This window comes from Arvicola amphibius, chromosome 2 (assembly GCF_903992535.2).
Source record: "Arvicola amphibius chromosome 2, mArvAmp1.2, whole genome shotgun sequence".
Classification (NCBI taxonomy): Eukaryota; Metazoa; Chordata; class Mammalia; order Rodentia; family Cricetidae; genus Arvicola; species Arvicola amphibius.
The window spans coordinates 76,652,327-76,724,415 of record NC_052048.2 but is presented as its reverse complement, the minus strand read 5'-3'; the positions used below and the strand labels follow the sequence as shown (position 1 = coordinate 76,724,415).

General features: G+C 45.5%; 1 protein-coding gene across 1 annotated transcript; it reads right to left on the bottom strand.

Moving 5' to 3' along the window:
• Positions 1–54,926: 54,926 nt before the first annotated feature.
• Positions 54,927–71,524, bottom strand: Thnsl2 (threonine synthase like 2). Its single transcript, XM_038317916.1, has 9 exons — positions 71,408–71,524; positions 68,197–68,431; positions 65,683–65,877; positions 64,523–64,675; positions 61,525–61,755; positions 59,215–59,363; positions 58,994–59,119; positions 55,762–55,913; positions 54,927–55,426 (listed from the first exon to the last, which is right to left on the bottom strand). The coding sequence occupies exons 2-9, from the start codon at positions 68,417–68,419 to the stop codon at positions 55,198–55,200; spliced, it is 1,458 nt and encodes a 485-aa protein (XP_038173844.1). The 5' UTR covers positions 68,420–68,431; positions 71,408–71,524; the 3' UTR covers positions 54,927–55,197.
• Between the last annotated feature and the right edge of the window lie 565 nt (positions 71,525–72,089).

Genomic DNA, 72,089 nt, shown 5'->3' with positions numbered 1-72,089 from the left:
CAGCCAAAAAGTTTACAAAAATACCATGACTTTGTTTTGTGTGGCCAGCTACCCCTGGGGTTGGGCTTGGCCTGTAGTATCCGTGCGACTACAGTGAGACTCCATATCTTTGCCGATAGCTTCGTGACTCGGGCATGGGATCCTATGTCTGCTTTCTCTTCTCAGTGCTGAAACTCCATCTGGCTTGAAACTGGGGGTCTTTGCATGCTGCCACAGTCTCTGTGAGTTCATTTGGTATTCGTTCTAGGTTTTGTCCTTTGTTTTTGCTTTTTTTCGAGACCGGTGGTTTTTCTGTGTAACTGTCCTGACTGTCCTGGAACTTGCTCTTGTAGACCAGGCTGGCCTTTGAACTCAGAAATCCACCTGCCTCTGCCTCTCAAGTGCTGAGATTAAAGGCGGGCGGCCACCACCACCCAGCGAATATGTCCTGTTTTGTCTGGAAGTCACTGTTCCCTTGGAGTCATCCATCACCTCTGGCTCTTTACAATCTTTCTCTCACCTCTCTGTTGAGGTCCCTGAGCTTTGAGGGGTTGAGGAAGGAGTTGGACAAAGATCCCATTTAGAACTGAGTGTTCCAAGTCTCCCACTCTCTGCACATCGTTTTTTTGTGGGCCTCTGATAATGCCCATCCACCTCAATAGGCTTCTCCAGTGAGGCTGTAAGGCACTGATCTGTGGGCACAGCAGTATGTAAACAGGAGTCCTTTATTGCTATATTCCTTTATCAGAATAGTAAGTAGTATGTTTTCTTGAGGCCATGATCTATCTAGTTTCATGTTCACCTCTATGGAGTGGGCTTAAAATAAGTGAAAAAAGTGGTTGGTTACTCCCCTAGTATCTGTTCCATTATTGTACCAGTATGGCGTTAGCTGGTCTTATTCACTATTGTAGGCCTCAGGGTTTGTAGCCAGGTGATATGATGATGACTTTTCTCCTCAGGTAGCAGAGTACCTTTTAGGACCACAAACAGTAGTCATGAGGGCTGATGCTTCTATGTGGACACCAGCTTGACTTTTCCATGTTCAATGATACAAAATATCCTCACCAATCAGCTCTCTCATCAGGCTGTGGAGAGCAACCAATAACCTTTGCAATAACCTGTGATGTTTGGATAACTCAACAAGATGCTACCCTTTCCTGGCATTGGAGGTTTCATTTGGATGTATAGTTGGGGCTTTGTCTTTTATCATCTTTTATCATATTGGCTTTGTCATTATTATGGTCAAGCAACACATTTTTGTTAATACTAGAATTCATCATGTGTCCTTCATAAGTGTACCATTTGATACTTCAACAGCTTGATAAATTACTGTTATTTTGATTTCAACAAATAATGAAAGGGTTCACATTCTACAAAGGCAGGACTTTGAGGTTACACGATGCAAAATATCAAGAATGTCCTCAGTGGCCTCAGCTATTCCGAACTGGCTTGCTATCCAAGCAGATCAGACTACGCAGGGATGAGCAAGAATTTATGCAAGGGTTCTTTGGGTGAGATATGATACACTCCTTACGGCCGTGAGCAACTGGACTTTTTAAATCTCCAGGGAAGATTCTTACATTAAGTATGTGAGCATGTGTGTACGTGAAACGGGAAGAGCAGAGAGAAATATCCATCCTTGGAAACCTCTAGGGCTCTCCTCCTGCCAAGTAAGCTTGGGATTCAGCCTACAACCTGCAAGATTTAGATGCCTTTTGTCCCTGCACATCTCACCATGCCTGGCTAATCCATCCAGAGCTTCCTGCTGCCTCCTCACAGGACGCAGTTCAGACCAGAATGTTAATGGAGATTCCAGCAAGAAGAGGATACGTGGGCAAGGAAGCAAACTGCCTGGTGAAGGAGGGGGCACACTGATGGATGGCTTCCACAGAAGACCTTGAATGCAAGAAAACAGTGAAGGTCGTGGTTGATCGGCAGTTATGATTCACCAGACAAGCTTTAATATATATAATGCAGGTTTAATAAAGGAAAGGAAAGGAACTTACAAATCCAAGGTTCCAGCGAGGAGGGCAGGAAAACAAAGAGAAAGCGGGCCGCAGGCCCGCAAGATTTTATAAGTCAATATTAGCCTAAGGGGGACACGCCCAAGAGGGACACGCCTAAGAGGGACACGCCTTTAGACCAGGGGGACACGCCTTTAAACCAAGGGGGACACGCCTTACAAAACAAGGTTTTGGGCTAGGCTTCCCCTTCAAAACAGAAGGGCGGTGGGCCGGTGAGGTGTTAAGGAATAGCCTATATCCTAAGCTGTCCCCAGACTTTTTTTTGCATTTATAAATTATGTTATTAGTGTGTGCCTGTATGTGCATTCATGTGTCGTGAGTGTGTGTCCGCTGAGTGAGTGTGTGTGCTTGTGTGTTTGTGTGTGTGTGTAATGGATGTGTATGTGTAGACTTCCCGAGGACAACTGCTGTTGGACTTTGCAAGGCAGACACTTATCCCACCGCTCTACCTTGGTGGGTCAACAGCATGGTTTTCCTCTGTACCTGCCAGATATTTTTATTCTCCCCTCTGCTGTGAAAGTCTACCTACCACAAGTAAGGCAACCACATAGACTAGTCTGAACCAGACAGTCAGTTTGCTTTTGTGCTGATAGCCCATTCAATTTTCCATCTGTCACATCAAAAATGTCCCTATCTGAGGGGAGGGGAATGGCTCAGTCAGTAAAGTGATTGCTCTGCATGCTCAAGCGCCCAAGTTCAGTCCCCAGAACTCTTGTAAAAACCCAAAGCCAAGCATAGTGTGCTCACACTTGTAATCCCAGCATGGAGGAGATGGACACCAGGTGAATCCCTGAGGCTTACTGGTCAGCAAGCCTTGCCTAATTGGTGAGCTCCAGGCCAGTAAGAAACCCCATCTCAAAAAGCAAAGCAAAAATTGTCGGGCAGTGATGGGCACACCTTTAATCCCAGCACTCAGGAAGAACAGGCAGGTGGATCTCTGAGTTCGAGGTCAGCCTTGTCTACAGAGTGAGTTCCAGGACAGCCAGGACTGTTACATAGAAAAACCCTGTCTCGAAAAACCAAAAACCAAACAAACAAAAAATAAAACAAAAAGCTGGCGGTGGTGGTGCACCCTTTAATCCCAGCATTAGGGAGGCAGAGAAAGCAGCGGATCTCTGTGAGTTCAAAGCCATCCTGGTCTACAGAGCAAATTCTACACAGAAGAAACGTGGTCTCAAAACTCCCTGCCACTCAAGAACAAAACCAAGACAAATAAAACAAAAACCAGAGGATGGCGCTGAGGAATGACACCTAGGGTTGTCTCATGGCCTCAGCACACATATGCTCACACTTGAACACGCATCTGCTCTCACACACCCCATATATGCATAAACATGCACACAAAAAATGTCTCTCTCCTTGGGCATTGACTATAGAACGTTCTTCCAGGAAAAATCATCAAGGAAGGCAAAGTGACGAGGTCAAGCAACTCAGAGTTTGCTATTTGGCCTCAACAGGAAAAAGAGGGACTAGAAAGCTGAGGATGGAAGATGTATCTCGGCTGGATGACTTCCTGCCTACTCAGGCTCACTGATGTCATCTGAAAAATATGACCACGTGTGGGGTCACCTCAGAGAGCTGTGAAAACCTAGGTGTGCCAGGGTAAGTCCAGCCCATGCTCAGTGCAGCGGTAGCTGGAAGCAGCTCTTTGGGTGGATGACTTCGGCAGATTTGAAAGAAGGACAAAATTCAGCACTGGTGGCGGTCTAAGAAACTGCAGCTTAAATCCGGAGAAAGTGGCAGCAGAAGGTGGATTAGCTAGAACAAAGGGCTGAACTGTTGAGGAAGGAAGGGATTGGGGTGAAGCCATGCCCCTGGAGAACCCCGGGCCAAGAGTGGTCTTCCAGTCGTGGCCACTTAGCAAGTGCTACTCTTTACACGGCCTACGTGGAGGACATCTGGGGCTCATGAAACCTCCTGATGCTCATCAACCACCACCCAGGCTGTATGGTCTTGCATCTCTGCTTCATAACCGTGTTCACAACTGCACGCTAGAGGTCTTACTACCCAAGCCGCAGTATGTCCAAATGCAGAGCCCCGCCTGCCCTTGCCCAGGCTGTCACTTCCTCATGGACAAGCTCTGGTTCTTCCTGCCATGGAAATGCGCTACCTTTTAACACTCAACAAAAAACTGTTTTTACTTTTATTTTTCTTTTTCTTTTTTTTCTTTTTACTTTTAAAATCTTTTCTTAAAATTTTTTTTGCATTTTTTGTTACTTTATAAATAATACCAATCAAATTCCACTTCCTCCCTTCCTACCACTTCCCCTCACTGCTCCCCCCACATCACTCCCCTCCCTTCTTTTCCAGTCCTGAGAGAGGGCAAGGTACTCTGCCCCTGTGGGAAGTCCAAGCCATCCCCCCACCTATATCCAGGCTTAGGAAGGTATGTATCCAAATAGAATAGGATCCCAAAAAAGCCAGTACATGCAAGTAGAGACAATCCCAGTGCCATTATCATTGGCTTCTCAGTCTGCCCCCATGTCAGTTCACATTCAGAGGGTCCAGTTTGATCCCATGCTTGTTCAGTCCCAGTCAGCTGGATTTGGTGAGCTCCCATTAGCCCAAGCACACTGTCTCAGTGGGTGGACCAACCCCTCGTGGTCCCTGACTTCCTTGCTCCATCTTCTCCCTCCTTCTGCTCTTCAACTGGAACCTTGGGAGCTCAGTCCAGTGTTCCGATTGTGGGCTCCTGTCTTCACCCATCACCGGATGAAGGTTCTATGGTGGATATTCAAGATAGTCATCAATCTGACTATGGGACAAGGCACCTCTCCTCCACTGCTCAGGGTCCTAGCTGGGGTCATCCCCGTGGACTCCTGGGAAACCCCTTCAGAGCCAAGCCTCTTTCAAACTTTTCCTCAGCTCCACCTATTCTAGGCATTATGAATTACTCCCTCACCATTGTTTAATCTGAGTTTAAATTTCTTTGCAATGTAGCCACCCACACTTCCTAAGAGGACTGTTTCTAGATCTGCCTCCATGTAGCTACTGCGAGCTCAGAGGAAAGAGGACACGGTGGTCTTCCATCTTTGTATCCTCAGTGCCTCTGTCAGGACTGCGTATCTCAAGGCTCTGTGTATGAGACGATGCCCCATCATGCTAGACACCACTTAAAGGTGCCCCAGTGAAGTATTCCCAACCCGTCTACGATCTGTAGTATGTTATAGAGACTCAAAAACCTTGAGAATATGTTTCTTGGACTTGTTGGCCCAGAAAGGATATGGTAACATTCTGACAACAAATAAACTTGCAAAAAATTTCAAAGAACGATATTGTCAAACCTCTTTCTAGTTGAAAACTCAAGGCCAGCTTGGGGCTCCCATAAGTCTCGGTCATAAAACACAATAAGCAAACAAGAAACGCAATTTTCTTTTAGTGAGCGCTCAGATGAAATTCAGAGGGACCCAAGGCCATACTGTCACTGGTTTTTGAAATGCTCCCCGCGGCGAGGTATTTTCAAGTCAGTCTTCTAAGCAGAAATGCTGCATCACTGACTGTGGGGGCTGATCAGCAAACGGCAGCAAGGTAGGTTAGTTGGTAGCGTTTTCAGTGGCACTGCACCTGCTGACACAGTGTCCCGAACCCACTCTGATGGTTGTTGTGATGGCCATCTCCACAGGAGGTATCCTCTTGAACAGCTTTTGCTGACTTTCCCCTTAACAGGGCTCTTTATTTTGTGGTTGTATTTCTACCCCATCTATTTTTTTAATAAGAATCTATAATTTTTCAATTTTGCCAAGAAAATTTAATTATTTTGTCTTTTTCTTGTTCTCTTTATTCTGAGAAAGAGTAGCCCAGGCGGCCCTGATCTTCCCCCCCCCACACAAACCCTCCCAGCACTCACACCTTCACATGGTGCGTCTTGTGCTCCCGCGTCTTCCGTGCTTTCCACTGCTCTGCACTCCCCCCAAAGTGCTGATGGGGGGAGTCACATGTCTGTACCCCACTGATGGGACTGGACACAGAGTACACAGTTAGGTTCTGCCTATGAGAGCAAGAAACATGGCTTCCTTTCTTCTCACAATCATTCATTTAGATACTACACTGGTTTTGAGCATGTTAGCCCTTGTCTTAGCTTGGATTTTCATTTCTGTGAAGAGACACCATGACCACAGCAACTCTTATAAAGAAAATATTTAATTTGGGTGGCTAGGTTACAGTTTCGGAGGGTCAGGTCCATTATCATCATAGCAGGGAACATAGGAGCGCACAGGGCAGATGTGGTGCTGGAGATGGAGAGAGCTATATCTTGCAGGCAACAGGAAGTCAACTGACAGTTACCCTGAGGAAAGCTTGAGCAAAAGACACCTCAAAGCCCGCCCCCCACAATGACACACTTCCTTCAACAAGGCTATACCTCCTAATAGTGCCACTCCCTTTGGGAGCCATTTTCCTTCAAACCACCTCACCCATCAAGCATTGTGTTTGGTATAAAGGATTGATCAGTGAATTGGGCAAACAGCATTTCAACTTTCAACAAGCCTGTTTCAAGAAGTGAGAGAGAGCAAAACCTTTAAACACATCAAGAAATAAGCAAGGAGCTGAGGAGGTTGGCTCAAAGATTAAAATGCTTCCTGTGGAAAATGAGGCGGTTTATTCATTCTCAGAATCTTGTTTGAAAAATGCCAGAAGGACGTGGAGCCATACTGTAATCCCACTCGGAAGCCAGAGCACTGGATTCCCCAGTGAAAGCTGGCAAGTAAGGCCAATCATATAGACAAGCTCTGGGGTTGACTGAGCAGACCTTGCTTTAAAGAATAAGGTGGAAGAGTGATTGAGGAGGGTAATTCTCAACATCAGCCTCACATTCACACACAGTGCACACACACACACAGACACACACATATATGCACATAACAGACACACGCAAACACGCATAACACATACACACACTTAAAATGGAAAACAGGGGGAAAGGAGAGAACAGACTATTAGGATGCCAATGCTTGTCATGGAAGAGGTTATGGGCTAAAGACAGACAGGTGCTGGAGAATAGGGAGGAGATGGGGGGGGCGGGGCAGAAACCACCCTTTCAGTGGGGTGGTCCTTGAAGCTTTTGCAGGGTGCTGGAGAATGACTGTTAGGCTCTGGTAGAGTCTGTCTCCCTCATTAAAACATGATCAGGCATTAAACAGCAAGACAGGGTCTAAAAATGTCATTTGTAGGTGATTGTGTTATTGTATGAATATCATAATATACATTTTTCACAAACCTACATGGCATAGCCCGCTGGATTTTCCACACTCCACACCTAGGTTATACAGTACTTATACATGGGAGAGTCTATTGCTTCTAGGACCATGGCAAACAAACCACACAATATTAATCTGGCTCAAGGAGAAAGAACTGACGTAATCAAGAGACAATAACCAGCTGTGTGAGGCTTCTGCCAGGAAACCCCACTGCTCTACAGCGAACTGTTCTGTTAGCAGGACTGGCCTCCAAAATAATGAATATGGAGTCGAGTACTGTAGCTGCATGAGGTAGCTCTACAGCTGTCTGTCATCACTATTGAGAGCGGCATGCTCGGCATAATTGTATGTGTTGTTCTGGCAGCAAGATGCTGGTGTTCACAGCGGGCACCAGCACAGATGTGTGAGTAATGCCTCTCGCTCTGTAGTGCCGTGGAGGTTATGATGTCACTAGAGGGTGGGATTTGTTTCTAGTCCATCATAATCTTACAGAATCACCCTCAGATATGCAGAGGACACCAACTGCAGTGTTGGCGTGCGCAATCACATACACATGGTCTGGGATGGTGATGGTGGTTGTGGGCACTGCCGTTCTGTTACCAGCTTCTGATTATCTGAATAGTTGTGGAAACCCCCCCCACCCACCACACACACAAATATTCTGGAGCATGTACTCCAAATACTACTGCCATTAATAGCAAAAGTTCTAGAAGTGGCAAAAACACATTGCTGGGCATAGAAAAGTATCACAAGTTAGAGGTCAGAAGCCCTATAGGCAAACTTCTCCAACATCCTGATGTGTATTTAATTATTCTTGTTTACAAACAAAGCAATAAATAAAACAAACCAAAACAAAAGAAAACAGAGATGAGCATTATATTCCTTCCAGGTAATCCCCTGGTGAAAGGCAGATGAGCTGGTCTTAAACCTAGGTCAAAGGCAATGTCTCCATGAGGGTAAGTCAGTGAACAGTGCATGCTGGGGTGATCTGGACTGATGTGAATGGCTTCTTCCCACTTTTATCCACAGTGATTCCACAACCCATGTGCTGCTTCCCATAATTCAGGGGGTGCTTTACAAGTCAACAGGTTCCCCAAGGGGAAGACTTCCACAGGGCACAAAACAAAGAAGATCCCACAGAATAGAAGTTGAGATTCATCTGGTCACATTGGCGTTTCACTTGAGCTAATGGATAGGGCAAAGAGGGTCACAGTTGCTGTGATGGACTCTTCTCACAGAAAAATAGGAGTCTGGATTAGACACTGGCATCAAGAAGTGTGAGGCTTCTCTGGGTCACCTTTTGAGGACTCCTAAACCCCGTGGAAAAATTCAATAAAAACCACAACAACCCAATTCAGGCACAACTGCTATAGCCCGGGCCTCTCAAGGAGAAAGTCCCCCTCTCCAAAAATGGAATAGCCCATAGAGGAAGATAGTTTAAAACCCCAGCTACCATCACAAGGCCAGGTGTAAAAAACAAACATGATATTTGTATTACGTATGTTTGTTTATATATTAACTAATTTCACCCGTCTTCCATTCCCTTGCCATCCAAAGTAAGATGTGTTAACAGTGGTTAGCCTTGTGTGTCGGTGTTTATAGCATTTATGGTACAGGATACCGAGGAAGTCTGAATTGGCTAGAAGAAGAAAGAGTGCCCTCCTGAGGAGGGAAAGAGACTGTATCCTCTGGGGGAAAAGAACTCAGTATGTTGCAGCTGTGTATGAAATAGCTGTGTTGTATATCAGGTTGTGTATCACAGTATTACAGTGTGGGTGACATTGTGTGTGGTAGCTGTGCATCAGATGAACATTTGACACTGTTGCTGCCTCTGTTTTGCTAGGTGTGTGGTGTGTGATGTTTTCTCTTTTGGTTTTTTGAGGGGCCCCACCACCCAGCTCCCAAATAAATCATTCACAGAGGCTTATTCTTAGTTATGAATGCCCAAACTTAGCTTGGCTTGCTTCTTGCCAGCTTTTCTTAAACTATCCCGACTACCTTTTGCCTCTGTGTTTTTTTTTTTTTTTTGTTTTTGTTTTTTTTTTTTTTTTTTTTTTTTTTTTTTTTTTTTTTTTTTTCTCTATTTCTGAATACCTTTCTTACCTTCTTACTCCATGACTGGCTTGGTGACTAGCTCCCGATGCCCTCTTCTCCTTGTTCCCTAGCTCTTCTTTCTTCTCCCAGAGTTTCTCCTTCTATTTATACTCTCTGCTTTCTACCCTCACCTATGCTTGCTCCTGCCTCGCTATTGGTCTTTCAGCTTTTTATTAGGACGATCAGGTGTTGTAGACAGGCAAAGTAACACAGCTTCACCGAGTTAAACAAATGCAGTGCAAACAAACATCACACACCTGAAAATAAAATTCCCCAATAGAGTATCCCAAGGTTTCAAATTCACAAGGACACATCCCAGTGGCTTTGTACTATGCCAGCAATTCCCTTTCCTCTATATTTTTGCTTAGAGTGAATCACAGGACAGAATTTTCACACCCTAAGCAAAGTGGAAAAGAAGTATCAGCTGTTGTGTGTGAGCTGCAGGGACCCTGGAAACTGTCCCTCCCGTGCTCAGTCACTTACCTGCTGGCAGACCTGGAGCTGTTCACACTCTCCTCCACTTCTGAAGCTTCTCCATCTCCAGGGAAGAGCCATGGTCAGGCTCACTGTGGAATGTTTGCTGCTTCTGCAGGATATCCTCACTGTGGCCACAGAAGGCAATGAGGCTGATGTTGATCTGAAAACTTATTGTACCAAGGTCCCAATTTCCAATATAATGCACACAGGGATTTTGCTATGGTTTGAATCTGAAGTGCTCCCTGCCCCTGGCATCTATCCCAGCCCCCAGGCCTGAGAGTTGTATTGGTCTGGACTCCAAATCCCAGCATGCCCAGGGAGGGGTCAGGACCACTCCCACAGGGTATTTAAGTGAGTTCCCAAAAGAGGAACACATGGTCTCTTTTCTCTCCTCCGCCCCCCCACTGCCCACAGTGATGGTCATGTTAGCGGCCTCCCAGTTCCCCCTTGGGGCCATACAAGAGGGCAGGAATCTCATTAAACCTGGATATTGCTCAATTTGGCTTGTTGAGATTTGGCTTGATTGGAATTTTTGTGTCGGCAGAGAGCTCGCATTCCTAACACTTCATATCCTTGAAAGAGGCAAAGATCAATGAAGTTTCAAGGCTAGGTCCTAATTCCCTAGGAGTGGTATCTTGAAAAGGCCACATGAGGACACAGCGGGAAGTCATCCAAAGGGAGAGACCTTAGAGAAATCCAGACTGGCCAACATGTTGATCTTGGGCTTCTGGTTCCAGAACTAAGAGAAATCAAGTTGCGTTGTTAAAGTCTATGATGCTCTGTTATGGTAGCCAGAGAATGCTAACACAGGGCTTGGCATGAGTTCCAGCGTGCAGAGCCCAGACTGTGTGAGCACCCTCTCTCTGGATCTCTTCCACTCTGCCTCATGCTCCAGCAGTGAGAGGACAACCTTGTCAGAGCCTGTTGACCTGCTCTGTCCAGGACATCAGGTCATATCTGGCCGCAGACCCCAGGGATCTGCTTCCGTGATGGAACTTGGTGGATGAGAATAGGCTTGGTGGCTTTGCGGAGTAAAACTTCGAGCTGTGTATATGGATTGACCATATTGCCAATGTACCCTGAGTGCCCCTTTTCCATCCCAGGCAGGAGGAGATTAGCCTGCCACTAAGACCTGTTTCAGCCACTTCCAGGAGAGAGGGTATGCAGGTAGAATGGAGAGGGTAAATGGGACAGCTATGTGCCAATATAAGCAGATTCTTAAGCATGACCTTCCTCAGCAACACACTAGCTGTATCTTGTTTCTCTGAACCTCTCTACTAATGCCTGTTCTTAAAACTACGTTAAAATCTCTTCTCAATAAATTCCAATCATGCTTCATACTGTGTTGTCCTAAAATTCGTTTCTGTTCCAAAAATCATAAATCTTGGATTTATACCACACCTGAGTGGGGTCTATGAAAAGAAGTCTTCAGGAAGGAGGCAGGGAGGAACTGAGTCTGCCAGTGGGAGAGGGACCACGGCATATAAACCCATTGGTTGTAACATGCCAGGGACGTTAAAAGTGAGTTTCTTACCTAGCAAGTGCAAACATCTGGGTTAAATCTCCCAGAATCCTCTACCCTTCTGAGAGGCTGTAGGAAGTACCTACTCCCTAATCACTTCCCAGGAAGCCAACCTCCTACCCAGAGAGTTCTACCTTCAGAAAGAGGCAGACACACTGTTAGTGGGTGTGTGTGGTCTCTACTTTTGTGTTGTTTTTGACTAAATCTCAATCATTCAATTTTACCAGTGAAGACTCAGGAGCCAGATGCTGGAGTGAAATCTGCTAGCTCAGAGAGGCAGAGAAAGCACCCAGCTGACTTTCCTCTTTAGCCAATGTCCCAGAAGCCTCCTCCTTCTACACTGTCTCAAACAAGACTGCTTAAATGTTGCTCCTTTCTACTTCCTGTGTTTCTCTGTCCTCCTGACTCCCTCTTACTTTCTATGTTTTTCCTATGCTCACTTCCTGTCAACTGGTTGCTTGCTTCGCCTTTTGACCTATGATTGACTTTAGTTAATCCTGTTTATAATATTCAAGCGGAAAGGTCTTGGATTAAAGGTGTGTGCTAGGGCTGCGCCACACCACAACTAGAAACAGGGTTTTCCAGTAAAAAATGCAGATCAAATATCCTGCAGTGCCTTTGTACGGGCTGTTGGTTTCACACTCCATCACAAGATGAAACTCTTATTAAGCAACTGCATAGTGCATTTGGTCACATCTGTGTTTTCATTTGCTCCTTGGTGCTTCTCTGACAGCACCATGTTAAGGTCCCCATTTTCTTGAAGAAGACAGAATGCAATGGAGCTGGTATTCAAACTGCTATCCCTTAATGATAGTAGCAGTGTCTAAGAGACTCTAAAGGGGGTGGTGGTCTATGGCACTATTATTGTTGAATAAAGGCCATTACAGGATTCTCCCAAGGGATCTCTGCTGGGAATGTAGGTTTGATGACCTGGGTTTCGTAGTGGGGAAGCTAAGCACCTCTCCCGTCATGTGCCCAGTAAGTCAACGGCCCTCTCCCAGTAAGGCTCACTATTGGAGACTGTACGCATAAATCAAGGTAAGCAACCTTGGTTGCTTTACTGTGGAGAGAAAGCCTGGGTGCTCGATTTGGTAAATGCAATGAATATCATTTTATTACTTCATAATGAAAAGGGGTTTATGAACTGAGGATGTGCTCAGTCCTGGGGCCTGTCCTCAGCACTGGACTAACTAACTAACTAATTAACGAAGGTTCCTTTGTAGGGATAGATCTCATCAAGAGTGGGGCGAATAATAGCATGGCTCCAGGTGGTGAAAAGATTGGGCATGACACTTGCCCACAGGTGCCAGCCAGAGCCTCTAGCTCACCTTGGGCTGAGAATGGTTAACTCTCAGAGGAAACATGGGATGATCTGAAGACTCCACGTGACAAATGTCCCTGGGGGAATTTCAACATTCTTTCAGAGGCTCCCTTCTGCCTAGCCATGTACTTCCAGGCACTGAAGTGCCTGTCTCTGGGTCAAGTCTCACAGGCTGGATGACATGAACTGCTAGAAATCCTTCTGCAGAAAAGTCAGGGTCAGCCTCCTGGACCTTGCATCTTTGGTCTTGCTCTAGTCACATGCTAAGCCCAGGCCAATAAACAACCTTCTAGGTATTTGCACACAAGCACTGGAGTTAGGCCAGAGAAGTCTCACGTTTGTTGTGAGCCCATGGCTCTGGCACCCATCACTGGCCCCCCCCAACTATGCTGGCAGGGTCTAAAAATTAAAGTTAATTAAATCATGGAGGGAATTTCATAATCACAGCTATACTTAAATACCTAAGCTGTAATACCAACACCTATTCCCAACCTGAATAATATTTCACATTCTTCAACACGTTCTCCTGTTGTTTAGTTCATGTATCTCAGACACTCAGAGAAGCAGCCCATGACGGACCATTATCCTCATGGTGCAGATGAGGAAACAGGCTGGAAGAGACAAATTGTCCAAAGTCACCTGCGAGTGGCAGGCTGGGCTTGTTAACTCGGGGACTCCTGAGTTCGCAGTTCACCTTCTTTCTCATTATCAGAGCCAACACCACGCTCTTCCTTTAAAAGGAAAAATGTTTCTGGGCCAGGGACCGTAGCTTAGTTGTTAGAGTGTTTGCCTAGCATACATAAATCCCTGGGTTCGATTCCCAGCACTGCATAGTACTTCAATCCCATAATCCCAGCACACAGTAAAGGCAGGAGGATCAGAAGTTCAAGGTTATCCTCAACGTAGTAAATTGGATGCCAGTTTGTGCTACACAAGGCACCATCTTAAACAAACCAATCCATTTGTAAGACTGTATGCTGTGGGAACATTTATAAAACAATGCACAGTTTTGTGTATAGGGCAATTATCACACCATTGCTTGTGCCTAAATGCCTTGTCATTGGTTGCTTATATCTGACAGTCCATCAAAGGAGATGGTTAAACTGGTTAAAATGATGGCTCAACCATTAATAGGCTTCTGCAGAGCTTTGAAAACAGGGTAGGTGTTTCCATGTGAACTCACGGGAGAAATGTGCATGCTGTCTGGCTTTTCCAGGCAAAGTGGTAGAAGGATCACTCCCTGGCTCCTGTGGTGGCTGGCAGCATCCAGTTCCTGGCAGGCTGTCAGACAAAGGGTTTTAATTTTGGCTGGCTGTCTCTCAAGCTGCAATTCAGTCTCTTGCCACCTGGGCCTCTCCCTAGGCCAGCTTGCAACACAGTGGCTGGCTTTGTCAATGCGGCAAAAAGACAATCAATTATCAAAATAGAAATTGCAATCCTATATAAATAACCACTAGAGTCTATGGGTTAGAAATCACAGGTTTTTCTCTACTCAAGGATGGGGGTGAATATTAGGGATAATGGAGGCGATCTTGAGTGTTGTTCCTTGTGGAGCTCAGTCAGTTTTTCCCCTGTAAAAGACTAGAACGTACACAATGCGGTCTTATCGATCTGCGGTGTTTGTTGGGATTATCAGTTCTGCTTTTGTGATGCAAAAGCAACTGTGAAACAGCTTGTTAAAAAAAAAAAGCAAGTAACGTCCTGTGTGCACCGTGACCAGATGGTGTCCTCCTGGAGGGCAGAGAACAACTTTGGAGCTTGGTTCTCTTTACCAGGTGGGCCTGGGGGATCAAACTCAGGTTGTTGGCTTGGATGCATGTGTCTTTATCCACTGAGCCATTTCGCTGGCCCTTGATTGTTTTGTCTTCTTTTTAAACTAACCATTTAATTTTGTGAATATTATTTTAAGATGTGTTACATTTGTTCATGCTGTGGACATTTGTTTTAATGATGTGGAAAATGTGTTGCATTCTTTTATGGTGCATTTGTTGAACTCTGTGAAGCTGTGTTACTTCACCTGTCTAAAACACCTCATGGTCTAATAAAGAGCTGAATGGCCAATAGTAAGGCGGGGAAAAGGATAGGTGGGGCTGCCAGGGAGAGAGAATAAATGGAAGTGGGAGAAGGAGCAAGGTAGAACAAGGCGTAGGACATCAGGGGCTAGCCACCCAGCTACACAGCAAGCCACAGAGTAAGAAGGAGAGAAAGGTATATAGGACAATGACAAAAGCCCAGAGGCAAAAGGTAGATGGGATAATTTGAGAAAAGCTAGCTAGAATTAAGCCAAGCTAAGGTGAGGCGTTTATTAGTAATAATAAGTTTCCATGTATGATTTATTTGGGAGTTGGGTGGTAGGCCCTCTAAGGGGTAAGGACTCCCCAAAAGCCAAAAGAGTAAAACAAACAACAACAATTTAAAACCACAGAAACCATTTGTAGCTGGCAGTCCATATGGAAACAGTGAGCCACATTTGCTTAACAGCCACAGTTTGCCAACCCCCACTCAATTGGACTTTCTGCATAGTGAGCACTCTTGGTAGTAGTTACTGTGAAATCAGGGATTTGTGGAGCACTGCGCTCAGCGATTGTCTTCTACTGTGATTGCTCAGTTGGCGACACCATGTTTACATTAAAGGGGACAGGTTTCCTTTCCTCATGTCTCTCCTCATTTCAACATGGGTATGTGGAACATGGAGAAAGATATGTCCGCAACTAACTCATCCTCGGATAGAAAGTGCCTGCTGGGAGGCTGGGCAGATGGTTCCGTCAGTAAAGTTGCTTCCATGTGCAAGCACAGGGACCTGAGTTCAATCCCAGAACTCACCTTGAAAAAGAAAAAGGCAGGAAGAGCGGTGACATGTCAATAATTGTGGCACTTGGGAGCAGAGAGACGGGTAAGGCCAGCCAGGCTAGCTGAATCAATGAGTACCAGCTCACGAGAGATCCTGTCTCAACAAACAAGGGTGAGGCCAGAAGAGGTTTACTGATTAAAGGCACTTGCCTGCAAGACTATAAACCGATGTTCTATCCAGGGACCCACATGGAAGAAGGAGAGAATCGATTCCCACAAGTTACCAACATGCCTGGCCTTAAATATTGATTACAAATGCCCATAAACGATTATTTCTATTTATGAAAATCTTTCTTTTCTTTTTGTTTTGGATATGTGTGTATGCCTGTGGGATGTGGTGTTGCATGTGTGGTATATACACAGGTGTGTGTATGTGTGTGTGTGTGTGTGTGTGTGTGTGTGTGCGCCATGAAGAGGCCAAGGAAGACACCCAATGTTTCTCTACTTTATTCTGCTCAGACCAGATCTCTCGCCAAACCTGTAGCTTGCCACTTTTTGGCTAGGATGGTGGCCAGTGAGCCCCATGAATCATCATGTCTCCCTGTTTCTCAGAAATGGATTATAGGTACACGTCACTACACCCTGCTTTTTTCCATGGGTGTTGGGCATCCAAACTCAGGTCTGCAGTATTCACAGTGATGCAGAGGCATTGTGTGTGGTGGGACATAGACTCTGGGCACTCACAGTCATCAAAAGCTGACCCCACCCAGTGACCTTATCCATTGTCTCGTGCTAGGGGGAATTGATGACACCAACCTTCTTCTGAGAGTTTTCAAAGCAGAACAGGCTCCATTAAAAATTCTAGAAGAGTGTGAAAATGTGGAAAAGAGTAACATGTAGGAAAGGCGAAACTCCCATGAATGGAGAGGGCTTCCAAGAGAGGGGGAAAGCTGTTGAATTTCCCTTGTCTAGAGTTTTATAGGGCCAAGGTAGAAACTGGACGCAGGCTGAGGTTATCTCTGTTGAGATGGCTAATTCTCTGGTATCATAGTCTAAGCTATTGGACGGGCCCACAGACTCTATCCTATCCCCTCCACCCAACCAGATGTGACTGTGTGCTTTTCACACAGGTTCCCTGAGTTAGTGGGCTGGTAGAAGGCCCTCTGGGCTCATCTCTGATTCTGGTTTGTTAGTGGTTGATCTGACTACCTGTTGATCATTAGTTACTAACTAGTGTTGCTACCTTTCACCTTGCAAGTGTCCCATGTGCTATTAATTACATTAAGCTCTTTTTGTTTGTACAGCTACCAAAATATCCATGGATGGTCTGGGGGTCTCTTTCCCATAACTGAAGACAGGGCTTGTTAGAAAGTATCCTTCGTACAATTTAGTCCATTATAGTTAGCACATCGAAACAATACATTAAAAGCAGGAATATAAAACAATCAGTATTGCCTAGCATGCCCTTCCTAAGGGGAACAGTTCTCATGGAGCTGGCCAGTCAGCCTGCTCTCACTGGGCCTTGCTTCTTAGATCCTGTTTGTCTCTTCTCAGATATGCTTGGCTGTCTCACACCCAGCTGGCTACCAGAGTCTTCGTTTGTCATCCTTAGTGCTCCTGGCTTCAGTGTTCTGATCTTACATTCTCCTCTTTACTCTTGCGACTATTCCCACTGTAGTGCACACGGGAAACGTAGCTTTACCATGGGGTCTTTCCCCTAACTGCCTATGCAGAGCTAACCTAACTCCTGCCTTAACTCAGCTCTTTTTTTTTTTCTTTTCTGTTCTTTTGAGCAAGGTCTCGTGTAGTCCAGGCAGGTCTCAAATTCACTACGTATCAGAGGTAGACTTTGAACTTCTGATCTCTCCTGCCTTTACCCTCTCAAGGCCAAGATTTACAGGTCTGCCCCATGCCCAGTTGATGCGCTATTAGAGATTGAATCAGATCTTTGTGCATAGAGGAAACACTCTACTACCAACTGAGCTACAGCCCCAGCCCTGAATGTTTATATTCTATAAAGAATAGTTGCAACCAATGTACCCCGAATGAGGAGAACCACTAAATCAACTGTGCTGCCTCCATTCCATCAGCACGCGGGGGCATGACATCTCAAGGAAATGAAGCCCAGTGGGAAAAACACCCAAATGCTTATACATTAGGAGTCCATTTGTGTACCAGTCTTGTTGCCAAGGGCCATGGATGGCGCTTTGCCCTAGACCTTGGCTGCAGCACAGCCACATATGTGGTTAAATCGCGTGGTTCTATGTCCACAAATGAGTGCTTGTGACACATGAAAGCTGAATGCACCATGTAGATTGTGCCAAAGTCCATGTCTGGGCTTTGATAGCATACTGCAGGGAAGCAAGAGTTAATCGTGGGGAGGCTGAGTGAAGGGAATCTGAAACTTCACTGTACATCTTCCCAATTTGCTGAAAGTTATATACTTTTTTTCTAAATAAACAGTCTTAATATTCTGCACATCCCCCAACACAAATGTTTTGTTTTTGTTATTTATGTGTGTGCACATGCATGTGTATGTATGGTGTGTGATATATGTACATGTGTGTGGGTGTGTACACATGCCTTTGAGTAACTGAAGTTCAGAGGAGAACGCCAGGTATCCTGTTCTATCAGTTTCTATTTTAGTCTAGTTTTTGGTGAATTTTTTTTTTGTTTGTTTGTTTGTTTGGTCTTCTCTGGTTTTGCATTGCTGGGAACCAAACCTAGAGCCTTGTTCATGCTAGGCAAGCACTTTACAAACTTAGAAATAGGCCCTCCTTGTATTCTTCTGCAACAAGATCTCTAACTGAACCTGGAGCTGGGCTGGCAGCCAGTAAGGGATCCTCTCCAGTAAGGGATCCTCCCCAGTAAGGGATCCTCTCCAGTAAGAGATCCTCTCCAGTAAGGGATTCTCTCCAGTAAGGGATCCTCCTGTTCTGTCCTCACCGCACCCCCCCATGGCTAGGGTTACAGACCTGTGCGTGGCCATAACAAGGTTTTTTTACATTGGCACTAGGATCTGAGTTCATCTCCACATTTTCACAAGCAAGCACTTTTACCCACTAAGTGCCTCCCCATTCTCTTTATTTTGTTTTTGTTTATTATTTTTCTGTAATAGGAGGCCAAACAGACTTAAAAAATGGTTTTTAATTTTGTGCCTCTTTCTTTTCTTTTTCATTTTTAGTATAAAGTCTGGGACCTACAATAAAATGTTAAGTCAAAAGCCTGAGATTAGACATCACTACCAACAACCAAAGTGCCAGAGTTTTGAATGTGAATTTTTTTCCAAAATTATTTCTAATATTTCAAGTATTTTTATAGGCAATATTGTTATTGTTATTACCACTGTGGGGTAAAGCATATATGGTTCATTTTAAAGTTTTTTTTTCAAAAACAGTTGGGCTGGGTATGGGAGCACATTCTTATAATCCCGGCCCTGGGAGGCTGGTGCAGGAGGGTTTTAAGATTGAGACCAAGGGGATTTGGTTCAGCGTTAAGAGTCCTTGCTGTTCTGGCAGAGGACCTGGGTTCAGTTCCCAGCACCCACATCAGATTGCTCACAAACACATGCAACTCCAGGGGATTCGACACCTTCTACCTGCCTCCAAGGACACCTGCACTTGGTGCCTATGGTGCAATACACACATATATAAAACATAATATAAATCAAACAAACAAATATTTTTAAAAACTGAAAGAGACCAGCCTAGGCTACATAGCAAAATTCAGTCTCAAAAAACAGAACAATAAAAGCGAACAAACAAGCAAAAATCCTTCAAGTAATACGGCTTGCTTCCAATATCAATGAGCCATTCCTTAGTCTTATTTTGGAACTGATCTTTCTTCCTGACTAGTTGTTGGCATGGCCAGGGCTTTATAGATTATACAGGTCGCCACAGGCATCGTTTTATGGGAGACTGTTAGTACTGAGGCGGGGCTCAGCTTGACACGTGTTTAGCTTGGTAGAGCATGAATGGTTTCCTGGTTCCAAATTCCTCACCTTCCCCTTTGGCACCAGTGCCGCATGCATGCTTGGGGTAGTTCTTTAGAAATCCTAAATTAAGTTAAATGTACTTCCACATTCAGATCTGAGTCCCTCACACATTCTCCTGGTGCTGCGGGACTCAGCCAACCCTGAGATTAATTAGCACCGCTTTGAAAAAACTCATGGTGGGCTAAAAGAGAAAAGAGGTTCTGTTGGTTGTTGCTCCTTTGCGGATGTTTTTCCTGCGAAACCACATCAAAGCAGGGAAGCCCACCATGGACTTGGCTGGAAACCAAAAGCTCCCTGGCCAATCTGAGCAGCAGCAAGCCCCATCAGGCAGGAAACTATGTTATCTTCTGGGCCCAGATTTCCCGTGAAACACCAGTGGAGGTAAGCATGCTCCCAGCCCACAGCTCTTCCTGAGCCCCCCACCCCCACCCCGGCTGCTCAGTGGGGCCCACTCAAGGAAGAGGCCTGGCTCCCGGGAAAGAGGAGGCCCAGACAGTAGTCCTCAGTAGGGGCAGGACATGGTCAAGGTGACTTCAGGGGATTAACCCACCATATATAGTCCAGGAAACATTAAACTGTGTTGCCATCTTTGCCATCTTGCCAAAAGGTGTCTGTCCTGGTTTACCAAAACCAGCTTGAGAAGGAAAAGGTTTACTTCATCTTACGATTCATCTTGAAGAAAAATTGGGCAAGACCTGAAGAGGCCTTGGAGGAATACTGCTTATTGGCTTCTCCACTTGCTTTCTTACACCACCCAGGACCACCCTGTGGAGGAGTGGTATCTCCCTCAGTAGGCAGCCACCCCCCATCAATCATTTGGGATTATTTATCATTTCAGTCTGATGGAATCAATTTCTCAATAGAGGTTCTCTCTTTTCCCAGATGACCCTGGCTTGTGTCGAGCTGACCAAAAGAAAGAAAGAAAAAGTCCTAACCGCCACAGTGCCATCAAACATGCTTTATTTTGTAGAGAAACTAGCAGGGTCATCCCACCCACTAGTGCTCAGCAGGGCACCAGAGGTGACAAAGCGCTGAAGTCACCATGGCCCTTTCTCCCCTTATGTCTCGGCTTCTTAGGGGATTCCAGCACTGGGTACTCACGGAGAAATATCTGAGTTCTCTCCGTCTAGGATTCTAAATTAGGTTTAAAGGAAAGAATAAGAGACAGGACGAGAGTGGGGAGGGGGTGGGGTTGCAGTGCAATGGGGAGCCCTTCAACAAGAGGGACCAGGAAACACCCAGCTACACCTGTTGACACTAGATGGGACTGTGATCATGGCTGTCACACCCAGAGTCCCTTGGAGGAAGGCCCATGGTTTCTTTACGGCTTGATGTGTAGTGGGCAACGGCACACAGCGTGGTGAAGAGATGAATAGTTGGGTGATGGATGATGGCCCTGTTCTGATGGTAGTGGAGCCTTCCTCTGTGATTTCCGAACTATGGGAGACGGCACAGTATTTACATTTTGTAGAAAACACTGCCTTGGCTGCCTCGAGTAAGCCTCTGTAGCAGGACACGTCTGGGTTTTTTCTGGGTCTTTTAACTCTCAAGGGTAAGGTGAGACCCAGTCTTCCCCACACCCCAAATAGACCCCAATCCTGCAAGTACAGAACCCACTTATTACGAAGTGAGAGTCTTGTTTCTCACACCCACCACCCCCAGTTTTTATGTAACACTGAAGATCAAACCTAGGTCTTTGTGCTGGGCAATCACTGCACCAATTGAGCTACGTACCCAGCCCTTTCTGGATGTAAACTTTAAAACTTACTTTATGTATTTCATACTACATGCATGCATACGCATGCTAGAGCTGGTGTGTGGAAGGTCATAGGACAATTTCAGGAGTCCATTCTAGTTTTTCACTGGTTAGATCCCAGTACCATGGAACAAACTGGACAAAGGCTGAGGAAATTTCTGTAGAGATTGGTTAGTTCTCTGGGCTAGCATGGACCAAGTCATGGAGTCCCTGCCCCAACTCCATGCAGACACCCCTGATCCCACATGGAGAGGGCCATACACTGTTTTGAAGGGACTCCAGCCAAGTGTGGCCGGGCAGGCCTTTGCCCTTCTCCCCCAGTCCTTACCTTTTTAAAAACCGTTAGGTGACATTTCTAAAGCCAGCCCTCTAGGTCTATTCCCTTATGTGGGAACTTTTTCTTCTGACGCTGACTACCAAGGTCCAGCTATCAAAGTACTGAAATTTAAAAAAAAAAGTGCTTAAGTCCAGCAATCAAAATTGGCTCACCTAATTAAACAAGCCCAATTAAAATGAAACAACCTCATCCTAACAAAGGGTTTCCCCTTTACCTTTATAAACTTCCATTTCCCTATGGGTCATGTCTGTCTGCTCTCTATCCAGAGGCAGTCCTCTGTCTCACTCCTGGACAGATACCCCTGCCCCTCTCCTTCATCCTCGGTCTCCTGCATTTGCCTCTTATTCTCTGCCCTCCGTCCCTCTGGGGCAAAGAAGTCTTCTTTGTGCTGAGAACTTGTCCTGGACAGAGACAGGCCTTTCACTGTTCATGCGCAGAGCACCCAGTAGGGGTGGGTGAAATGAAAGCCCCTCTCTGTCCATCTCTCACTCTGGCGCTCTTACAGGCTGTGTCTGCAGCTGTCAATCATTTCAGCTAGTGCTGCGTCTGCCTGACCTCTCAGGGGTCTCAAGTCCACATAATTACACCAAGCTTTCCTTCTTTTCTCGCACTTCCACTCCGGCTTGTAGCTTTTAGAGTGGCAGTAGCTTGCTGTCTTTCTTGGTTACCTTTAGCTCCTCATCTGTCTTGGGGTGTCTGAGGACTGTCTCCTAGGCAGAAGCTTCCTGTTTGAAGTCATCGTTATTTACAAATTTAATCTGTTACAATTAGCTGCATTCCAAGTAAGATTGTAAGAAAGGACAGTAATGCCTTTCCACATGTCCTACAGGAGCTCTGTGTGTGTGTGTGGTGTGTTGTGTGTGTGTGTGTGTGTGTGTGTGTGTATGTGTGTGTGTGTGGTGGTGGGAGGGGGGCAGGGTTAGTGATCCAGCCACCACTATAGAGCCCTGTCCCTCCTGTTCTCTGTCTAGCCTGATATACAACACAAGCCCTCTTATTCATCTTCCTTAGTGTTTAACCCCAGGAGCACAGACACTAAGAGCAACAATAAATAAACTGGGACGTCCTGAAACTGAGAAGCTTCTGTAAAGCAAAGGACACAGTCCAATAAGGCAAAAAGGCATCCTACTGAATGGGAAAAGATCTTCACCAACCCCATTATCAGACAAAGGACTGATCTCAAAATATATAGAAACTCAAGAAATTAGACAGTAAAATTCTAAATAACCCAATTAAAAAATGGGGGGGGTACCGAACTAACCAGAAAAATTCTCAACAGAAGAAGTTTAAATGGCCCAAAAGATACTTAATGAAATGTTCAACAGACCTTGTTGTATTAACCAGAACCTCCTTTAAACCCCAGCCTGTTTTAACTGTGTGAGCAACTTGTAGCTTTAATGATGGGCTTTTCCCCCTCACCATAGGTCGCAGTAGCCACAGCTTTGCCCAATCCGAGACAAGTCTCCTTAAAGGAGAAGCAAAGCAGAGGCACAGCCTTTGACTAACAAACGCAAGACTTGCTTCGATTTCTGGCTCTCGATGATGCTAGAGGGTAATGGAGAGGCTACCCCACCTTGCTTTACCAGCTCTCCCTGATGATCTCATCAGCTCTTTGCAGCAGTTTTATCTAAGATGAGAGGTTAAAAATCATAACTCAGAAACTAGAAACAGGAACCCCAGAATCTGACACGTCAAGTTAGTTTTGGTTTAAGATTCGCTAAGTTGTGTGACTTTGGCACTTGGCACACAGTGAAGTCGGTTCATGGAGGCTGCTAGTGCTGTCACTAGCTTGGAGACTGCTTGAGAATAGGGACAGGAGAAAGCGGCAGGGACAGGTTCACTTCAGAACTGCCTCTCGCCTGCTTGAGCTGGCCGAATGCAGGGAAGGAATTAATTTAACTCACAGGGCCCCTGGGGCAGAAGAAGCAATGGAAAGCTTGAAGGTGACATGTTTTGGCCTGATCTGAGACTTTCTAATAATAATCTGAAGGCACGCCAGGGTTGCTCAGCAGAGAATAAATCACCCATAAAGGAGGTGTTTAAGCCAAGGCTGGATAAATGCATGGCAAGCTGTTAGAGGCGGAGTCAGACAGATTTAAATGCAAACAACCAAATCTCACTTCGCATGCAATACTCTGTCAACCATCAGTCCGTGTTGAGATGCCCCAAAGGCATCCATGCGCAGCTCAGAACACCAGCAAAATGGGGAAAAGTGAGAGAGTACACTATAATAATTGCTTGGAGGGGGAAGGCAGTACACCATGGACAAATGCCCACAACAGTTTTTCAGTCCTACACCTGAAAAGTCATCTAGAGAACATAAGTGGTCAAGGACATAAGCACGAAGTCAAGAATCACAGTCAGCAGACAAAAATGATGACGGGTTTTATCACACGCTGCTATGAGGGCATAGTGCTCTTTCCAAGCAAAGAAAGGGCAAGGACTTTATTAGGGAGGCCTAAATATGTTAATATGTGGGAGGCACTTTAGGATGGGTATGCTCCATTTAAGAAAACATCCTTTTTGAACAGTTTCAGTTAGGGCTATGTTGTGTGTTTGAATTAGATGGCCCGAGTAGGCTCATATGTTTGAATGTTTGATTCCCAGTTGGAGAACTGATTAAAAGAATTAGGAGGGTTTGGTTTTGTGATGGCTAAAATGTAGTGGCATTTCTTTATTTTATTTAATAAATAAAACTTTTCTGAGGATCAGAAAACTAAAACAGCCACACTGGCCAGCCTTACAGACTAGGCAGCAATAACACACACCTTAATCCCAGTAGCCACACTAGCTTGCCAGAGAAACCAGGCAGTAGTGGGGCACACCCTTAATCCCAGAACTAGGACAGGATTGTAAAACGGGAGGAGAGACAGCTCTCAGGTTCTAAGAGGGAGGATTCTAAGGTTTCCTGGAGGGAGAATCACCATTTTCGGACTGAGGTCGAGGTAAGAGCCAGTGGCTGGCTGCTTTGCTTACTGGTCTTCATATTGAACCCTAATATCTGTCTCTGAGTTTTTATTAATCATGCTTCGCTAAAGAAACACCATTTTATGCTAGACATCCTCTCTTGATACCCAGTAGCTGTTTGTCTCTGATCCCAGTCCATGGAAGAAAGTTCCCAGGAACCTGACTCAGGACCCCCACCCAGAAATGTACCCAGCGATTATCTACTTGTTATGAAATGACTAAAAGCTTTTTTTAAGGCTTCTGTAACTTCCTTACACAGATACCCAAAGATGTTTTGAGTTGACTTAACCACTTAGCATGGCAGTTTTTTCTTGCTTGCATAGAAGATCTTCTTGTGCTTTTCACCTTGAAAAGACTTCCCCATATCCCCCTTCCAAAATGCCTGCGATTTGGCTTTTCAGACTGTCATGCTGCTGCAGCCAATCAATAAACCTTTAAAAACTCTCTCATATTCATTGGGGGCTATCCTGTAGAGAGAGGGAGGAGATAGACCGTCCAGTGGGAATGGGAACTGGCTGGCCACTTCCGGCTTCCACGTCAGTTCTCAACAATCCCCAGCCACAGTGGGCGTGGTCAGAGAAAGCAAAGCCAAACTCTTGAAAATAACAAAACAAAACTGCGCTGCCTCTCCCTTCGCCCTAGCACCCTCCTCCCCAGCACTCTCAGCGTGCGCGTGCCTCCCCACAGCGGAAACAGTCCTCCAGCTTATTATGAACTTATGAAAAGAGTGTCTTTTAGGAAGAGTTAACATAGATTGCCCAGACTCCCCACACTTCCATGGCTAACAGCACGCAAAGGAGACCTGTGTAGGAGCAGACCGCAGGCAAGCCTCAGGATTAGGCTTTGGGGGACCTTCAGTTTGGCTTGACTCAAGAAGATTTTTATTTTTTGAGAAAGCAGGAATGAGACCGAGGAGCCTTCCCTACCCTCATTGACTTCGAGGCCCCAGGAAGCCACAGAGCCCTACCTGAAGAGCCGCAGAGATGATTCCATGAGGGAGAGACCATTTTCCACCTTTATGCATTGATACAAATCATATCCAAGTTTTGATGCTATTTTAGTTTAATTTGCTTAGAAATTTAGTGTTTTGATTTTTTCTTCCAATCTGTTGTATGCTTTACTCTCATGATGCTCTGGAAGTTTGGGAGGGGCTTGGTGTGGGAGTAGTCCTTCTGTCTATGTGTTCCTTTTATTGGTTAATGAATAAATCTGTTTCAGTCAGTGGCTTAGCAGAATAGGGCAAAGTGGGAGTTCCAAAGCAGATAGAGGAGGAGAGAGTAGGGCAGTCAGAGAGGAAGCCACATAACCACCCGCCCACTGCCAGGACAGATGCCTCCACTGGAGCCTGCTGAAACTTGCCAGTAGGCCAAAAACTTGTGGTGATGCACAGATTAATGGAGATGGGTTAGTTTAGGATATAAGAGCTAGCTGGAAATACGCTTAAGCTATTGGCCAAAAGTATTACAAATAATATAGTGATGGAGGAGAGTTATCTGTCTATGTTACTTTCATTGGTTAATTAATAAAGAAAACTGCCTTGGCCCTTTAAGAGACAGAAAATTAGGTAGGCGGAGTAGACAGAACAGAATGCTGGGTACCAGGAGTGGGGAGACGCTTCAGGAAGTCGCCATAGTGAGTCGCCATGATTCTCCTCTCTGAGATGGACGCAGGTTAAGATCTCTCCTGGTAAGCCACACCTCGTGGTGCTACACGGATTACTAATATGGGTTAAAGGAAGATGTGAGAATTAACCAATAAGAGGCTACAGATAATGGGCCAGGCAGTGTTTAAAAGAATACAGTTTCTGTATAATTATTTTGGGTAAAGCTAGCCGGGTGGCGGGACACAGCCCGCTGCTTTCTTCTACAATATAGCTTCTGAGTGATTATTTTAGGTCTGGGCATCTGGGAACAAACAAGCACCCTCCTTCAACAAATTGGCGTGCCAGCATGTGCCAGCTAATCCACATAAAACCTGAGAAAGCTTGGAAAGAAATTCTAGACATAAAAGAACAGAGTTAAGCACAGCTTAATGCTGTGGCTCCTTTAAGAGAGGTTTTCCTGATTCAGTGGTAGTAGAAAACAAAACAAAACAAAACAAAACAAAAAAGCACTGTTTTCAAAACCTGGGCCGTGCTGCCAGCATGAACAACTCTGACTATTTTAGGAGGTTTGGCTACAGAGCATTTAAATGGGGTCTTTGAGCAACATGTTACAAACTGCTTAATGGTACAACATAGACCTGCTGTATACCTAGAACTGGGGGTGGTGGTGCATGGCTCACAGAGGCAGTGAACAGACCTCTGCCATGTTGGACTGGAAAGAGCAAAAAGGCAAAGCAACCTTGGCCCTAGCCACATCTGCTTAGCATTTTTTTTTAAAAAGGCATTTCTGGTCAGAAAATCATCACAGATATACAATAAAGACAGATTCAGATAAAAAAGACCTCTAAATGGGTCACAGTCTTGGATAAGTGTATATAGGTTGGGAGAGAGAAGAAAAAAGAATACAGAGAGTTACAAAAAGAAGTAAATCATTAAAAAAAAACAAAGTCTTTAAAGAGACAGTACAGACAGTCATAGATTAAAGAAAAATAAGCCATGTAAAGATGAAAAATATACAGAGAGTCTGGATTATGTATATTATTGTGTTTTCTTTGAATTTTTGACTGTGAATGAGCTAAGTACAGAGAGATATTTCATTGTATGGACTGCTAAACTAAACCAACATATATACTTTAAAGGTATCTTGACTTCAAAATTTAAGTCTAAGGATTTGTTGCTTTGGAAAAGAGGTTCTTTGGTTTTCACAGAAAATGAGAACCTGTGGATTCCTTCCAGACTAATGTGGTTTGATTGACCAAGACCCCCTGAAAGGTCTCTGTGAACACCCCCCAAAATACTTTGCTCAACAAAAAACAGGAAGCAGTTTGGAGAGAACTACACCTAAATTCTCAAATATTGTTTATAAATGTTTGTTTAGATTAAAGGGGGATATGCTATAGATATGAATAATTTGCATTGATATGAATCTTGGTCTATTGCTACAAATTTTAGGTCTTTGTTATATGTCTATTTATACTCTTGATTAAGGTATTATGCTTGTGTAACTCATTAAAAATGTAATGCATAATTAAGAAATATAGGTTAATAGTCATCTATAATAGTCAAGCTTGTAGTCATGTTAGTTAAGTTTTCTAGATATATAGAGATATATTTCAGTTAGATAGGTATTCTTCAAATCATTCAAAGAGCGTTAGAATGTTTTAATAACAGAACTTTTCATGACATGAGACACATCTGCTCCTGGCAGCACCAATTACTTCAAGAAGAAGATGGGCATCAAAGAGGCCCCTATGGAGTTTTTCTAGCCATTTGGGCAAGAAATTGCTCTTGCCTGGACTGCTTGGTGTATGTTCTATAAACTGGACATGTAGGACCCACACAAAAATGGCTGCTGAACTTGCCTAAAGTTGAGATGGTCCTTCAGGATTCCTGCTTCATGAAAGAGTCTGCCAGACATTCTACAGGACACAGAAAAAAGTGACTGACAAACTGCCAATATAGGTGAAACTGTCTTTGAAATTTCCTGCTTCATTAAAAGTCTGCCAGATACTATGGCCAGTAGGCTGGAGATGGGTGCCCGCAACATTACAGAAGAACTTTGGGTGACTGTCCAGGCAGCGAAATGTCTCTGTCAATTCTAGAGTTTTGAAAGTTTCTTACAGTGCACTTCCTGTTAACTTGGGTAATATTATGTCTGTCTGTGATCTCTGATGGAGCTGAAGAATAGATATAGTTTTCCTTAGTTATGATAAATGATAAAGTAGATATAAATATTGTAACAGTATTCTTGTTTGATACCTGTTTTGTTATATGTAATTTTACTATGTTAAAGTTAAAACTTTCCTTTTTTTAAAAAAACAAAAAGGGGAAATGGTGTTGGAAGTCCTTCTGTCTATGTGTTGCTTTTATTGGTTAATGAATAAATCTATTTTGGTCAGTGACTTAGCAGAATAGGGCAAGGCAGGACTTACAGGCAGAGAGAGGAGGAGAGAGTAGGCAGAGTCAGAGAGAAGCCATGTAGCCACTGCCCACAGCCAGGACACACACCTCTGCTGGAGTGTGTTGAAACTTTTGCCAGTAGGCCACAACCTTGTGATGATGCACAGATTAATGGAAATGGGTTAGTTTAGGATATAAGAGCTAGCTAAAAATACACTTATGCTATTGGCCAAACAGATTGCAAATAATATAGCTTCTGAGTGATTATTTTAGGTCTGGGCAGTTGGGAATGGACAAACAGGACAAAACAGGGGCTGTTAAAGAGTGAACCCATTATTCCTAAGTGACAGACAAAGAAATATAAATAACAATTTATAAAATAATTTATGAAGATAAAAGGTTTACTTATTTCATAGTTTGGATATTCAGATCCCTAATCAGGTTATCCCATTGTTTTGGACTTCAGTGAGGATAGGAGGTGGCCGTGTCCATAACACATTAGAAAAGAGATCATAAAGGTTCACATCATGACCCAGAAAGCAAAGTGGGAGAGGGTAGAGGGCCACACAGGCGTTTTTCCTTTCCTTTCCTTTCTTAAAAGTGGAGATGATAAAATACAACAAGTGCAACAAAGCAGTATGACAGGCCTAGTGAGATGGCTCCTCAGGTAATGGCACCCCCTGAACTCCATCCTGGGACCCACATGGTGGAAGAAGAAAACCAAGTTCTACGAGTTATCTTCTGACCATGCATGTGCCCCCATAAGTAAATAAATGTATAAATAAGTAAATAAGCAAGAAAGCAAGCAAACAAACAAACAAACAAATAAATTAAAAAAATTTGTATTAAAAACCATGATCCCAGTGAGGGTAACATGCCACCAAGAAACCAGCAAAGCCATCCTACACGATCCATTAGTTTACATTTACTCTTTCCTTGGATCAGTTTTTCTGTAGCAAGATTAATTAGGTGTAGGAGATATAGTGGGAAAATGTGTCAATATAAAAGGCTTCACCTGTGTGGGAGGTCACCAAAATGTGTTCAGATGTTATTTTCCCAACACACTAGCCAAGCAATTTTCTTACAGTTACACTAGGTGTCTTATGATTCAGTTCGGTCCAATTCTGACAGTATCTACTTAGAGGTCAAATCAGATCAAGTGCCCAGTCTCATGACTACTCCCACCTTCGAGTGCTAATCACAAGACCTGGGTTGTTTTATTCATGTTTCTGACAAGGGGTGTTGGGGCTCCACACCTTTTTCCTCCTCACATTCAATTGATTTGCTAGAAGGCAACTCACATATTTCAGAGAAACACTTTCTTCAGTAGCTTGCTACTTGGTTTTGTTTTATAAAAGTTATATTCTGCTTTAGTCAGGGTTCTATTGCTATGAACAGACACCATGGCCACGGCTTGGGGCTGGCTTACACTTTGAGAGTTTTAGTTCACCCTCATGGCAGGGAGCATGGAGGCAGGTAGACAGACATGGTGCTGGAGAGGTAGCTGAGAGGTCTGTATCTGGATCCAAAGGCAACAGGAAGAGAGAACCATTAAATTTGGTTTGCCTTGCTTGGGTTTTTGCAAACCAAAGCCTACCTCCAGTGACACACTTCCTCCAACAAGGCCACACCTATTCCAACAAGACCACACCTACTCCAAGAGGGCTGCACATCATAATCCTTTCAAATCCACTTCCTATGGGCCAATGGGGGCATTTTTATTCAACCACTACGCAAGTAAACAGCCAAAATGCAAGAGGTATGTGGTACAAGGTGTCAAGGGAGAGAAATTTCCATGCTCTTCTTGGCATGCCACCATCCAAGCACACCCACATCTTCAGCTAACAAGAGTTCTCTAAGTCCTGATCTTTTGAGTTTTTCATGTATGTTTCATTACATAAGTACATCTTGAATGGCCCTTGAGGCCCATGTGTTGAAGGTTTGCTCTCAGCCTGTGATACTTTGGCAGAAGCAATAAGTCTTCTGAATGTGGCTCTTAATATAGAAAGGCACCTTTCTAAAGAAGTCTATGGGGACACACTTGAAGGATTTATTGGGACTTTGGCCCCTACTGTTCTTCCACTATTATTTCCTGGTCACCATGAGATAAGCAGCTTGCTCATGACATGTTCCCTCCATGATATGCTGCCCCACACAAGGCCCAAGAAAAATGGAGCCAAGTGCCTGTGGATTGAAACTATCGGTCAAAATTAACAATCTTCCTTGTTAGTTGATCTGCTCAGGTAGTCACTATAGAAACAGTTGAGTAAATACATATATGAGAATGATGTATAGTATACAATGAGGCACCTCAGTGATGTGGGATGTCCTTATGTATATGTGTTACTTTTATTGGTTAATGAATAAAGATACTTTGGCCTATGGCAGGGCAAAATATAGCCAGACTGGAAGAGATATATAAATACAGTAGGCAGAGTCAGGGAGATAACATGTAGCTGCTCAAGGAGGCAGATACTATGTAGCTGCCCAAGAAGTAAGTGGTAACAAACCACAAACCTTGCAGAAACTATAAAAGAATAGAAATGGGTTAATTTAATATGTAAGAAATACACCTAAGCTTATTGACAAAATGGTGTTGTAATTAATATAGTTTCTGTGTGATTAATTCAGATCTGAGTGGCCGAGAAATATACGAGCAGTCTTCAGTTACAGACGGCACCAATGTGGGCCAACTTCATCCACATAAAACCTGAGAGAGTTTGGAAAGGAATTCTAGACACAAAAGAACAGAGTTAGGGACAGCTTCTTGGTAGCAGCATTTTTTTCAGATAGGTTCTTTTTGCTGGTAGTGAGCAGAGGTATAACTCCTCAAAGAGAAGGCTTCCTAACTCAGCATCAGCAGCAAAAACCATGCGACTTCTAAAAAAAAAAAAAACCCAGCATCCTCTTGGTCTTTCAGGTGGTCCTGCACTTAAATGGTGTTTGTGAGCAGAGTGCTACAAATTGGTTAATGACAACATAGACCCACTGCATCCCTGGAGCTGGGGCAGTGAGCATGGCTCACAGAGGCAGTGAACAGACCTCCACCATATTAAAAGGCCAAGAGAGGCAGAGCCAGCATCCAGGGCTGCTGAGACCAAGTGCTTACCATTTTAAAAGTGCTCTTGGTCATAAAATGATTACAAACAGACAATAAGACAGATTCAATCAAAAAGGACTTCTGAATGGGTCACAGTGTTAGATATGGGCTTATGGGCTTTTGAGAGAGAAGGAAGAGTACAGAAAGTCATAAATTAAAGGAGTAAATCTAATTAAATATTAAAAAGTAATAGAGTAAAAATAAATAAGCCATGTAAAGATGGAATATACACAGAGAGTCTGGATTATGTATATTATTATGTTTTCTTTAGATTTTTTGACTGTGAATGAGCTAAGTACAGAGAGACATTTTATTGTATGGACCACTAACCTAAATCAACATATATACTGTAAAGGTATCTTGACTTCAAAATTTGAGTCCAAGGATGTTACTTTGGAAAGGTTCTGCTTTTGTTTCTACAGAAGATGAGAACCTGTGAATTCCTTCCAGGCTAATGTAGTTTGATGGAATAAGACCCCCAAAAGGTCTCTGTAAATCCTAAAAATACTTTGCCCAACAAACAGCAGGAAGCAGTTTGGAGAGAACAAAGCCCAAATTCCCAAAATGAGTTTATAAATGTTTATTTTCATTTAAAAGGGGTTGATTATAAGTGATTAATGGTCACAGTCAATTTATAAAAAAAGGGGGGCTATAATACATAGAGATGAATACTTTACATTGGTATGGACTTTGGTCTATTGATAAAAATTCAAGAACAGTTTGCTACACTATGTATATGTATTTCTGCTCTTGTTTAAGGTATTGTGTTTGTGCAGCTCATTTAAAAATGTAATGTATAATTAAGAAATACAGATTAATAAATAGTCATCTATACTAATCAAACTTTTAATCATGTTAGTTAGGTTTTCTAGATATACAGAGATATATTTCAGTTAGATATATAATCTTCAACATTTCAAAGAACTACAGAATATGGCATTTAAAAGGTTTTAAGAACTTAGACTTTTCTCAATAATGAGAGACATGCCTATTTCTGATAGCACCAATTACTTTAGAGAGGATGATGGGCATTGAAGAAACTTATTGTGGAATTTGCCTTCAATATGACAAGACTAGCCATTTGGGCAAGAAACTGCTCTTGCCTAAACTGCTTTATGGTACACTGTATGAACTGGACATGCAGGACCCATAGAAAACTATTGAACATTCCAAAAGACAGGATGATCCTCCAGAGTTCCTGTTTCACAGAAAAAACTGCTAGACATTCTACAGAACACAAAAGAAAGCAACTGATGAACTTTGCCAGTATAAGGTAGAACAGCCTTTCAAATTTCCTGCTTCATGGAAACATCTGCCAGATATGATGAGCCTATAGGCTGAAGATGGATACCCCAATGTTACAAAAGCACTTTGGGTGACTGTCCAGGTAGCAAGATGTCGTTGTCAATTCTAGAACTTTGGAAGTTGCTTACAATGCACTTCCTGTTTACTTAAGTAATATTATATCCTTCTCAAATCTTTGAAGAGTTGAAGACAGATATTTATAGTTTTCCTTAGTTATGATAAATTGATGGAGGAGAGTTATCTGTCTATGTTACTTTCATTGGTTAATTAATAAAGAAAACTGCCTTGGCCCTTTAAGAGACAGAAAATTAGGTAGGTGGAGTAGACAGAACAGAATTCTGGGAAGCAGTGGGGAGACGCTTCAGGCAGTCACCATAGTGAGTCTCCATGATTCTCCTCTCTGAGATGGACGCAGGTTAAGATCTCTCCTGGTAAGCCACACCTCGTGGTGCTACACGGATTACTAAATATGGGTTAAAGGAAGATGTGAGAATTAACCAATAAGAAGCTACAGATAATGGGCCAGGCAGTATTTAAAAGAATACAGTTTCCATGTAATTATTTCAGGTGTAAAGCTAGCCGGCGGCCAGGTGGCGGGACACAGCCCCGCTGCTTCCTTCTACAATAAATGATATGAAACTTTAGACTCACAAAGATAGGATGATAGAGTATTTTCCTTAATTTACCAAATATAAATGGACTAAATATTGAAACTATAATTCTTGCTTTCTGACTGTTTTGTATATGTAATTTTAAAGTTAAAATTTAAACAGAAAAGGGGAGATGATGCGGGATATCCTTCTATATATGTGTTGTTTTTATTGGTTAATAAATAAAGCTGCTTTGGCCTATGGCAGGGCAGAATATAGCCAGGCTGAAAGGGGTATATATAGAGAGAGTAGGCAGAGTCAAGGAGATACCATGAAGCTGCCGATGGAGGCAGACACCATGTAACTGTCCAAGAAGTAAGAGATAACAAACCACAAGCCTCATGGTAAAATATAAAACAATAGAAGTGGATTAATTTAATATGCAAGAGCTAGCTAGAAATACACCTAAGCTTATTGGCCAAACAGTGTTGTAATTAATATAGTTCTATGTGATTATTTGGGTCTGGGTGTCTGGGAAATAAACAAGCAGTCTCTAGTTACACCTCAGTGTTATCAATTATACCATAGGCCATTGGTGGTCAACCCAATCTTCAGCGCCCCACCCTCATCCTCTCAGACTCTGGAGAGGAAGGGAGGACATAAAATCATCTGGTGACCAGCCCTCATTCTGAAGCCACAGGGCAGCCACTGGAGCTGGGGGGATGGCTCAGTCAATAAAGTGTGTGCCGCACAAGCATGAGGACCTGAGTGTGATCACCAGGGCACATGAGAAAACACTGGGTATTGTGGTACACGCTTGCAATCCTAGTGCTGGCTTGCTGGCCATCCAGCTGAGCCTACCTGACAGACATGGGAGGATCCCTGGGGCTTGCTGGCCAGCAGAGCCTACCTGGTAAGTCTCCAGGAAGTGAGCGCCTTATGAAAAACTAAGATGAATGCTACTTGAGAGGAATACCTGAGGCAGTTCTCTGGCCTCCACATGCACATATGTGTGCACCACTCCCAGCACAAACTTGCCAAAGGGAACAGTATAGGAAAGAAGCAGAAATAACTTAGGAGCCAGGGGCTGGGGAAGAAAACCTTGACTCGCTGCCATCCAGGTATGAGGGGGCCGCTGCAGTGACGAACACACAGCAGCTATGAACACCTGCCAAGACCAAGCCCACCAACATTCATTTCTCCATGAGTAGAAGAGATGCTCATGAGGCCTTTTCCTTCCTGGACTGCTATTTTAACTGCTAAGGGGGCGCTGCTTAAAATTTAAAAATGATGTAATCGCTGGGGGACAAGTTAGAAAGGACAAAGGGTTGAGAGGGAAAGGACGGGGGAAACAGAGAGCAATGAGGTAAATATAATCACAGTTTTAAACATGTGTATGAAACTGTCTGAGGTAAATAAAATCATTATATTATATATGTATATGTCAATATGTATATATTTGACAAATATATATATATGTGTATATATATATGTATATATATATATGTATGTATATAATTGTCAAAAATTTTTAAAGAATTTTCTTACTCCAGATTTGGAAAGTTTTAGGAGTTTGTATGCTGGATATCAAGGACAGAGACCCACCATATCCCCATGTGGCACAGGTGTCCCCTGGGAGACACCCTCACTGCTGCCTTCCAAGGCCAACCTCAGAGGCCGTAGGGCAGCTGCAGCCCATTTTAGTCTCACAGTCGACAGATTCGTACTGGAAGGTCAGATTCCTTTGTCTCTGCACCCCCAGATCACACACAGCACTTCCTCCTCATAAAGAGACCCTCGTGTGACCTGGGAAAGCTTCTGAAACAGTGGTCAGCCTGCCTTCTGCCACCCCAAGCCCCTAAACCCCAGCCTCTAATGTGCCACCTTCATATTTATGACAGAGGCCTGTCCCCCTCCCCACACTTGTGACTGCAGAGATCTGACAGGACCCAGAGAGTCTCCAAGATCTTAGTGACACATCTGAGTCCAGCTCGGACTAGCGGGTATACAGTTCTTTGTAGTGCATCTTTCCAGAGAAGAGTCTGATGTCATGTGATCGATGCCATTGGCTGAACCTGGTGTAGGGCCTGGTTTTGTTCTGGGCCTTGCTTACCGCCTTCCTACCATTGGGTTGATGATCTATAACCCCATTCCAAAGCTTAAAAATGACCAAGTGCAACGTTTCCTAATCCTTATGAGGTTTGGGGGTTTTGTCTGTTCTCTTGGGTACAGATTCTTACCTAGCCAGGCTGGTTTCAAACTCCTTATGTAGCTGAACACAACCATGAACTCCTGATCCTCCTGCTGTCGCCTCCCAAGCGCTGGGATTACAGGTGTGAGCTGCCATGCCTGGGTTATGCTGTGCCGGGGGTCAAGCCCCAGGCTTCCTGCACACTAGGCAAGCACTGCTACCAACTGAGCTACGTCTCCATTCCCATGTATGAGTTTTAAGGTAAAGTTACTAGATATTGTGAACATGTCCCCAAAACAGTAGACCAGTGGTTGTCAACCTTCCTAATGCTGTGGCCCTTTAATACATTTCTTCATGTTGTGGTGATTCCAACTATAAAATTATTTCGTTGCTACTTCATAGCTGTAATTTTGCTGCTGTTATGAATTGCAATGTAAACGTCTGATATGTGACCCCTGTAACCCCCAGGTTGAGAACCACTGCAGTCTACCCTTAAAACTTTCATCAGTGTATCAGGTTCTTGAATCTTTTATGCTTTTCCTCCTGGTCTCTAGATGGTATGCTATTTTTGTTTTTAGAGTCATTTTATTTTATTTTAAAGTATTCATATAAGAGTATGTGCATGTGAATGTATGTGCCTGAAGAGGCATCAGATTCCCCCTGGAGCTAGAGTTACAGGCAGTTGGGAGCCACTTGACAGCTATTGGGTCCTCTGTAAGAGCAGCAGGTGTTTTTAGCTGCTGAGCCACCACTCGAGCCTGTTTTGATTTTTAACCAAGGTATCCAAAACGTCTTCTATGTTTCTGTATATCAGGTCAAATCATAATGACTTTTCCAATTTATCATGAGGACTAAGTGTAAGTCCCTCAAGGTATAGGAATAGCCAGATCCTACTCCTGAGGCCCTCCAACCATCAGTTTCAGCCCACAAAACACTCTAAGGGCCCAAGCTCTGCCTTACAGAATGAAAAGCCCAAGTTCAGTTCTGGGGCTTGAAATCCCACCAATCTCTACACTGGAAATCCTGACCCTGGAAAGTTCCACCCCAAAGAAACCCTATATAAAGCCTAGCGCTGTCTCAATTCCTTGCTGCTTCTCTCCTGGGCAGAGGCAAGCACCCTCTTGTGTCTTTCCCAATACATCTCTTATGTAAAGTTTGTTGTGTGGTGTGACTTTGTGATATTCCTTGGCTCCTGACTGCCAGAATACTTTTCCCCTCAGAGTTGTAAAGTTTACACTAAGATGGTTCTATAGTGTGATAATAAATAATCCCCCCAGTCTCTCAGAGATTTATTAGACAAATTTCTGATCTTAAATTATCTTACTAGAAATTTTGGTGGGTATAGATCAAGAGTCAACTTGTTGGAGCTGAGTTGTTTCCTTCCATCCTTCATGTATTCCTAGGGATTGAACTCACACACAGAGACCTTGCCCAGCGTCTATGAAGCCCTGGGCTCAGTCCATAGAACCATAGGAACAAGGAATGGTGGTGACCGCCTGTTAAGCCCAGACTCGGTAAGTGGAGGCAGAAGGATCAGAAGTTTAGGGTTATCTTCAGCTGCATATTGAGCTTGATGCTGGCCTGAGTGTTGTGTGACAAATTTCCCTGGAGAGATGCAACCTGCATCTACTCACCCCAGATAGGAGCCCCACAACAGACCAAAGAATGAGTGCCACCCAAGTTCAGCGTGGTGAACCAACAGGAGGATGGGTGAGGAGTTACTTACAGGGGTAGAAATGACTCAAAGAGAGCTGCATTCAAAAGGCCCACCCCAGCATGCGTGACGAAGCTGAGAAACAAGGAGCACACTGCACAGCCGGCAGGAAGCTCAACAGGTTGGACAGTGTCCTTTCCAAGTGACTCTGGTCTAAGCCTCTTGCAGGCAGCTGGGCTGGTTTCTGTTCTCCCAGGCTTCTCATCTGCTCTCAGACTCATCTTTCCAGCTCAGCTGGTCTGAGAGTCCTCTTGGTAGCTTTGCTTCATCTGAGAGGGACTCTCAGCTTTGATTGCTTTCTCTGGTAGAAAGGGGCCTAGTGAATCTAGTCAGTTTCAGGGCTTCCTAAAGATATTTTGAGCTCTTTGCCTTCCTACTTAAGCACCTTCCCCACAGAATGAATGCTTCAATATTTGAGGAAACTGTTACACAACATTGGGATCATAAAATACTGTCTCAAAACAAAATAAAAAAAGTGGGGAGAAGGGGATAGCAATGTAGGTTGTGGTTGAAGGCTTACCAAGAAAGCTCAAAGTCTTTGTCTCTGTCTCTTTCCAGTACCAATGAATATATTCAAGAAAAAGGGAGGGAGGGAGGGAGAGAGAGAGAGAGAGAGAGAGAGAGAGAGAGGTGGGAAGAACTGCCCGTGATGAAAACAAGCGGTTATGACAACACTAAAGCTCTCCCAAATGCTGTGGACCAGCTGCTGCTCTTCCTCTGTTTCAGCATATTGGAGTGGAGACCGAAATAAAACACAGAAACAGTCTTGATGTTGAACCTGACAACAAAGATTAAACCTTCCTCCTCCTAGGCAAAGAGATAGATTTAAAATAATGTTGAAATAATTACTTCAAAGAACTGAGGAGATGGCTTAGTCAATAAAGTGCTCACCTCACAAAGATGAGGGCTGGAGTTCAAGTTCTAGCACCCATATCAAGAAACCAGGTGCTGGCAGAAGGTGCCTGTAATACCAGAGCAGAGAAAGTGGAGAAAGGGGGCTTTCTGGAACCGATGGCCAGCCGATCTTGTAGAACTGGTGAATGCTAGGTCAAAGTCTATCTCAGAAAATAGTGTGGGCAGGGTTTCAACCCTAGATAATGAACTACTGGCAACTGGGTAATGCTGAGAACAGAAGAAACTGTCTTTCCCAGGGAAGAGCTCCTTGACACCAAACGGTTGGTTGGCCATGACATCATATACATACAGGTGACATTATACAAACTGAACAGATTGTATTTCTATTTATAGATACATAGATATGTGACAACAATTGAGGAAAAGAGGCCATGAATTTGAAGGAGAGCAAGAAGGTGCATGGGAGGGCTTAGAAGAGGAAAGGGAAGAGGAAATATGATGTGATCATCATTTCAAAGAATAAAATTATTATGAAAAATACATTATCGGTATGTATGGAATTCTCAAATGATTAAAAATGTTCATAACATGAAAAAATAATGTGGAGGGGTTGGAGAGAGATGGCTTAGGGGTTAAGGGTACTGACTTCTCATACAGAGGAGCCAGGTTTGATTCCCAGAACCTACATGCCGCTTAGAATCACCTGCAACTATAGTTCTAAGTGGTCCAACACCTTTTTTGGCCTCTTCAGGCACCAGGCACATGTGTTCATAGACATACACACAGGGAAAACACTCATACACATAAAACAAAGTTAAAATTAAAAACTGTAGTATAGAGAATTACTGAAGAAGAGACCCAATGTTGATCTCCACATGCAGGAACACATATATATACATATACAAAAATAAATAAAACTTTATTAAAATAATTATTTAATTAAATTATTCATTAGTATTTAATTAAAATGATTATTATTGCAGGAAGTACATGTAGAAGTCAGAAGACTAAGTTAATCTTTTGTCAAAATTACTTCAAGATGGGCACCTGGCCATAATCTCAACACTAGGCGGTGAAAGCAGTTGGGCCTGAGGCCAGTTTGGGGTACATGGCAAGAGTAGATGGCTTCTGTTATGGTTTGAATGTAGAGTGGCTCTTACAGGCTAATGCTTAGAACACGGATCCCCAAGTACTGGCCTTGTTTTAAGAGGTTCTGGAAATTTTAGGATGTAGAGCCTAGAATGGGTAAGTGGGTCCCTGGGGATGGTCCTTGGCCATATCACTCCCTGGCCCCTTCTAATCTTGGTTTCCCACATTCTTGGTGAACACTATAAATGCTCTTGTACATGCCCCTGCCCCCATATGGATTGCCATTTCTGAAACTGCAAGACAAAATAAAGAGTAAGATAAAACCCATCCTTCTTTCTGATGTTATTGTATGTATTGGACCACAGCACCAAAGCGGGTATTTGATACAGTTTCCCCTCACACCAGCAGGCAGGACAGGCCCTTTATGTCATATTTCTTAGCAGGTGGAGGCAGGTTCAAGGGAGTGCAAAACATGTGAGTTCAAAAGCAGCCTGAGGAACTCAAATCAAAAAGTAAGAAGAGGGCTGGGGGTTTAAGGAAAGTGCTATAGTATGTGGTGGTTTGAAAATGGTCCCCATAGGCCCACAGGCAGTGGTACTATTAGGAGGTATGGCCTTGTCGAAGTAGATGTGGAGGAAGTTTGTCACTGGGGGGTGTGGAGGCTTTAATGTTTCAGAAGCTGAAGCCAGGCCTCGCTGTCCTTTCCTGCTGCCTATGGATCCAGATGTAGAACTCTCAGCTACCTCTCCAGCACCATGTCTGCTTGCATGCCACCATGCTTCCCATCCTGACGATAATAGACTAACCCTCTGAACTGGAAGCCAGCCCCAATTAAATGCTTTCCTTATTAGAGTTGCCACGGTCATAGTGTCTATTTACAGCAATAAAACCCTAACTAAGACACAGCATTTACCTTGCCTGAAGCCCTAGGTTCAATTCCCAGTACTACACAAAGCCTCTCAGACTGAGGCCACTGTAGGCCCTCTGCTGTTGGGAATTCTGCCACAGACACTTCTCCCTCATCCCTGTTTGAACTCACTGAGCAAAGTCAGCTCACCTGGGTCCCTTGCCTGGGGCCAGCAAAGGTCCCTGGCAAGGTCATCTTCTTCCCTCTCCTTTCCCTGGTGCTGATTACATTCAGTTGCCTTTTCCCATGCTCACTCCACACACACTCAGGAGTCTTCCTCAGAGCTTCTCCCCACTCTTCACCAACACTGAACCTCTACTCAGACCTCTGTGTCATTTCCCTCCATGTGGTAAAAGAAAAGGCTCCCAGAACAGAGAAGGAAAAGTCGAGAGGGCTGAGAATAATAAAATTGTGCATGCATGCACGAGTGCCCGTGTGTGTGTGTGTGTGTGTGTGTGTGTGTGTCTGTGTGTGTGTCTGTGTGCGCATGTCTGTGTGTGCATGTGTGTCTGTTTGTATGTATGTATGTGTGTGCGTGCGTGTGTGTGTCTGTGTGTGTATGCATGTGCATGTATGTGTGTGCATGCGTGTGTCTGTGTGTGTGTGTGTGTGTGTAAGAACATGTACTTGATAGCACACCCACTGTAGTGACATTTCATCTGATTTTAATAAATAAAGCTTGCCTGAAGATCGGAAAAGTAAAACAGGCACACTGGCCTTACAGACCAGGCAGCAATGACACACACCTTTAATCCCAGTAGCCACAATGACACATACCTTAATCTCAGTAGCCACATTAGCTTGCCATAGAAACCAGGTGGTAGTGGTGCACCTTAATGCCAGAACTAGAGAGGATTATAAAATGGAAGGCATCAGCTCTCAGCCACAGTCTCATTCTGAGGACTCCTGAAGGCAGAATCACCGTTTTCAGACTGAGGTCAAGATAAGAGCCAGTGGCTGGCTGCTTTGATTTTCTGGTCTTCAGATTGAGCCCCAATATCTGTCTCTGAGTTTTTATTAATCGTGTTTCACACACGAAGGTCAGAAGACAAATAGGATTTCCTATCACCATGTGGGTTCAGAGAGTAGAACTCAAGTCTTGGGTTTGGTAGCAAGCACCTTGCCCACTGAGCCAGCTCACTGACCCATGTATCTGTTGGGCTGTTTTCTTTTTTAAAACTTTACATTTTTTTATTTAAGTCTATGTGTATGTATTTCCAGCACTTTCAAACTTAAATAATTCATTGCAAAAGACAAATAATGGGCAGGGGAGACAAAGCTATTTTTAAAAAGGAAGTGGATTCCCAGGGCCAGAGAGCTCAGCTATGTTCCTAACCTGCATGCTCTCCCACCCCTTCAATCAAGAGTGCCACCCTACCCCCACTCCCAGCAGCCAGGTCCCAGGGTAGCTGCAGGCAGAGGAAGTGAGGCCAGGGAGCTCTAAGGGAGCTCAAAGCCGGATTTCTGGCCAAACAGATCCTTCCATTCTTTTCTTCCAGCCCCAAATCCCACGCTTACTCACTTCACAGCCCCTACTTTTAGCCTGCCAAATGCCACTAAATCTGCAAATTAAACCTCTGATTGCAGAATTCCTTTTGATGTTTTGAAAAAAAGTGGGGATTTTTAAAACGTAATTATTCATACACTAAGATTTTAATTGTACTGCTTTCTCCCTCTCTCACCTAGCTTTTTTCAGGCAGGGTGATTCCCCTCTGCTGGGCTTGCCCGGGCAGTGCTGGCCCTGGCTACAGGAAGGAGCCTGCAGGAGTCTGCAGCTACAGATCTAGGCGCTCCATCCTGGGAGGAGCAAGGGTCTGGACAGCAGCTGGCGGCCTGCAGCTCCCCCAGCAACAAGTGACTGAGAACAAGGTCATGGAGGGAGCTGTGTTAGCAGAGGTCTTTGATCTGAAACGCTGGGCCAGCCAGATGTGACAGAGCAGCTGGAAGTACAGACCAGCTGCCCGTTCTGCCTCCCTGCCCTCTCCAAGGCACACTAAGACTGGTCCTTTTGGCATTAAAGCTGTGGTAAAATAAACATAATATAAAATGTGGGGCCAGGGATATGACTTGGTTGATGGAGTGCATCTTAGTCAGTGTTCTATTGCTGAGAAGAGACACTCTTAGGAAGGAAAGTATTTAACTGGGGACTGGCTTACAGCTTCAGAGACTTAGGCACCGGCTACAGACATGGTGCAGGAGAAGTAGTTCAGAGCTACATCCTGATCTGCAGGCAGATAGTGTGAGAGAAGAAGGGGAGAGAGAGAGAGAGAGAGAGAGAGAGAGGGAGAGAGAGAGAGAGAGAGAGAGGGAGAGGGAGAGAGGAAGGGAGGGGAGGAAAGAGGAGGGAGGAGGGAGGAGGGAGGGAGGGAGGGAGGGAGAGACTGGGTCTAGCATGGACTTTTGAAATCCCAAAGCCCACCCCAGTGGCACACTTCTTCCAATAAGGCCTCACCTCCCAATCTTTCTAATCCTATCCAAGAGTTCCATTCCCTGGTGACTGAGTATTCCAATAATAACTAATGGGGAGCCATTCTTTCTCAAATCACCATAGAGTACTTGCCTAGATATTGGAGGCCCTGGGTTCCATCCCAGCCCAGAATGAAACAGGGCAAGATGGAAGATGTCTGTAACCCTTGTAGAAATAAATAAGTGGTACTTTCTATGTTATTGTTTGAGGCAGGGTCTTTCACTGTATAGTTCTGTTGGCCTGGATCTCTACATGTAACCCAGACTGGCCTCAAACTCATCATCCTCCACCATACCCAGATAAAATATACTTTCCTATTGACATGGCTATGTAGTTCAGGCTCTAGTCAACTCCCTACATAGCTGAGAATGACCTTGAACACACTCTCTCTCTCTCTCTCTCTCTCTCTCTCTCTCTCTCTCTCTCTCTCTTTCTGGCTTTTTGAGACAGGGTTTCTCTGTATCCTGGAACTATCTTTGTAGACCAGGATGACCTTGAACTCACAGAGCTCTACCTACCTCTGCCTTCTGAGTGCTGGGATTAAAGGCGTGCATCACCATCACCATTGCCTCGCCTACCTTGAACTCTTGATCCTCCTGTCTCACATCCAGAGTGTAGGGATGTAACCCATGCCACTGTGCCTGACTTTTGTGGTGCTGAAGTTTGAACCAGGAAGGGAACCAGAGAGCATGGGTCTCCCCACCACTTCACAGACAAGTGCACTGCAATGCCGAGAAGGGATGGGGTGTGCCCAGGGACACGGAGATAGATCAGGAGTGGGAAGGGGGCTCCCTGACCTTTAGAACATGGCCACCATCTCTATCCTCAGAACAGGTCTCTAATGCTAGAGCTTTTGCCAGTGCCCAGATTGATGACAGCACAGACCCATGAGCCACAGGACAGCAAGCTTTTGTTCTTTGTTTCTTTCTAAAAAGATCTGTTTATGTATTTTTTATTGATTTTTTTTTATTGAACTCTACATTTTTCTTTGCTCCCCTCCCTGCCTCTCCCCTCTCCCCGTTAAACCCTCCCCCAAGGTCCTCATGCTTGCAATTTACTCAGGAGATCTTGTCTTTTTCTATTTTCTACTTCCCATGGAGGTTAGATCTGTGTATGTCTTTCTTAGGGTCCTCATTTTTGTCTAGGTTCTCTGGGGTTGTTATTTGTAGACTTGTTTTTCTTTGCTTTATGTTTAAAAACCACCTATGAGTGAGTACATGTGATAATTGTCTTTCTGGGTCTGGGTTACCTCACTCAATATGATGTTTTCTAGCTCCATAAATTTTCCTGCAAAATTCAAGATGTTATTTTTTTCTGCTGTGTAAATGTACCACATTTTCCTTATCTATCCTTCGGTCAAGGGGCATTTAGATTGTTTCCAGGTTCTGGCTATGACATCTGTTTACTTATTTTATGCATATGTATGCATGCCTGAGTGTATACATGTGCACCATGTGTGCAGGTACCCAAGGAAGCCAGACGAGGGCACTGGGTCCTTTGGAACAGGAATTACAGGTGGTTGTGAGCCACCTAATATAGGTGCTGGAAACTGATTCTGGGTCCTCTGCAAGAGTAATAAGTGCTTAACTTATTACTCTTAATTGCTGCCATCTCTCCAGCCCAGAAAACTTTATTTTGGAAAAAAAGATCCAGGGTTTTGTTTTAACTTTTATTATTATTATTACATTTATTTGCACTGTGGAGGGGTGTGGGTGTATATGTGTGAAGCTACAGGTGATCATACAAGAGCTATAACACCCATGAGGAAGTCAGAGGACAACTTTGTAGAATTGAATTCCTCCTTCTTCTACCTTGCGGATCTTGGGGTGCGAACTCAGGTCATTGGTCTTGGCAGTGAGCAACTTCACCTCCTAAACCCTTACTGACCTCTAAAAATAGGGTTTTAGAGAAACAATTTCAAGAGATCTACCATGCAGCATGAGGCCCATGACTGAGGACTTGAAAACTGCTGAGCAACCACTTAATCCCAGAAGGGATTCCAGTGTGGGAAAACCGGCAGGGACAGAGAGCAGATTCCTGGTACTAGGACGGCTCCAAGAAGACCGCGGTTCTTCCTAGAGATAGATGAAGGACCTGAGCAGCATTCGCTTGTTTCCTGTGAAACCTGTGAAGTCGGATCTGCTCGAAGGGGGCCCTGGAAGTCAAATTCCACAGTAAGTGTGCAAGTTTTCATTCCTCCCCACTAGCCAAGGCCCACAGAAGGCCCGCCCCAATATGTTCACTCACTGCGTGTCCTCGATTGCTTCCTATTGCTATGATCAACACCATGACCAAAAGCAACCTGGGGAGGAAAGGGTTCATTTCATCTTAGAGTTCACAGTTCATCACTCAGGGAAGCTGAAGCAGGACCTAAAACAAAGGCCAGGGAAGAACATCAATTACAGGCTTGCTTCCCACAGCCCACTCAGCTTGCTTGTCTTATACCAATCAGGACCAGCTGCCAAGGGGTGGCCCCTCCCACATTAATCATTAATCAAGAAAATGCCCCCACAGACCTTCCCAGAAGCCAATCTGGGGCAATTCCTCCGTTGAGGTTCTGACTTCGGAGCTGATTCTGTCTAGTGTCATCCCGTGTCTTCGCCATTTTGCACTATCCCAACCTCCAAGTTACTTGGGAGAGTCTTCCTAGAGTCGTGAGCATGGGAGAGTCTTCCTAGAGTCGTGAGCATGGGAGAGTCTTCCTAGAGTCGTGAGCATGCTTTCCAGTCTCCTCAGCCATCACTCAATTCCTTACTCCACCCACCTAGGCTCACAGGGATAACCCTAAGTTTAGAATGATGTCAGTGTGTTTTCTGATATGACCCCTGCCCCCCTCTTTTAGACCTCTGTCTGTTCATCTGTCTCTGTCTCTCTCTCTGTTTCTCTCGTGCACACGTGTGTGTGTGCATGTGTGTGTGTGTGTGTGTGTGTGCACAGTACTCACAGAGCACGTGTGGGGGTCAGAGGACCCCTGGCAGGAGTTGGTTCTCTCCCCCCATCATGTGGGTTCCGGGGATTGAACCCAGGCTGTCTGGGTCGGCGGCAAGCATCTTTGCGTACTAACTCTCTCATTACCATTCCCTCTTGACCTCCCTCTCCAAATGCAACTAAACGCGGCTTAAATAAGCAAGACTTGTCATCTGCTTGGACAAGAATTCTAGTGATGCGCCCCGCAGGAGTGCTCGGCTCAGGGGACAAAGGTGCCATTCCCTCTGCTGCACCTTCCTCTTGGGGACAAGGTATTTACATCTGCTCCATGTCTCTCCATCTCTTGCCCCTATGTTATGAGGCAGAGCCAGTTCGGGGTGAGCTTTCTCTGGCCAGAACCAGGTGGCCAGAGCTCTCTGGAACTACCAAAGAAGTGAAGGCCATGCAGTTCTCACAGCCACACTTACAGAATGTGGGGTTTAGGCTCTTGAGCTTTGTCCCCCCAGGGCAGGGGCTGGGCACATTGGCGTTCCCTCATCTCCCCAGACTAGAAGATGGTGATCGAACACCTCCTGGGAAGTCCCCACACCGACATGCTGTTCCCTCAAACAACCCATGCCAGACTCCTTGGCCAAGGCCAAGTCTGTTCTGACTGACCCAGGGTGTTGCCAGGAGAGATGGCTGTGCAAAGTGGGACTTCTCAGTTGCCCTGCCCTGATGATCTGTGTACCATGCCAAGGCAGAGGGACCTGCCAAGCCTCAGTTTGCTAACCTATAAGAACAAGGATTGATAGAGAGATTTCTCAAAAGGGAATCCAGGGCTTGCTGACCAACCATCTCAGAAAGCTCCAGGCCAACAAAAGACTAACAAAAGTCCTCCTCAGGCCTACACACATGAGCACACCACACACACACACACGAACAAACACACAATTCTCCAGCAGCAGGGTACTTTATGTGTTTTTCTAACTTAACACTACTTTTCAAATAATTTTCTAGATCATCCATCTGAATTACTTAAAATTCAGTCAATGTGTAATTTCAGCCCCTGCATTTGTATCCAAATTCACAATCGCCAATCATAAACAACATCACAGTAAGGAGAGGCAGCCGGGATTAGCTGGCTCTGCAGAAAGGGTATATGACTTCCCAGCTGCAGTGACCAAGGTGTCTGTGCACTTAAAACGGGAAAAGCTTGGAAGAGCAAAGTTACCGCAGCAGCACAAACGGGAGAGAAACATGTCAACAAGCAGCGGCAGCGATCATGTCCAGGAAAACGGGGCTGGAGGCTTGGTGCCAGCGCTTGCGCATGCGTACCACACAGAAACATGGTTAGTTGGATTTCCTTGAGTCTGTGTATACATTTGCTCACCGTTAATCTGCATGCTTACCTCTGTTTTTCCTAGTTGAAGCAGTATATGTGTTTGCCAGTATAAGGAGTTCTTAGGAAGCTTTACATTTATACATGTTTAAAGCAGTTTTATCACAAAACTAAAAACCATTTAAGGCGATATTGAGGGGCTGAGGAGGTGGCTCCGTGGGAAGAGCTCTTACTGCTCAGGTACAAGAACCTGACCTGAGTTGGAATCCCCAACATCCACATGAGAAGCTCCACGTGGCTGTGCTGGAACATCTGAAAACCCATCTATGGAGGGGTGGGGATGAGGATGGCTGTAGCTGCTCCCTGCCTGCCTAGTCCCAGGCTCACTGAGAGACTCTGCCTCAAGGGAATAAAGCGGGGTGTGACAGGGCAGGACACCTGACTTCTCCTCTGGCCTTTGCACACATGTGAGCTTGCATACTGCCTCGCCCATCACACACACACACACACACACACACACACACACACACACAGGTATATATAAACTTTTTAAAAGCAGGAAGGCATCAATAGTAATTTAAGATGTAATAAATTTAAAATTTCTTTTAAAAATCCTCGTTGGAATCCAGGACTTGTTGACCAACCAATTTAGCTACTCAAAGAGCTCCAGGGCAATGGACGACACTAAAAGGAAAAAAAGGAAAAGGGCAGCACCCCCGGAGCAATACCTGAGGTCGTGCTCTGGGCCAAGCCTGAGGTGCGACTCAGTAGTAGAGCACCTGCCTAGCGTGTGCAAAGTCCTAAGTTCAGTCCCCAACCTTCAGGGCTCCGACTTCTCAGAAAACCAAGTCAGACAGGAAGGAGGCTTGCCTGGGTTAGGAGGAGCGTGGTTTGAAACGGCCAGGCTCACCTTTAGAGGGAGGACTTCGGGTGTATTGTGCTGCCCTCTGCTGGCTGTGGGAATTATTGTATGACTCTGAAGCGCCTGTTTTCTCTGAGGGAGGCAGTATCAGATCCCCTTTGCTTGCAGGAGCATTATATGGAGCTGGGCTGCACCCCATCTAAACCCTCATTCCTAAACTGAGTCAGTTTTACAAGTAAACACGATCCCTGATTAGGGGAGAGCCTTGGATCAGAGACAGTAGCAAGATAGGAGATGAGGTTGACTCCAATAGGAGATGAGGTGAGAGGTGATCCCAAGACAGGAGATGAGGGGAGAGGTGACCCCAATAGGTGATGAGGGAACAGGTGACCCTCCATAGGTGTCCCTAGCAGCCAGGCCAAGAAGGAACTCCTGCAGTTTCACCTTGATCCGAAGTCCTGCCTTAAATCTCAACTCTGCACCTGTCACAGGGCCCTGTCCTTGCCTAATTAGCATCCAGCATCCATTCAGGAGGAAGGTGGCACACTCCTTCACTGCAAACATGCTTCTTCTGTCTGTAACAGTAAGCCCTGAAGGTGCCTGCTGGAGTTTGCGCTTGTAACAAAGTTACTGCAATGACCAAGTCATTGGGAAGGAGAAGAAAACAGACTTGAACCCAGGACGGTCTCCTTGGATACTGTTATCCTGTAAGACTCCGCTTAGCCTTCAGCCTTCGGCACACATGCCTAGTCTCTGGCACAGCCATCTCTCTTAGCCCTGCAATTCCTACCAGAATGGCTCCAGTCACACATTCTCAGAGGAGGCCATGCTTGGAGCCAGGTCCTTGTCTTATGGTATAGTCTATGGCAACCTTTGAAAAATGCTTAGGGAATGGACAGCAGGCCCCTGAACCAATCGTTGCTACATCTGGCAGTGACTGAGTATGGAGAACCAAGGGTGGCTGCCTGGGCATCTTCACTGGAGAACCATTACTGACAGCCTGGGGCAGCTCCTGGACCTTGGCTGATACAGCTTTTATGCTGCTATGTAAGTTGGGGATGGAATGTAGTTCTGTTGGCAGAGTTGGCAGAATGTTTTCCTAGCGTGCACAGATCCCATTTGAACCCCAGCACTGCACAAACCAGACTGCAATCCTTAAGAGATGGTGGTAAAAATATGAGGAGCTCAAGCTCATCCTTGGCCACATATCAAATTCAAGCCCATCCTGAGCTACATGAGATCCTCTCTCTCTCTCTCTCTCTCTCTCTCTCTCTCTCTCTCTCTCTCTCTCTCTCTCTCTCTCTCTCTCTCACACACACACACACACACACACCCCTCCTGTTAAATCTTTTCCTGCTTCCCTGGGTACCCAGTGCTGCCTGGCATATGATTAAAAAGTTGTCTTCCTGTCCCTGAGCATTGTCTGAGCCCTGGGAGAACACAGGCTGCAGAGGGACTGATGGGTCAGGCCAAAAGACAGGTCTGGGAGGAAGGAAGATGCTTCTTGGGGTAGGAGCAGCAAGCTCTAGGCACAGGACCTGGCTTTGTCTTCTTTCCGGCAGGCAAGCGACCCCATCCTCCCTGGGTTGCTCACCCCATTTATTTTAGGTGGAAAAATTCAACAAAGGTTCCCAAGGCCTCACTTATCTCTTCCTTAAAGCAACAGCTAGCCACTCAGGTGGGACCCACCAGGTGGACCTCCCTCCCTGCCCCTGGAAAATCTCAAAGAACCGCTGTCACCCCCTTCTCATGGCAACACCCATTTCACCGAGCACACACCCACTCCCAGCCATCTCTGCCATGGGGAGACCGACCAGCTCCGCATGGAGCCCAAGTCATGAGAAAGAACTTTTTTTTTTTTTTTTTTTTTTTAAAAAAAAAGTCTCTGCTCTATGGCTCCTTCCCAGGGCAGATCCACAGACAGCAAGGAGAGAAAGAGCCACTGGGCCTGACTTGGGCCCTTAAAACCTCAAAGCCCACCCCCAGTGACATACTTCCTCCAACATGGCCACACCTCCTAATATTTTTAAATAGTGTCACTACCTGGTGACCAAGTATTCAAATCAATGAGCCTATGGGGGTCATTCTCATTCAAACCACCATACATTCCCTGGACCCATAGGGTGGAAAGAAGACCAATCCCCACAAGTTGTCCTTTGACCTCCCCATGTACAGGGTGGCTTATACTCCCTCACATGCACAGATACACACACAATAAATAAATACATAAATACAATGTCACAAAATGAGGTCCCTAATATCCCTGCAATGACCAGAGAAATCATGCCTGGAAGGTACTTTTGTAAAGAACACAGCTCATCATTGCAAACTAGCAGGGTTTAGTGATCTAGCAATACCACTACTGACTAATCATGTGAGTCAGCCCCCAAACTACCTGAGCAGGTCTGGCGAATAGGCACATCAGCTGAGTCAGGTCACCTTCTAACCTTGGCTCGAGCTGTACTAGTGGGCTAGAGCAGAGCCTCGGGAGACTTTATCTTCAGGGACAAACAACCTCTCAGACTAACTGGCAAAGAAAGTAGTAAAATCAGAAGGTAATTTTAAAGTACTGGGCTGAGTTGGGCTGTGGTGGTGCACACCTTTAATCCCAGCATTAGGGAGGCAGAGGCAGGCAGAGCTCTATGAGTTTGAGGCCAGCCTGGTCTACAAGAGCTAGCTCCTGCAAATATTCTGATCAGCAAGCAGAAGGGGAAACTGAGACCCGCATAGATGCAATGGTTGCTTCATGCTCCTGCTACCAGCAGAGGAAATTTTCAGCCTGCTCCTAACTTCACTTGAAACAGGCTCCCTGGTGTGGAAGAATTGTCTGTATTCTGTCAATCATGTTTTAAATAACTGCTGATTGGCCAGGCAGGAAGTATAGGTGAGACAACAAGACAGGAAGTAAAGGTGGGGCAATGAGAACAGGAGAATGCTGGGAAGGAGGAAGCCCATTCCTCCCCAGTCCTGCCCAGATCACCAAAGAAGCAGGATGTGACCTATCCCGCTGAATAAGGTACTGAGCCACGTGGCTAACATAGATAAGAATAATGGGTTAATATAAGCTACAAGAGCTAATAAGAAGCCTGAGCTAATGGGCCAATCATTTTATAATTAATATAGACCTCTGTGTAATTTTTCTTTGGGGGCTTACTGGCTGTGGGAACTGGGCAGGACATAAACCCCAACAAACAGGCCCTCATACTACAGCTCCTGCCTTTTTCTGTTAAGTGGTACATGTGTACATGAGGTATGGGCTGTGTATGTGTGCACTGTGGCACATTGCAGACCATGTGGCTTTTCTTTCTGGTTTGTAGATTGTCTTTCCCCTCAAACATCATCTTCGCTTTGTGTCTATGTCTGGGTCCTTTCCACTTCTTACAAGGACAGCACCCACACTGGATTAGGTCATTTCCCAAAGACTGAATTGCCATTCATTCCTTTGCTTGTTTGTTTGAGACGGGGTTTTAGTGTGCAACCTTGGCTGATCTAGAACTCAAGAAGCCATCCTGTGTTTGCTTCCAGAGCACTGGTACCAAAGGTGTGTGTGACCACTCTCAGCCTGAATTGTCATTTTAAAACCCTCATCGCCAATGACAGTGGTATTCAAAGGCATTGTGGCTTACAATATCTGCAGACTAATTGGACGGGGTCACAGTTCGCCCCAGAATGGTGTTAGACAAGGGTCAGTGCACTTAGAGATTCTGTCAGTTGCTCTTCTCCATTCAGTCACCAGGACTCCTTGTGGCCGTTTGTACCCCGAATAGGCTCTCACCTGGTGCTGCTGTGTCCTGTGCCTTTAGTCTAGGATCCCACACAGCTGTGGTGGCTTCTCCATGCTAGGGAGGTCTCCAGGCAACCTGGGCTGCAGCAGTCCCTGGTGGCCCTTCTGGAAAAACACAGCCACATACCCACATAAAGCAAAGAAATGGGAGGGGATCAGTAACCAGAGTGGGGGGCCCAAAGAGAAGGGAAAAATAGGAGGCTGAGAATAGCAAAGGGAACCCTACAGGAATGCAACTGGCTCTCTAGAGGAGCTGTGATGAACACTTCACACTGAACTCAAAGCCATACCGTGGTGAAGCCCATCTCCACGGCATGCTGCCTCACCTCCCAGAATCCCAGTCGGCTCCTTTGTAAAATGGGGATGTGAGGAGCACACACTTGCTAGGCTGTCATCAGGATCCCATGAACTAACGTGTATAAAGCAGTGACTGACACACTGTAGTGCTTTCAGGAACACATGACTTGTTTTCAATTTATTTATTTGTATTTATTGTTTCAATATGATGTGAGCAGATTCTCTCCTTCTACCTTTATGCGCGTTCTGAGGCCTAAACTCAGGTCACCAGGCATTCACACAAGGGCTTTGCTTGCTGAACAATCTCACTGGCACCCCCTGCCATGGGGCTCTTACTCTACTAAAGTATTTGAAAACTATTGAACAATCATTCAGTAGCCCAAGCTGGACTGTGTTGAGAACTGGACTGATTCAAAGCTTTTTCAGAGACTTTAATGAAAGAACAAAAGCAACCTAGTTTTGTGTCCTTTCTTGGAAAGGCCAGTCTGGGGCTGAGAGCTGGGTCTCAAAGGAGTTAATTTCAGTTCCTGGAAACTTGGCTTTCCCCCTGGAAAGACTTGGAGTTATCAGTTCTAAGACCGCTGTGTGTCAATGCTCATGAGATACAGTGTATTCTTGTTCAACATTGCTTGATTAGTCTCAGGCTGATTTTGCCCCGTTACTGACTCTGTCCCACTCTTCCCTGGAAATAGTATGTAAGTATTCAAGCTTGCTTGGCTTAAGACAAGGCTTGTGCAAGACGTCCTGATCACAAACTTTATTATCTTCTCTACCTTCTGTCTTTACCTTCTGATGAGGGCAGAGCAACTGCAAGGGTAGGGCACAGCATCCTCTAATGCCAAGAAGTTTCCTCTACTCACCGCCATCCCTGCCTTTCTAGAGGGAAGTACACCCTCCAAGGCGTGAGGACTGCCACTGCCACGGTGGACTTGCGTTTGTCTGAAGTTTCTCCTGCTGCCCATGAGATCTGAATCCAGTAACATGTGTAATCGAAAAGCTGGACGACTTGGCTGGAACACTGATGCCACATGGCTTTCTGTCCCACACAGCCTTCAGTCTGTGACAACTCCTATCCTCACCACCAGCCCAGGCTTCCCTGCCCCCGCCTGCTCTGCTGAGGCAATCTGGTGCAGCAGGTGGAGATGGCACGTGCCTCAGCATCCCCTCTCAGGCCAGTGGGACTGCCCTCAACCCTTCAGCTCTGCTCTGCTCGACAACCATTCACAGCCCCATCCAACTAGCAGAGCTTCTGTTCCAGGGACTCCCCAATGTTTCAGCAGGTTGAAAGCAAGTGGCAAGGAGGGCCAAGGCTCTGAACTTGGTTTGGTGGCTGAATAAATGGAGAGCCAGAGACCATAAGAGGCAGGTTAATATATAGGTGAGTAGCCTTGCATCAGAGGTCTGGATCCTGACCTCTTTGAGCTGAAGCTGACTGTTGCAAGCTGCAACATTATACAGTAATTGCTCAGCCATCTTTTCACAAGTGACTTATCAGAACCAAGGGACCTGGTAAAGGCTAAACCAAAAACCAAGCCTTTTTTGCATTATTGCTTTGTGAATGAGTGGCTTTTCTTTGCTGTGGATTTTTCGCTGTAGCAAACTTCCTTTCTGTTACATATTTGGGAGTTAATTCCCACAGTTCAGAACTGTGTTTCCCACTGCCAGGCCTTGTTCCTCTCTCCTAGATAAGCGCAGAGATCTTCCTTCCTGCAATTATCTTAATCAGCAGGCATTTGGTCAGAGTTTAGGGTACAGGCAAAGAGCATCCCATCTAAGATATTCACAGACCTGCAAGGATGTAGAATTACTACCTGCCCAAGCTGCTGCTCTGGTTTTACCCCCCAACACACATGATCAGACTGGCTTATGACAGCATAGCCTGGAACTGATAATTTAGAAGCCTGGGTCTCTTCTTCGCTTAGAGCAGTAAGTCTAACTCAGACCTAGGTCCATAGAAATTACAGCGTCCAGTGCATGTGCTATCTGATCAAGAGCCATCAGCTTCCCCTAGATGGCCCAGTTACCTTGCAGCCTCTGTGCATACTGGGATAAAAGAAGCGGCATGCTGATTTAAACAATCCATGCCAATTCATAATTTTACAGAAAATAAACACCTTAGCTCTTTACTAACCATCTAAAAATGAAGTGTAGCACATTAGCCTTCCCCTCTAGAATTCCCTGATGATTCAATTCCTTTTTTAACTAACTTCCTCCATTAAGGAGTTCACCGGACATGGACTAGCTACTCATACTGATCTCTCTCTCCGTGTGTGTGTGTGTTTGTGAAAACTCTTATCTGATTTTCTATAGGGCAAAAGAATACTGGCCCTGAAACCTGCTAGGGCTGGGGAATTGCTGGGTTTAAGAGTATATATGACTGGGAGCACTGGTAACGGGTAGAACTAAGGACAAGGAGGAACGATGTAGAATTAAGGAACCATGAGGAACTAAGAAAATATAGAGAGAGGAGAACAAGTAACGGGTGGAACCATGAGAAATGATGTATTGAAGATAGAAGAATAAACAAACATGGACAGACGATTGAATCCTGTTGTGAGTAGATTTCTTACCCCTCAAATCTTTACCCTCAGATTTTGAGCCCCTTTTAGCTAGTCATGGTGTCTTTAATTGAACCCTGAAAGAGAGTCTTAAAGGCGGAGACCTTTTAAGGCTCCCTAAAGCTGACCCTAATCCAAGGCTCATCAGGTGCATTTCCAGAAACTTGCATATTAAGAATGATCCTGCTGAGCCTTTCAAGATCTGCCACCCTCTACCCCAGCTGCTCACTCTTCCCCTCACAGAATAAAGCCAAGTGAGCAGATTCCCAGGAAACACCTACAGCAGCTTTCCCCAGAAGCTGGGACATGAGCTGTTCAAGGGCAAAGCTCCCTGGGACAGGAACATATTCTTAAAAGCACAAACTTACCATATAGATCTGGCTGCCCTGGAACTTTCCATGTAGACCAGGCTGATCTGGAACTCACAGAGACCTGTCTGTCTCTTCCTAAATGCTGGAATTAAAGGCATGTGCTACCACATCCAACTGGGACAAGGAACTTCTTTAAAAGATTTATTTTCATTATTCTATATTATAGGTAGGCATGTGTGTCTGTATGTGTATCTGTGCACATGAGTGTACTGCCCACAGAAGCTAGAGGTGTCAGAACCTCTACAGCTAGAGTCATACATGGTTGTGAGCCACCTGACTTGGGTACTTGGAACTAATCTTGGGTCCTCTGGAAGACCCAAGAGCAAGAGTTCTTAATTACTGCGCCATCTTGTCCCAGTCAGTCCTGGGACAAGAGTTTTCAAGCCAGTTGCAGCCTGGCTATTCTGAGGGGTTCACAGCACAACCTTCCCACCGCTGGGACAGGCCCTCAATTGTGTTCCGCAGCATCTGTATCCAGTCATCTCCTCTCCGCATCGGGATGCAGCGCGTCTCCTTATGCTCCAAGGCTAGGATCTCTGCAGGAGTCTGCGGAGTCAGTCCAGCAGCCTTGACTGCTTCTGGGAATTTAGCTGCAGAGGCAGGGGCCAGGCAGCACCGGGGGATGGTACTGAAGATGAGGCAGGACAGGAGAGAACAGGTAGAATGATGGGGAAGGAGAAGATGGAGGAAGGAGGACCAGAGGAAAGGTTAGGGGCGGGGAACAAGACAGAGACATGATTAGTACCTTGAACTTACCTGGATAAGTCTGCAAAGTTTCCCGATGAAGGCCCAGCTCAGGCATCACCTCCCCTCATGACCTTGGATATAGTTCACACCTCTTCTAAGTGCAGTTGTAGCTTGGGGCACAGAACCCAATGCTCACCAATATCACTATCCTTAGTCTTGCCAAGCCCTGCCTAGAGAAGAGCTATGTCCCCGTGCCCCAGACCTCACTGCTGGTACCTGGACTGCCTATTGTTAGTCTGCTGGTAATGGTAGTTCACCGCTGTGGCTGAGTGGGGGCACAGCAGGTACTGATTCTCCTCCCAACATCGGCCCATGGTCTGGGTGATGGCTTCATCAGACACCGACCTGGATGTCACTGCCTCTGAAAGCTGAAAGGTCAGAAGACAGGGGTGAATGTCAGGACTGGTGAATCACAGAAGGACTAAACCTCACTGTATACACAGCCAACACCAGGACTCAGACTAAACCCTGCTGTCTCCACAGACAGCACCAGGAAATCAGGTTAAACCCTGCTGTATCCACAGCCACGCCAGCACCAGGACTCAGATGAATGCTAGACTCAATACTGACCCGGCTCAGAGTAGAATCAGTTTCCGAGTTTTGAGCCAATTACAGTTCCTTTGGTTTTTTCTCGAGACTGGGTTTCTCTGTAGCTTTGGAGCCCGTCCTGGAACTAACTCTTGTAGACCATGCTGGCCCCGAACTGACAGAGATTTGCCTGCCTCTGCCTCCCAAATTTTGGGGTTAAATGAGTGAGCAACCACCACCAGGCTCAATTATAGTTTTGAGCTTCTTTAGCAGAAGGATTTGTAGAAGTTTTGGGTACACCCCAATGTATTTAGATCATGAATCAAACTAACACACAGTCTTGTTCTACAGCCGGATACAACACAAGTCACAGGTGTTCAAACTGCCTGTGGTGTGAGAGCTACCCGGTCAGTTCCTACCCTGCTGAGGAGTACCTTCCCTAGAAATCCTCCTAGTGCTCACAGGCCGAGGAAAGCTCCCTTCTCAGTCTCCCTGAGCATTCAGAACCCCAGATAATTTCCTGAAGATGAGCTGCGTTCTTACAACATAGCAAACACTATTCATGTACTCAGTGTCATCAGAGACCAAGTGGTCCATAGATTGTTTATATAGATATTTCCTGATTAGGGTCAGAAATGGCAACCAACATTTTTTAAAATATTTATTTATTTATTATATATACAATATTCTATCTGTGTGTATGCCTGCTGGCCAGAAGAGGGCACCAGACCTCATTACAGATGGTTGTGAGCTACCATGTGGTTGCTAGGAAATGAACTCAGGACCTTTGGAAGAGCAGGCAATGCTCTTAACCTCTGAGCCATCTCTCCAGCCCCAGCAACCAACATTTTTTTCCTCCTTCTCATCCTCCTCCTCATCTTCCTCCTTTTCCTACTTCTGATGATTGAATGCAGGACCTAATGCATACTAAATATGTACTCTACCACTTACATACATCACTTACTGTGACAGCTGCATTTTCTCTTTGTATTCCCAGCACCTAACCTAGTTCTTGAACCATAGCAGACAGATTGGATGGATGGATGGATGGATGGATGGATGGATGGATGGATGGATACCCTTCCAGCAAATACAGTGTCCTCTGAGTACAGCCAGGGAGAAAATGAAGAAACAGAGGATATGATGACCAGTGTCTCACATAAGGAGAAGGAACACTGATTCCATGACACAAATCATGGGCCAAACAAACTAATGTTTGGCTAAGTCAAAAGCAGCATAGGGCTGGAGAGATGGCTTGGTTATCTCTTGCAGAGGACCCAAGTTTGGTTCTCAGCACCTTCATGGTGGCTCACAACCATCTGTAACTCCTGTTCCAGGGGATATGATTCCCTCTTCTGGCTTCCACAGGCACTGCATGCATAAGGTACACATACAATACACACAGGTAAACATTCATAAATATTAAATAAAAATAATGGAAAGTTTTTGAAGCAGCATAGATTCTAAAAGAAGGAAGTCCCACTTTAGTCTTCAAGGGCATAACTCAGGTCAGATAACTATACCCAGTTTTGAGAAGAACCCTTCAGGAGGGACACTAACCAAGAGTAACTATATCATGTAAAGGACTAAGGTAAAGGAATTGGGAAGACCAAGTTGGCAAATGAGTATTCTCTTAAAGTGGAGGACAATGAAGTAAAATCAGACTGTGCAGTCTAGATGGAGCGCATCCTAGAGCTTTGTGATGATGAGAGCTGCAGCAAGGGGGTTGTCCTGGTCACCCGGGGTGGGGCAGCTGTCCCGGTCACCTGGGGTGGGGCAGCTGTCCCGGTCACCCTTGGTCGGGGTAGCTGTCCTGGTCACCCGGGGTGGGGTAGCTGTCCCAGTCACCCGGGGTAGGGGTGCAGAGCCAGCAGGGCCACCCAGTGGGAACAAGGTACAGAAGCTTAAGGTATCACAGGCTGCATTCAAATAAAAGCAACGCTTTCTAACTAGTTTCCTGATATAAATAAAACGTATTTATTAACTAAACAGAGTCTCTCCTCCTGCAGCAGAGAGACAGAGACAAAGGAGAGAGATGAGGGCCAGAAAGAGCTATAGTCTCTGTCCATACCTGAAGGGCAGAATGACTTTGTGTTGCTATTATTGCAAGTTAACAACAATAATAAATAAAAATGAAACTAGTGACTGCATGGAGTTATACATTCCCAGCAGTCTGGAAAGTGCCTCCCGTGTATCTAATCATCCAAAGCTCACAGCAGCCTCATGAGACAGGCTTTCTTATTATCCCTGCTCTCCAAATGAGGAAACTGAGGCGCCATATTTATAAAGCTGGCTTAGTGTTCACAACTCCCCTCATCCAATCAGTGCCAGCTGTGAAGTTCCTGGCTTCCCCTCCATTGCTCAGACTTCCAACCCCAAGTCTGTCCAGTGGCTGCATCCTTTCCTTCCTCTGTGGGATGTCATAGGAGGAATGTTTAGCACACAGGGTTGCTCTTTCGAGGGAAGGAATTTAATAACCACTATCTGTCTACCTAGAAGGCCGCATGTGGATGTGTTTACTAGCCTGGTGACCTTTGCTCTGTGCACCAGATTATCCCCCAGGCCCTTATCAGTAAATCTATAGAATTAATCTTTACAGACCTTACAAAGAGTTGCGATGTAGTCGTGCCTGATCTGTATTTAGCTTATTTGGTTCTCCAAGGAGATCTATGTATGCATTATTGTGTACACGGGCCTGAATTAATCATTAAAAGAATAATGTTCACCACATTGTGCTGTGCTTAAGCATGCCTGAAATAAACTACTAGAGGCCAGACAGCAGACATTTGAATCAACACTGTCTACTGCATCTTGTTGAACTCAGCGGCCATCGTGCTTATGTCAGATCGTTACTCTGCCGGCTAAGGAAGCTGCAGAGACACTCCACCCCCACCCTCACCGCATATGGCCAGTGACCAACCTTGCTATGTAGCTCCTTGGGTAGGTGCACACTTTGGGTTCTTTCAAACTGTTCCATGAGGGCTCTTGTTGCCTGGCTGTCAAAGCCAGAGAGCAGCCAGAAGATTCTCTCCATGTTGTAAGGCACCTGAGTGGAGAGACAGGGTCCCAGGTCACCCTCGTTCCAACCCTGTCCAAGTCCCGTTCCCCCCCGAAGCTGCTCTTCTCCCCCCACAGGCCCACCTGAATGTCCATAGCAGATGCCAGGGTTGGCTTGACGACCTCACACAGAGAGAAGTCTCCCTTCTGGACAGTCCTGTGGATAATGTCATTGCTGTTTACTGCCACAACCAGGCGGATAGGCAGGCCCATCTTCTGAGCAATGCACCCAGCTTGGGACAAGACAGGAAGACAACAGGATTTTAGGACAAACTCTAGTGCTGTTTGAAGATGAGAACAGAGAGAAATGGAAAGAGCCACAGGAGTGGGGAGAGCCAAGGAGGAGGGCAACTGTGCCCTGCCTACCAGGGACTAACACACTTAAGAAGTTTGTGAGGCCACCCACTGCGGAAGAGGAGACGAAGGTGACAAATCCTACCAAACTGCAGAGCCCAGGCCTTTGCCTTCCACCTTGCTTTAGGGAGGGTAGCTAATTGCTCATTGCTGACACGCCAGGCTAGTGACACAGCTTCTGGGGCTTCTGTCTCTGTCATCTTGCTGTGGGAGCAGAGAGATTACAGACATGTGCTACCACATCCAGTTTTATGTCTAAAGATCCAAACTCAGACTTGTGTGGCAAACACTCCACCTACTGATTCCATCTCTAGACCCTTACTTTTTGGAGGGCGGTGGGAATATTCACTACTATCACCCTTAAGTGTGTAAAGCCCATTCATACTCTCGTGACACTTGATCCTCACGGAAACTTTACAGTGCCCTTCAATGATGAGGAAAAAAGGACGCTCAGGAGCGCCCAAAGACTTGATCAAATGGGTCCTTAGGAAGAATGCCAGATGGGAATGTCCTCTCTGGGTATTGCCCATGTTTTACTTTGTGTCAAGTGCTATGAAGGGCACAGCTATAGGTGGCATCACTAGCTTGAAGGGAAGCACACTGGGTGTCACCCTCTGAGTAGTAGGGAAACCATCCGTCCTTGCCAGCTGCCAGCCCACTATCATCTCTGTCTTCCTTTAAGAAGCCAAGGAGTCTCCTAACCACTATGATGCTTTTGTTATTTCACCTAATTTACCCTGATGCCTAGGGAAGCAATGCCATAGACAGAGCTAACACCATTACCTTCTCAAGAGAAAGCAAGGATGTGGACTCCAGTCTACCTGGCCTGTCAACCTGGCTCCACTACCAACCAGCTGTGTAAACAGGGGACGCTAACGTCTCTGTGTCCAGTTCCTCATTCTAAAACGGTAAGAACAATGCAGATGGGAGTTGAGTGCAGACTCAACTGACCAGGAATCAAAACTATTCAAAGTAGGCTGTGGTGATACATCCTATAATCCCAACATTTGGGAAGCTGAGGCAGGAGGATGGAGACTTCCCAGGCCAGCCTGGGCTATACTGAGTTCAAGGGCAGCCTGAGTTACATAGTGAGAACCCATCTCAAGAAAAAATAATTGCACCTGTATTAAAAACATTCAGACTCTGTCTTGCAAATACTCCTTACAGCATAATGGTCATTTAGATAACACCTGCATACTGTATGCTATTTTACATCATCCAGAGGTGGTTTAAAGTACTCAGGTGCACATATGTGTATGTAGGTCATATGCAAACACCATGCCATTTTACAGAAGGGACTTGAACATCTGCAGATTTTGGTACCCGCAGGAGTCCTAGAACCCACTGTCCATGCACATCAGGAGACAGCCATGATTCCTAGTCCCATGAAATCATTAACCCATGAAAAGGACTTAGTACAGCAGCACCTGGTACACAGTCAATGCTTGAGAATGTTCCTTAGTGTTCGGTGCCAGGCAGCTGGACAGCACTTTCCCTGGACAAAGTTCACACGCGCCCAACAGCCAGACTCGCTCCTCACTGGTTGCTCTGAGCATGTGATCAGCCAGCCTTTCACAGTTGAGTAACTATCGAATGCTCAGCTAGTACAGGGCAGAGCCAAGGCCACCTCCTGATGCCCCAGGGTAGTGAGAACACACTGTGTTATGGCCCAAAGCAGGTGTCCCTCAGCAGGCAGTGGCGGAGTTGGAAGTGAAAGTGCAGATTTGGGGAAAGGACACCGAGCTCTGTTTATGGCTGAGCCTTGATTTCCATCTACTGTCTGCTGTGCAAGTAAGCACAGGCTAGGCCACTGAAATCCCCCAGGTTGAGTCCTCAATCTCCTCCCACTGCGGTACCCTAGACTGTTCTGTCCCCACCCTCTGCAAGCGGGAAGAAACCTAGGGCATCCATTCCACGTGGTTTTCTGTCCTCTTTAGAATAAAAACACAGCCTTCTTTTGCTCCACATTTGTAGGCAAAAGACAGCTTGAAAGGCTGGGTGCTTTCTAGAAAGTCCATTTGCATCCCTGGGTCTCCTTACCTGCAAGGTTACCCCCAGCTCCTGTTGGCACAACCATCTCTACAGGGGGTAGAGGGTGTGTGTCCAAGGAGGGCGCACACTGGAAATAAGCGAAGAAGTGGTGTGCCATCTGCACCAGGACCCGAGACCAGTTGATGGAGTTCAAGCTCATCAGGTTGTGCCTCTGGACAAAAGGCACATCAGCAAACACAGCCTTGATGGGTTCATCGAGTTCATCACTGTTTCCTTCCGCTGCCAGGGAGAGAGAAGAAGGCAGCTCTCAGGAGCAGCAGGAGGCCCGGGCAGTCACACCGGGCTCCACCAAGGCCTTCCCGGGCTGGGCCCATCCTCTCCCTCCTGACCCAGACTTTGCTTCCTTCACTTTCACTTGGCTTGGCCTGGCTTCCCAGGCTCTGCATAAACTCCTTGGGGACAGAATCTAGGCTACTTTTTCTAGTGACTCTGAGCATTTGTCCTCACTTGGGAGAAGAGAAAATGTGGTTAGAACTACTTCCAATGGTCTTGCATTCTATAAAATAAGATATTCTAAAATCAGCCTTCTGGGATATTGGGGAAAAAATTCTCCTTGTATTCCAAGCCTTCACTATTCCATGAAGAGTATGTCCTTCATTCTTCCGAAAAGGAGAAGCGGGTGTTTACTCAACTGAAAGATACGAACCCTACTGGTGCCCAGGGGCAATGGTCACGTCTCTCCTGTGGATGAAGTGTGGGTGGCCTGATCCCTGCCGCTATGTGCTAGGTAAGCTTGCTTGGGCAGAACTTCTCCCTGAAGCTGTGCACATTGGTTTAATTTATGGGGTGAATTATTGGGTAAATTTTCCACCAGTCTAACACATCAATACCCCAATCAAGCTGCCTCAGTAATTGCACCAGGGTTGACCCTTACATGATACCTGTATCTAATTCTCCACTTGGATCCATACCTCAAGGTGGGGTGTATATATGTGCATGTGTGAGGGTTACTGGAGAAAGTACCAGGACAGCCACTCGGGCCGTAAACCCATCACTGTAGAGCAGCAATGAAGACAGGGACCATGTGTAAGTCCACATGTCCACACCCAGCAGCCCAGCCCAGTAGTGGTGGCCCATCGCTTTGCTAAGGCCGAGCCAATATGACCCCATGGGATCAGGAGTTGGATCCAAGATGGACATGTGAGACATTTAGCTCACTGAGACTCAGAAGGACATTTTCTAGGGAGCGAGAGAAACCACCCCTGCTTGTAAGGAAGAGCCAGAGGAAAAGGGAGACTTGGTTACCTCAAGTCTCCATTCTGTGACCTCAAGAGGAAGGATTGGGGAGGACAGAGCAGAGTCTGGGAAGTACTGGGTTCCTGATGGTAATGCTGAGCCTGAGAATCAACCAAGTGAGAGCCTACTTCTTCACTCCTGGGCATCGCAGTTACAGAAGCTTGGAACTGTTCTTCCAGACAGACTGAGTTGGATTTTCTGTTACTTCCAGTTTAATATATATATTAAATATATTTAATATTTATTAATATATTAATAATATATTATTAATAATATAATAATATATTAATAATATATTAAATATTTAATAATAAATATTTAAATATTTAATATATTTTATATATATATATACTATAATCAGCGAACATCTAGTGTCTACTAAGTACTTGGTGCTTAGGAATTACACAACATACATGAAAATGATCACCTTTATAAACCCAGCGGTTGGGTAACACACTTGCTGTGTGTCTTTGTTACTTTTCTATTGCTGTTATAAGACACTATGACCAATGCAACTTGTAGAAGAAAGAGATTTTGGGGGCTTACAGTTTCCGAGGGTTAGAGTCCAGGACCACTATGGCTAAAGTACTGGGGGCAGGCATGGCACTGGAGCGGTAGCTGAGAGCTTACATCCTTGTCCATGAGCACGAGGCAAGAGAGAGAGAGAGAGAGAGAGAGAGAGAGAGAGAGAGAGAGAGAGAGAGAGAGAGAGAGAGAGAGAGAGAGAGAGATTGGACACCCACCTGGCCTGAGCTTTTGAAACCTATCCCCAGTGACGCACCTCCAACAAAGGGACCCTTCCTCCAACAAAGCTACAGCTAATCCTTCCCAAACAGCTCCACTAACTGGGGACCAAGCATTCAAACATATGAGTTTATGGGGCCATTTTCACTGAGACCACCACAGGACTATACCAGGACCCAGACAAGCTGTAGAAGGAATTTTATTTATCTATTTTAAAATTTATTTTATCTTATGTGCATGGGTGTTTTGCCTGCATGTATGTCTGTGTACCATGTGCATACAGTGCCCATGCAGGCTCTAGGGGGCATCAGATCCCACTGGAACTGCTGTTAGAGATAGTGATGAGCTGCACGTGGGTGCTGGGACTTGAGCCCTGTCCTCTAGAAGAGTAGCCAGTGTTCTTAACCCCTCAGCTGTCTCTCCAGCCACTTAGAGTCATTATTGATTGATTGATTATTAGAACATTTCCTATGTATCAAGTGTATCAAGTGCCAGGCTGCATAGTCAGAGTGTGTAAAACCCCTAAAGCTACCATTCCCATGGTAAAGTCAAGGTCTTCATTATATGACCAACTATAGCGGAACTGGTAGCAGGCAGCACTGAGCAGCTTCATATTTTAATATTTGGCTCTGTTTACATGCATGACCTAGAAGTCTGTCCCCTAAGGAAGGGCATGAACTGCCAAAACGCACTGACATGGTCTCTCAACTATGAAATACGTTTGTGCCCACAACACTTTAGTGCCCCAAACTAAGCAAGTACTTGGCCTAAGTTATGGTTCTATATGGCTGCCTACATGTGGGACCTGCACAGAGGTAGCCCTGACAGATACCTGAACCAGCTGCAATCATTCAACACAGTGCAAATTTAAAGCCATGTGCCAGCTAGTGTGGAAAACTGTGAAGCCCAGAATCTTCCCAAAGCTAAGCCAAGGCACCTCCATATACAGCTAATCCCACCTATGAAAACAGCCATCAAGCCAGGACCACTCAGCCCCTGCACCTACCTCCAAACACATGGACATTCTCCTTCAGCACCGTGGTCATCTGGAGCTCCTGAATCTTTGTGCAAAGGCCCTTGGGCAACAGAACAATGATGTCCATGTTCTTGCATCCCTGAACACTCTCAATGGAAGCACTTCCCGTGTCCCCAGAAGTTCCTAGAAAGGAAATCGACCCCTCCCTTTAGAACAAGGGGAATGGATAAAGAATGAAATTGACCTTTAAATATTGGTGCCCAATGCAGCAACAGATAGTTTTCAAATACTTGAAAGATAGGTGCTTAGTACTTAGCCCAGGGTCCTTAAATATGCTAATAAAATTCAGGATATCAACGAGTATTCTGTACACCTAAAATTATTATGAGAAGTATCCACATCCTTTAGCAGACTGACAAAGGGAACTATGATACCTAATCTTGTCAACTTGATGGTGTTTAGAATCACCATGGGGGGGCTGGAGAGATGGCTCAGAGTGGGAACATACGTGTGTACGTGTCTATAAGGGCATTTCTGGAAAGCTTAGACTGAAAAGGGAAGGCCAACCCTGAATGTCGGCAGCACCACTCTATGAGCTATGGTCCTGGACAAAATAAAGCCAAGAAAGCAAGAGGAGCACCAGCATCCATGCTACTTGCTTCCGGACTGCTGAGACAATGTGACCGATGCCTCAAGCCCCTGCCACCACGCCTTCCCTGCCATGTGAACCGCACTCTCAAACCCAACTGTGAGCAGCAAACCTTCCTCCCTTAAGTGGCTTCTGTCGGGTATGTTGTCACAGCAATGAGAAAATTAACCAATGCAGAATCTGTGGCATAAAAATAGGCTAGAAACCCTCTAAAAACTGGCTCTCAACTTTCCAAATGTTGTGACCCTTTTAATACAGTTCCTCATGTTGTGGTGACCCCCACCATAAAATTACTTTCATTGCTACTGCATAACTATAATTTTGCTACTGTCATGAATCACAATGTAAATATCTGTGTTTTCTGTGGTCCTAGGTGACCCCTGTGAAAGGGTCGTCATCCAACCCCGAAAGGAACATGGCCACACAGGCTGAGAACTGCTGATCTACAAGAACTGATAGCATGAGCCTTAAGAGGTTCAATCCTGTGCATGGGCACATTCCAGTTGGGGTGCTAAAGGACCCTGCCCCTCCCCACACCCACCCACAACAATGGTGACATGCTTCTTCCTCTTCTGCAGGAAGTACTGCAGGAACTGAGCTGTGCAGGATAGGGACAGGTCCTTAAAGGCGTATGTGGCCCCGTGCCACAGCTCCAGTATGTTCAGCCCATTCTTCAGCCTGCACAGATGGACCACATCTCTGTGGCGGAATCGGTGGAAGGCTTGGTCAATCAGATCTGTGAGAGTAGAGATGGAATAGCAGGTGAAGGCATTACCTCTTCAAGTTCTCCTTCTGCCTCTAAAACCTTTTTTCCTTTTTCCTTTTCTTTTTTTTTTTTTTTGTTTTGTTTTGTTTTTCGAGACAGGGTTTCTCTGCAGCTTTTTTAGAGCCTGTCCTGGAACTAGCTCTTGTAGACCAGGCTGGCCTCGAACTCACAGAGATCCGCCTGCCTCTGCCTCCCAAGTGCTGGGATTAAAGGCGTGCGCCACCACCGCCCGGCGCTCTAAAACCTTTTTATCTCTCATTGCCAGCTAAAAAGTCCAGAAAATCTGATCTTAAATGACATATTTAGGAACAGAATTGTAAAGGTCTAGAAAAATTTGGGGGACATGTATTAAGCTGCTCATATATTCCTCAAATACCCCAGAGGCTAGAACTGGCTCTAGAAAACATCTAGTTTTCATTTTGCATACTTTTTAATTTAATCTTTGCTGTGGGAGCACATTCTGCTCCTTCAGCCAATACCCTTTAAGATACCAGCCTACTTGGGCATGTTCTCATACTATAAAAGCAGCAGTAGCTTTGCCTGCTCTCTTGCTTCCAGCTCCCGCTTCCAATTGCTAGACTCTGTTCCTGTTCGTGCAGAGGACTGTTGTCTAGAACAGTGATCTGTAAGTTTTCCCCTTAAATAAATAATCCTTTTATTATTCATAATTCTGAACTGGTGTGGGATTGTTTTGTGACTTACACCATCAAATCTTTTTATTGTATTTTTATTTATCTTATATGAATGTGTGTTATGCCTGCATGTATGTGTATGTACCATGTGTGTGCGGCGCCTGAAGAGGCCAAAAGAGGGAGTCAGATCCCCTGGAGCTGGAGTCACAGATGGTTATGAGCCAGTATGTGGATCCTGGGAACTGAATCCAGGTTCTCTGGAAGAACAGCCAGTGCCTTTAACTACTGAGCCTTCTCTCCAGCTTATCTGAGTCTTTTTATAAGCATGTACTTTAATAGAAAATCAAATTGTCAATCAAATAAGCAGTTTCAGCCTCCTAATTTTCTTCCCTAAAGATCAAAGTGTTGTTAGCTTGTTCTCTGCAATACTAAATCTCCCGTCTGTGGTGCCAGGACCTGGGCATTGCTGATATACAAACTTGGTCACTGTCTAGAACCGAGCTTCTTGAACGTCTGCTATGGACCACACCTGAGATCTTATTAAAATGTGGACTCTAGATTAACGCGTCTGAGCCGACTTTGAAATGTCTAGCCCTGCCCAGGGAACATCATCGCTGTTGGTCATGTGCAGCCCTCCTCCTCCCCAACTACAAAACCTACCATGACTTTTGTTAACTTGACACAAGCCTAGACACATCTGGGGAAAGAGAATATCAATTGTGGTATTGCCTCCTTCAGACCGGCTGGTAGGAAAGTCTGAGGGGGTTCAACGACTGATGTGGGAGGTGCTCAGCTCTCTGGGGGTGGTGTCACCCCTGGGCAGGTGGTTCAGGCGTTTATAAGAAGGAAGGATAAACAAGCCATGGGGAACATGCCAGTAAGCAATATTTTTCCATGTCTTCTACTTCAGCTCCTGTCCCTGACTTCCCTCAGTAATAGGGCATGACCATAGAGTTGTAGTTGAAAGAAACCTTTTCCTCCCCAAATTGCTTTGGTCATGGTGTTTTACCACAGCAACGGAAATGCTGACTAAAATATTACCCCATGGATTTTCTTCTTGTCACTCCAAGTGTCACCTGGGAACCAACAGCTGTAGTCAGACTTAATAGAAAGGCAGGATCCTTACACCCAACCCTGTGATTTCTGAATGGTTCCCGTGGACTCATATGTTTGAATGCTTGGTCCACACAGGGTGGAACTGTTTGGGAAGGATTAGGAGGTGTGGCCTTGTTGGAGGAGTGTCACTGGAGTGAACTGGGTGGACTTTGAGGTTCCAAAAGCCCGTATCACTCCCAGTTAGCTCTCTCTGCCTCATGCTTGTAGATCAAGATGAGCTACTGAGCTACTGCTTTGGTGCCATGCCTGTAGCCATGCTCCCTACCATGATGGTCATGAACTCTAACCATCCCAAGCTGTAAGTTCCAAATAAACTCTTTTTTTTTCTCTAAGTTGCCTCGATGGTGACTCATCACAGCATAGAAAAAATAACTAAGACATACCCAAATCTACTGAATTAGAGTCTGCTTTTAAAATTGAGCTCCTTGAGGGAAATTAGTTGCACATTACAGCTTGAGACAACCTGTCCCAGGTCACTCAACAAGGCAAGATAGTCATCTAGGTGTCTGGATGAATGAGAGAGACATTCATCAACACTCACCATTTAGGTCATGTCTTGGAATGAGCTCTAGGCCAATGAAGAGGGCACACAGCTCCTTCACCAGGCTGCGATAGGAAAGCGTGCTCCAGCGACGTAGGGTCTCTCTGTCCAGCTGTGGGAGCTCCTCTGGCACATAGAGGCCCCCATCTGGTGCATAGCCAGAGAAGAGAGCGCCCTCAAAGTTGACCCGTGGGGCCACTCCCCGGGTGCTGGTGTACCACATGATCCTGGAAGCCTGCAGAGGAAGAGCCCCAGAGGTGGCTGGTCTTCAAGCTCCCGGAACCCCACAGGATGAAGCTGAGTATCCACAGTCCTCTGGCCTAAAGTCTGAGCCACTACTCACTGGGATATGCATCTCAGACATAGATTTGGCAGCCCTAATTTGAATCTCATCTCAGCTTTGTCAAGTCTTGTGTAAATTATGATCCGTCTGATCAAAACAGGCAACTCCGCTGATCCTATTACCTTGAGGTGTAAGTACTGAAGCATGCTGGGAAAAGAGAACCACAACACTTACCAATGACCAAGAAAACCTTGGAATGGAGAGAGATCATAGCAATAGCAGGTAGCTGCCATTTTCGACAGGCTTCTTAGTAGGGAAAAGGCCAGAATATCTGATTGGCAAAGCTGGTGTGGGGAAAGGGGGCAGTTATTCACTGCTGGTGGGAGTGCAAGCCTTTGCCACAACTATAGAAGCTGGTGTGGTGATTCCTCAAAAAGCTAGAAATGAATCTACCATATGAGCCATATGAATCTACCATATGAGCCATGTGAATCTACCATATAAGCCATATGAATCTACCATATGAGCCATGTGAATCTACCATATGAGCATCCCAAAGGATGCTCAACCCATTACAAAGATACTGGCTCATCCATGATCATTGCTACTCTATTCACAACCTACATGAATGGGTAACTGGGAGTCAGTTTTCATCAGGGATGCAGGCTCTGAGAGGCTACCCATGCTCCAGTAGATGCTCCCAGACCTACATACTAAATGGACTCTGTGGGGCTTTTGTTTGTTTTTTAAAGAGAGAGAGCACATGAAATTGGGAGGGAAAAGTGGTAGGGAGGAACTAGAGGGGGAAGGAATGGGACAGATATTTGATCAAAACATGTTATAAGCATGTATGAATACTAATCAAAATACGTTTTTTTAAAACTGGAAGTCCCATGTCCCAGGAGACCCTCAATCCCAGCCAAATCAGGAAAGTTAGCATTACTACCAATAACCTGTGGCCTACCTCAGAGCCTAATTCTAGAAGGCCAGCAGTATAGCTTGAATACTGCCTTTGAAACTCTCTAGCCATGGCTAATTGGCTCTGGCTCCTGGCACGGATTCAGGGCCTTCTGTTGCTTAGAATGAGACAGAGATCACAGCAGAATTTAGGGGTTTGCATGTTAAAGCCCCACAGTAACTAGGGTGATCAACTTGACTATACATAACTCCCAATACCACTTCAGCATGTCTACACCCCTGCCACGAGAAGGGGAGATCGGATATTGATCTGGAAGAATTCTGGTTTTGGCCTCTCCCTAACCCTGGAGATGGACCCTTGCTTTCTGCCATTTCTCTGCCACTGAGATCCATCTCTAGCCCCAAAGTTGAGGTTTCCTGCTTCAGGTCTCAGACCTGTGGTTCTACATCAGCTGCCACATGCCACTCTTGCTGCCTACGAATGCATGTGCATTCAGGTGTGCTAATTATCTACCAGGCAAGTCCGACCTTCTGACATTGCAACATGACTTGGCTATCTACAAAGTTCAAGCCTCAGAATGGTGCCATCAGATTACAAGGGTAAGGGAATAAATGAAGTCACATAACATTTTAAAACAACTGCACAATTCCATTTTGGGCCTTATTCATCGCTATCTGCAGTCTTGTGCATTAGACATGCCTGAAACCAAAATATTACTACATAGAACTGGGATGGATACTGTCATGCTAGGACAATGTGTGTAAACAGAAATGACTTTAGGAATCTGAGTTATGCAGTCACCCCACACAGGAGCCCATGACAACAAAAGCAACGCAACCCCAGAAGCCTATGCAGTGGATAAGCAAAGGCAGGCACAGTATCTCAGAAGGCAGAAGCAGGGTCTGGAGGTCAGAGGCTCAGCAGTGCCTGCAGCTATAACAGTGAATTCCAAAACGCTGTGGAAAGAGCGCTTATGCAAACTGGCCTGAAATCCTCGCTGCATAACTTTACCGGACCAGACTAAAGGAAATGCCACAAGTGAGCTACTGAATCCCCAGCCAAACTGTGCAGGTGCTGGGACAGGGCAGAAGCAGATAGGGCTACAAGGAACTGCTAAAAGGACCATTTCCCCAAAGCCCCGTTCTCAGTGGAATGGACCACCTGGTACCCGGAGCAGAGTGGGTCTCGGGATTCTGCAACCCAAGAAAGACTGAACAAGGAACTGAGGAAAGAAAGAGCCTGGCTTGAACTCAGCTCGTGCCAGAGAGTTCTGTGTGAGAAATAAGAAGCTGGCCTGGTTAAGCATAGAGGCCCAAGCTCCTTACAATTCTGACCTATGACTTCAAGGGACAGCGTTCCCAGTCTATAACAACTACAAGAAACACACCTGAAGGTTTTTGTTGTTGTTGTTGTTTTGTTTTTTTTTAGCAAAGCTCAAAAAGAAATCAGTTGCACTTTCATTAGACTGTTGTGTGAGGACTCTGGATTCAAACGTCTGCAGTACATTATTGTGATAATTACTTTTTGGGACTTTTCTGGATTTTATTCCAGAATGGAGACGGGAACAAACGCGATAAATAATAACAGGGATATCTGCCTTTGAGCTGGGATTCTGGATTCTGCGTCAGGAAAGTCTTGGAGACTCGGGCCCCAGCAGCAGAAGGGTAGGAGTTTAAGGCAGGCTCGATTGGGTGGAGGATGGGAGGCGGCGCTAGAACCGCTGGCGAGTTCGCAGACGCCTAAGGCTCCACCGACCCCCTCCCCCCGCGCCTCTGAACACAGCGCACTGCCCTGAGTTTCGGGGTTCTCCCCGCACTGCCGAACCCCAGCTGCAGGTGGAAAACGCGAATCCTTCACCCGCACAGACTGCTGCCATCCCAAAGCCCCCAACTGGCGTTAAGATGCAGGCCGGGAAACCAAACTGAGCCGCCGGGGCGGGACAGCAGGCAGGACTCGGACAAGTCACCGCGGAGAAAGCAGGGGACGCAGCGGGGCCGGGGCGACGTTACCGTGGCGACGCGGAGCTGCCTGGCTGCCCGAGTTCAGTAGGCGACAAGCACGGACAGGCAGTCCCGAGCCCGAGGTCCTCAGTGAGTTTAATTCCAAGGCTGGGGAGGAGCTCCTCCCAAGGGGGCGTGGAGGGGGCGTGGAGGAGGGGCGTGGCGGAAGGGTGGAGAAGGGGGCTGGAAGAGAGGGGAGAGCTTTCCTGCTCATTGAGCCTCTCAGGCCTTGGATTTTCTTTTACTCGTGATCCTTGCCGCGACTCAATAGAATAAAAGCTGGTAAAGTTATGTTTTGTTTTATTTTTATTATCTATTTATCTGTTTTTGAGACAGGGTCTCTCTATATAGCTCTGACCTCCTAGAACTTCCTACGCCCCCTCCACTACCCACCGAGTGCTGGGATTAAAAACTTTGTTTTGTTTTTAGATGAGAAAACAGAGGACAATGTGGGAAGAAGGATGGCCCTCCTGTCCTTTGACTTTCATGGCTCTGGCCTGTGCTAAAATCCACCAGATGGGTGCATCGACTTAGCTCAAAAAAACTCTTACTAGGATAATACTTTTTCTATCAAACATAAATGTACTCTAGGGAAAAATCTGACTCAGTTTCTCCTTCTCCCCTTCCTTTTCTCTACCTCCCCCGCCTCTTCTTCATGGAACTCGATTACCTTGAAGTTCTGATCTTTGGT

Coding starts and splice junctions, on each gene's coding strand:
- Thnsl2 (XM_038317916.1), bottom strand. CDS start 68,419: ATGTGGTACACCAGCACCCGGGGAGTGGCCCCACGGGTCAACTTTGAG. Junction 65,878..68,196: donor TCCAAGACATGACCTAAATG/GTGAGTGTTGAT, acceptor CTACTCTCACAG/ATCTGATTGACCAAGCCTTC. Junction 64,676..65,682: donor GCATGTCACCATTGTTGTGG/GTGGGTGTGGGG, acceptor TTTCCTTTCTAG/GAACTTCTGGGGACACGGGA.